This window comes from Prionailurus viverrinus, chromosome F1 (assembly GCF_022837055.1).
Source record: "Prionailurus viverrinus isolate Anna chromosome F1, UM_Priviv_1.0, whole genome shotgun sequence".
NCBI lineage: Eukaryota > Metazoa > Chordata > Mammalia > Carnivora > Felidae > Prionailurus > Prionailurus viverrinus.
Genome location: NC_062577.1, coordinates 17,698,606 through 17,768,285, shown reverse-complemented (window position 1 = coordinate 17,768,285; position 69,680 = coordinate 17,698,606). Strand labels below are relative to the sequence as shown.

Here is a 69,680-nt window from a genome sequence, read left to right as displayed (position 1 = left end):
CTCTTGTTTGTTCTCTGAGTTTTCTTAGTAAATCTTTTAAGTGTGTAGAAGAGAGTGACAGTCCAGGCTAACTGTGTGTACCTGCCCACATTTTAACGGGTGGTGCCTAAAAGGATGAAGTTGTGTGCATTTTAAATCACTATAGCAGCATACAGAACACTTACAACACATAACGCACATTTGTTTGAGATGGAGCCTTGGTACATTCTCAGTTCAGTGTCAGTTGCCTTTCTCTCCTACCTGCCACCCCCCCCCCCTTCTTTGCCTTAAACTCCCTCATTTAACATTACTCTCCATCTTGGAACAATCTTTGAATTCATCACAGGGACCTGTAATTTCCACTTTGTTTTTCTTAAGTTCCTTATTCAGAACTTCCCCATGGTTTTCCTTTTAAGCTAGGGATTTCATTTCTTTGGAGACTCGTTTCTTGGCTCCAGATGGGTTTTAGCCATAGCAAGATGAAGGTTAAACACAACATTCAGGGACTGAGCCAGCCGGGACATACCCAAGCTGCTTCCAACATGTGTGGGACCTGGAGGAAGAGCTAATGGCAGCCCGCATTCCTCCTGCTGGGAGACCTCTCCCGCCCCTCCCACTCCAAGCCAAGCCCCAGGCAACTGCTGCCCATTGATCTCATTGCCTCTCTCAGAGCAACAGAGGCTGGAAAGTCCAGTTCAAATGTAGAATTCTTGGCCTCTTTGAAACTCCATACTAGAATGTGGTGGCACCGGGAGGCGGTCCCTGGTGCCCGGTCTGCAGCCCAGCCCTCTTTTCTTCCCAGGGGAGAAGAAAGGCTCTGGGGCCATGAAACCTCTCTCGTACAGGTGTGTGGACACCCATTTCTGCATCCCAGCAGACTCTGCGAGTGGCCGCCCCTGGCCATTCCATGGACTGGCAACATGGTCCACCCAGGGAAGATACACCTGGGATGCCAGGAAGAGGTCCTGGGTCCTGGAAAATGTTCTAGAAGGGAGGGTATGAGCTTGTCCCTTGAAAGGGATCTCTTGCCTGGATCTAAAGGCAGTGCTTACTAGAATTATCATTTTCACAGAAGATGTAGTCCCTGACCCCACACTGGGTGCTGGAGAACGAAGTTTAAGCAAATATAAGAATGGATTGTTTTGAACACTGTGGAATATTCTACACATTATAAAAACTTTAGATGAGGTCAAAGACAGGAGAGAGATTCGATGCTAGCGTTGCTACAAGAGCCTGCCTGGAGGAGGTGGGGTCTAAACCGGGTCTCAAACAAAGTAGAGGAATATCTGTTATAGTTTTAATTAGAATTTAGGATGGCCTTCTTCTATGTTATTGTCAGTCTCATCAGGTATTTTTCTGGGACCTTTTTAAAAGTTTTTGTCTGGAAAACCATTTGGGCAAGACCTCCGCTTTCCGCCCACCTTATTTCCAAAATGTCCAAAATGAAGACATCCTCCTTAAAGACCACCACTCCCTGTCTCGCACTACAATGGTTTCTAACACATTTAGATCAACTGTGCCACACTTGAGGGCCAAGATGGTTTCAGATGTTTCAGAAGCAAAATGTCTTGCCCGAGACAGGCTGCTTTGAATTGTGCCAACACTACTCAGGTGCTTTCCTCCCGGCCTTTCAAGTGTGGCCCAGAATTGTCCCCTTGGTCATCTGCTTGGTGTTATGACAAGTAACAAAGCAGAGTGGGAATGCTTTGGTTCTCTCTTTCTCTAAAATGCCATTCTGGGAAGCCCTGATGGTGACTTGAGACATAAATCCCAAGGCTCCGTGCAGCTGTCCTGTGGATACTTGCTCCCCCACCGGCCGGGCTTGTCCTCTGGAATGTGTGTTTATAACCATGGAGTTTATTCTTTAGTTTAGGGAATGACATGATCATTGGCTTACGCAGCTCCAGAATGAAAGCAGAGGAGGTAGGGACACAGATTTCTTGGGTCTCTAGTAAAAAAGCTGAAATCTCCATCGTGGCTTTTCAACTACGGTGGAAAGAATTTGGACCATGAATCACAACAGGCTTGGTCCCCGAACCTGCCTTCTGTCCCTCGCTGCACGTGCACTTACTGAAGCTCTCAATGTCATAGGCACCCAGGCTGCCCAGGTGGGTGGCACCATATTCAGCTGGGGATTGTGACTTGGGGCCAAGTCATTGGCTTCCCACAGCCTCCAGTTCCTCATCTGTAAGCGGGCAATCACACGGACACCTCTCAAGGACTCTGGGAAATTTAAAGAAGTGGAAACGGGACACCTGGCACTCGGGTGGTCAAAATAAATCCTTAAGAGTCCCTGTCCTGGAACCCAGCGGCTTCCTGGAAGATCTGGGTGTGCACTTCCCTTTGTGTGGTCCGCCGTGGGGTGGGGGTGGGGGGGAGAGGGGGTCCCCAGACCTCTCTGGGCTGTCCCAGAGCAAGCTCTCTGTGAGTAGCAAATAAAACTGAACCACTGTCTCTGTGGCTGTAGCAGAGATGGTTCCAGCAAGTTCAGCATCCTGCCAATGAAGAAGGAAATGCACTCTCTCCCGAAGCCTCATTAGACATTGGCAAAAACATTGCCAAATTTAACTTCAAGGTATAACTCCTGGAAAGTGACTGCAATGGACCCGCCCAGTCTTCTAGAGGGTTCCAGATGCTTGGGGAGCTCCGTTACGACCCTCCCCCAAATTCTCTCACCCCACGCAGACCCCATCAGCACTCTGAGTGTTGAGAGGACATTCATTTTCCTGAACTCTCATGGGCAGTTTTGGCCTTGCCCTGACTCCGTGTAATCAGGCAGCCAGGGTGTCCCCAAGTCAGAGGAAATTCTGAGCAAGGCAGGCCCTATATTTGCTGGGAAGGTAAGAGACCATTTTCCACTTCTCACTTCTCTCTCAAAGCACAGACACAATGGGCCTGTCTGGCCTAGCTCCTGCTTTCTGTCTCTGAAGGCTCCCGGCGCCAGCACTCAGCCTCCCACCTTATTAATGTTCTGTGATGATCCCCTCGTGGTGCCGTGTATCCATCCCACAGGGTTATTAGAGGACAGACACCAGCAGGGAAGGTGCTGTTGACTCACTGTCACAAACATCATCCCTGGTATTATCAGAGCAATTATAAAATATGCCTCTTAACGATACAATATCAAATGCTCAACTGAAGACTTTCAGTATGATTTATTTGTCACCCAACCTTCTATTTTTATGATGGAAGGTTGAGCTGAGGAAAAATAAACCCCAAAGAAGTGCACTTACGTCACATTCTTCCAGGAGATAAAGAGATGTGGGCATTTCCTAATTTATTTCAAATATATACAAACATACATACATAAATCTGCCCCCCTAATTCCACGAAGAGTCTAGAAATTAGTCATTGTGATTGACAGCCCTGATATCTGCAGGTCAGGAAGCTCAGAGAATTGCGGGGGGGAGGAATGGGGGTGGTTTAGGCTCAGATCAAAACTCTTCCACTTAAGAAAATGGGGATGCCTGGGTGGCTCAGTCAAGTAAGCGTCCGACTTTGAATGATAATTTTTTTTAACGTTTATTTATTTTTGAGACAGAGAGAGACAGAGAATGAATGGGGGAGGGTCAGAGAGAGAGGGACACACAGAATCCGAAACAGGCTCCAGGATCCTAGCTGTCAGCACAGAGCCGGACGCGGGGCTCGAACTCACGGACCGCGAGATCGTGACCTGAGTCGAAGTCGGACGCTTAACCGACCGAGCCACCCAGGCGCCCCAAGCGTCCGACTTTGGCTCAGGTCACGATCTCACAGTTTGTGGGTTCGAGTCCCACGTTGGGCTCGGTGCTGACAGCTCAGACCCTGGAGCCTGCTTCGGATTCTGTGTCTCCCTCTCTCTCTCTGCCCCTCTCTCACTTGCGCACACGCTCTCTCTCTCTCTCTCAAAAATAAATAAACGCTAAGAAAATTAAAAAAGAAGAAAAGAAAATGAAGTGGTTGCAGAATGCAGGTTCTAGAAGACTGGCTACAAGAGGAAAACTTCATTTATCATGGAGTTCATCTCACGCTGCACAAGGGTTTTGAAGCTTCCTAAGAGTTCAGGTTGATGCGAATGAAGAGCTTACCTTCTGAAGAAATCAGGTTCAACATTCCAGGGAGGTCAGAAACACAAACAAACAAAAGGAGACCTGGGAAAACTGAGGGGCGGAGGAGGAGGGGAAGCCACATCAAGCCAGAGGCCAGGCTCAGAAAGGAAGGTGGGACTGCGGACTCCAAGCTTCTCGTGGTACAGTGGTTCCTAAAAGCTTTGGTGATATTTGTCCAAGTGCGGTCATATTTTCGTCACATTCTAGTGCCTCAGATTCCCTTTGCGGGAAAGGTGGCTTGTTAAACATGCAGACTCCTGGGTCCCATCCTCATCTTCCTGAATTAGAACCTTTAAGAATGTGTCTGCATTTGACACAACTAGCCCCGGCCCAGTTGTCCTGATGTGCTCTCCAGCTCCCGATTACACTGTCAGGCAAAGAGCGTTCACCAGCCCCCTGCGGGTACCGAAGCATCCTAGGTGTTGGGAGGATGTACCAAAGAAGCAGAAGGTGGTTAGTGCCCCAAGGGGTTTACGCTGGAGGAGTCCGTAAATCCCCAGGTACTGACTTGTTCCAGGTCCACTTGCTTGCTGGCTGGTGTTCACAGGAAGCTCCGGTGCCTCAGCTTCACCGTTTTCTCTTGTCACAAGCTGAAAATCAAATTCAAACCGGGCAAATGGTTCATTGCCCAGATGTGGAGGAAGGGTCAGGACAGAAGAGGGCCATTTCCCACAGGACTCTGGGAACTCTGGAGAAAATGCCAAGCAAGGACACCTGGGGGAAAGAAGGGGGGGGGGGGGGAAGGGGCCGGCAGACCCGGGCCTTACCTGACAAGGTGTGTGGCGCCACTGCTCCCCACCCCCATCTCCCTCCCTCCACCCCCTACATTCTCACTGCCCCCCCCCCCCCATTCCAGGTGTGTGTGGCCAAGCCCGTGGCCTTGAAACCTGCTCTGTGAGATGGGAATCCCCCAGGAGTTTCTTTCAAAGGGAAGGCTTTTGTCAGAGCCCGAGGCCTGGTGAGGCCTCAGAGGCCTGCCCGGGTCCGGACTGGGCACCGGGGTCCAGGGTCGCAGATGGGGATCCCGTGGTCGGTCGGGCGCGGCGGGCACCCGGCTCCAGACAAAGTGCGGTGCCTGCGCCACCCAGTGGGCGCGGCGGGAACTGCACGCCCCCGCGATCGCGGCTCCCTCCCACGGCGGGCTGAACACCCAGACAATTAAGAACAATGCCTGGCGCCGAGCAACGCTCGGTATAATGTTGCTATCATTCTGTGCCAGGAACGAATCCACTTTTAGCAAAAGAAGAAACCGGAATGGTAGTAATGCCAACAGTGCAGACGAAGACGGTAACTTCTACTATTTCAATGGCGCTTTAAATTTCCCCAAGTGTGCATATTCTGGGCCACTGGACTTTTACAGCCGGTGGCAGAATCCAGACTATCACCAGTCGGTGTCTTGGAGTCCCGGGCTGAACATGACTGACGAACATGCATTTATTCACTGAACTGCCCCTTCCCTTTACACTTCAGCCCCTGTCACCTGGACGGAAGCCGCCCAGGGCACCGCACCCTCCCCCGGGGCAGGGCGGCTCCCTACGGGTCTCGGTGCCCGTCTCTCTTGGCCTCCGAAAAGCGAAGGGGTATTTTCCGCTTAGCTGTGGGAGCAGAGAAGGGCGCAGAGAGGGGGAGGGGGGCTTGGGGAACTGGAGGGTGTTGTGCCTCGTTGCCCCGAGGGTGCTGCTTCAAGCCAGGCGCTAAAAAACACCTGAATCCACCGGGGTTGTCCTCGGGCCCACAGGCTCCTCACGCTGCGTCTGGCTGATGTGGGAGGAGGAAGGTGGTCGTCGGCAGCCAGGGCAGAGCCCCTCCAGCGCACCCGTCCATCCCCAGGCCTGAGGCTACCCTAGAGCTGTGCTTGCCTCCCCGCGGGGGTATAGGGGCTGCACCATTTGTAAGACAATCAGGTCACTGCAAAGAAATGTATGCATGCATGCGTGCTCCCCCACACCAGGCGTTTGTATGGCTCTCTCCAACACTTATTCAAGTGTGCCCACATGCCACGTCCCCAGAGGACTTCCCCTCACCCTAAGCGAACAGCCCCTGATTGCCCCTCCTCTACTCTGGAATTGTTCTAGGCAGAGGGGAGCCAAGGGAGGAAGGGAAGTGGTAGGAGGCGAGGCGTGAGAGGTGGGCGAGGGCCAGAGCGGGTAGGGTCCTGTCCGCTGTAATAAGGGGTGTGATGTATGTTCTGAGTCCGCAAAGGTGGGCTATGATCTGATTTACATTTGTAAAAGATCCTTCTGGCTGCCATGTGGGGGGCGCAGGTGGGTTGAACGGGAATAACAGAAGCAGGGCGGCCGTGTGGGAGGGCGGTGGGAGGGCGCTGTGGCTTGGACAAGGCCAGCAGTGATGGAGACGGACCAGATTTCCGATACGGATCTGAAGGCGGAATGGATGGGAATCTCTGAAGGACTGGGACGCGATGTGGAAGGGAAAGGAAGAAAGGCTCATTCTTAGGACTTTGGAGCAACTAGAAGAATGACAATTGCTAATATTCATTGTTAAGCAGACACTCCTCTAAACCCTTGACATCTTGGAAAGCCATTTAAATCTCACAACACTCCTATGAACTATGTATTATTATCCCCATTTTATAGAAGAGGAAATTGAGGCACAGAGAGTTTAATCAATATGCATAAAGTCACACAGCAAGGAGAAAGGCTGGGATTTGAACCCAGAGTTTAACAGTTCTCCCTCTTTTATTTAAAAAAAAATTTTTAATGTTTATTTTTGAGACAGAGAGAGACAGAGCATGCATGGGGGAGGGTCAGCGAGAGGGAGACACAGAATCTGAAGCAGGCTCCAGGCTCTGAACTGTCAGCATAGAGCCCGACACTGGGCTGGAACTCACAGACTGTGAGATCATGACCTGAGCCAAAGTTGGATGCTTAACAGACTGAGCCACCCAGGTGCCCCTCCTCTTTTATTTTAAATGTTTATTTATTTTGAGAGAAACAGATAGCTCCAGCAGGGGAGGGGCGGGGGGGGGGGGGAGAGAGAGAGAGAGAGAGAGAGAGAATGAATCCCAAGCAGGCTCCACGTTCCACGATGTCAGTGCAGGAGCCCAACATGGTGCTTGATCCCAGGAACTTCAAGATCACGACCTGAGCTGAAATCAAGAGTTGCTCAACCGACTGATCCACCCAGACACCCCATCAGTTCTCCCTCTTTATAAAAAAGAAGAATATCACTAACCGTGATAGGGAAGACTGGGGAAGAATGGAGCTTTTAAGTGGGGGGGGGGGGGGATGCAACATGAATCGAGAGCTTCAGCTTAGATGTGTTCAGATGAGATGACTTTTCAACATTCAAGTTAGGGTGTGATTCTGGCTCCAGGTGGCAGGGAGGGAGCACCTGGGTCTCCCTCCCTGGAGTGTTAACTCCAGCCAAGAGTGAGGACAGCAGGAGGCTAGCAGGTGGGATTAAATGCTTGACTTGAAAGGGTGGGATAGAAAGTGATCTTTCAGAGCATCCTATCAGGCCTCAGGGGGCATCAGGAAAGTGTTGCGGAAGTATCATTCTAGAGCAATCCTTGTTTTCATCTGAGGATCCCATGAAAGATCTGACCTTGCTCCAGAAAAATTACATGTACACACACATGACGTTTTCTACACAATTTCAGGGTGTTCCTGGGCCCTCAGGAGCCACCCACAGACCATTCCGGCGTTACCATCAGGCCTCCCTCCCCCAGCAACAACCAGATGTCACCACATCTGGTAGGGCCTGATGGACCTCTGACAAGTCTCCATACATCACCACCCTCTCTGTCTGCATGAAGTAAAAACCGAACCATTGGAAAAGCAAACTCCCTGGAGGGTGAGATTTGAGTCATTTTTAAATGTCTGTGTAGAGCGGACCTCCCCAGCCACCCACCAGCCCCCCTCCACCCCCCAGTGCTGCACTTGTAAATGTTTGCTTTGAATGTGGCCCCATGTGGAATAGAAGAATATACTCACACAAAGTCGTTTGCTCTTTCATTCATCCATAGGTGAGGTTATAATCTGGGTATTTTCTAAGTTTAAAGATAAGACTTGCTCAGGCCACTGTTTCCATCAACAAGATTGCTTCTTGTGGATAGTGCAAAACTGATGCTGTGCTTGTCTGTTTCTGCTGCCCCCAACTCCCAGGACCCATCCTCTCTGGGGCTAATCACCCTGTGTGGACCCTGGGACGGGGGAGGCAGGACCCATCAGGCCCCCTGGAAGCTGAAGGCACCAGGCACTTTCTCCCCCACCAACCTTGCTCTCCTGGTCCGGCCACCTGGGGCTCCGACCTGCCAGGGGAAAGGTACAGAGATAGGAGAGAATGTATTTACAGTTATGGCACTAGGCCCAGGGACCACCATGAAGGCAGCGATCCATGTCTGGTGGCGGCTGTCTCAGCAGTGGCGCAGCCTTGGCCTGCCACGGGGCCTGCCCGTGTCCCCAGCGTGGCCCCCAGCCTCCCCACTGACACGCGTCTGCGTGGGTCTCCACGTCCACTCGGTGCGTTCCCTCCCTGCTGACATCACACCAGCCTCTGGGCACTCACGCTGCGTGGCTGTTGCTGGGCTTTCAGCTGTCGTCTCGCCCCGCGCAGTCACAGGGTGGAGATTCCTCCCCCCCCCCCGTCCCCGACCTTAGCATTCCCGGCCTGTCCAAGTCTTGCTCTGCCACCCCTGCCAGATCTCCACTGATGCCTCTGAATGTTCGTGCCTCTGTAAAGAGGACAGCCACACCCAATCGCAGGGGTTGTAACAGCCACCATCGCGTTCCAGGGACAATCTGTGGATTTTTCTGCTCTGCAGTGAGGTGTGACAAGCCATCAGACCTCCTCATTGTCCTTGAAGTTTTCACGACTTCACAAGACCAACCAAGGCTGGAGTCTGACTCCAAGGGGACTGCAAGCCTCTGAGTCAGAGACGGGCTGTGAGGCTCCCGGCTTCTCTGGGGTGGGGCCTGGGCTGTGCTCGGGTGATGGCTGGGCCAGGCAAGAGACGTCTCAGCTTCCCGAAAGCAGTGGCTGCCCTCTGGGCCCTCTGTGCTACCCTGGAACATAATCCTTTCCAAGAAGGAGGGACAGCTGGTGCTCCTGACTCACAACCGTGTCCTCTGTGGCTAAGGCGCCCCATCACAGTGTCTGAGCGCTGAGCTCACATCTCGTGGCTACTGCCCCACACACAGGCTGGGGAGAGCTTCAGTTCAGTCAGTGAACATTACTCACACCCAGCCCCTTCCATCCTGGTTGGTGAGCGGCCGCTGCCCTGAGCCCCCACCCCCAACACAAATGCCACCTGCCCCTCATAACCCCGGTCTTGTCCCAGGAGACCCCAGACTGCACCCCCCGCCCCCCACCACCAATCCAGCCACTAGAGGGTCATGGCTGGCTCAGCCATCACTTCCATGCTCTGCTGGGTATCCGTTGTGGGTATCATTCTTGCCTGCCCACAAGCATTCTCAGAGCCCCTTTGCCACTGACTTTTCTCCCATCACCGTGTACCGGCTGCCCAGTCCCACCAGTTCTCAGCACAGTGCTAATATCCAGCCTGTCCCCCTTACGTGCTTCAAACCCAGCCTCCTCCAGGAAGCCGTTCTAATTGCATAGTCCTCGCACAACACTTTGCCCTCCCCTGGCCTCCTATGGACCCTGCCTCACCAAAGATGGCTTGCTTGAAGTTCTTGGAGGGTCTTAAACTTCTCATTGCTCGCTTGATCGCTTACAAATCCCTGCCTTATTGTCGCCTGGTAGCAGGTGACACGGGGACCTCTGGGGCCACGGTCAGACGGGGGAAGGTCCCGAGGAGACTAGGTGGCACCCAGTAGGTCTGCCGCAGAAGGAAACTTCTTAAGAGGTCAAGAGAGAAGGACCCCAGGCTGGGGGGTGGGGCATGAGCAATGCTGGGCTGGTAACCTCGGGTGGGGCTGAGGCAAAGGGGTCACGCCTGGAGCAGGAGAGTAGGGTAGAAGGTCAACTTAGTCACAGATCCTGGGTGGGGTAGGAGCCTTGCCTCTGGGCTACATGGGCCTGAAAGCGGCAGTCGAGGACAAGTGGCACTGAGCTGGGGAAGGCTCTGTCCATCCCACCGCCACCGGGCAAGGAGCTTGCAGCGGGGGCCTTGCTCAGAGCCCCAGCTAATGCCCGGGAAGGGCACCTAGGAAACTGGAATCACACAGTGTGTCCCGATTGCTTAGAAACTGCCGTCCCTCACCCCCCCCCCCCCCCCCCCCCCCCCCCGCCAGGGATCCGAGGCTCCTGACACATTTACTTCAAGTCTCTCTGTTCCCTGTCAGTCGGGCCAGACGAGTTCTCTACCGTGTCACTGACGGGAGTCACTCAGGGCCAGGCCTGCAGGAGGGATGTGGCTGATGGGTCACAGAGAAGCCCCCCTTGGCGCTGCTCACTGCCCACTGGCTGTCACTCGGGCTTGACTCATGGCCCGGCACCCAGCAGGAGGCCGACCCATGAGCCTCCTCCTCGGGGCTCCTCCAGCAGCTGTTTGCCCTTGGGACGTGACAAGCTGCTGGAACCTGTGCCACCCGAGGAGCCAAGCTCTGGCCCAGTCGGATCTCAGCCACAGCCCAGAGACCCGGGGGAAGAAGTGACTCAGGTCGGACAGTGGCTCCTAATGACCTCAAGTGACTCACAGCAAACAGAATGAAGTTGACGCCCAGCGTTTCACTCATCACCTTGCTTCATCATTTAGCCGGCAGTGGCTGCCACCATTTCCCAGCTGTGGCTAAGCGTGTGCGGAAGAGCTAAAGTCCCAAGCGTGCCTGGGACACCGAGAGCCTCAACTCAGGCTCCACCTGGGGGTCACCTGGGGAGCACGGCCTCCTGCTGAGAGCCCCTTTAACGGGGGTGGGGGGTGGGGGGCAGGTTTCCAGAGCTCCGCAGGTGACTGGAATGTGCAGCCACTGGGGAGACCCAGGCTTCTAACACTCGATCCTGTTAGGGAGAAGGATGCTAACCAGACATCCTGTTTTCATCGCCAGCTCGTGCTGAACACGTCTGCAGCCTGGCTCGAGCCTTCGGTCAGTGGGCTTCTGGTGTGAACTCAGCTCTGCTCATTCCTGACCCCAAATCTTCTGCAATTATTTCTGTATCCAATTCTTTCTCCCCGATTTCGATACATTTTAGGTTTCTGCCGCATCCTCTGAAGGAAGTGATGACGTTATAAAAACTCTAACTACGGGAAAGTAGGCTGAGAATGAGACAAGAAAGATCGTCTTATTCTTACACAGTTTTGGATCCTTGACCTAAAGTCTGTCTTATTTTGCTTATACTAAGTTTTTAACACTTTGTTATATATCTTTTGTGTTTTATTGAAAAAATTTTTTTTAATGTTTATTATTTTTTTGAGAGAAAGAGAGCCAGCATGATCAGGGGAAGGGCAGAGAGAGGGAGACACAGAAGCGGAAGCAGGCTCCAGGCTCTGAGCTGTCAGCCCAGAGCCCAACGCAGGGCTTGAACTCATGGACTGTGAGATCATGACCTGAGCTGAAATTGGACACTTAGCCAGCTGAGCCACCCAGGCGCCCCTGTTCTAGCTTTTTAAATTTTAGAGACTTTTGAACATACACAAAAGTAGACAGAACAGCATCATGAACTGTCACACACCTGATCGCCCCCCCCCACGACAACAATGGCCAAACTGGTCCCATACCCTACCCGCATCAATGTAGTCCATCTTCTATTACTTTGAAGCAAATCCCAGATGCCAGACCGTTTCATCTGTAAAAGTTTTAGTAAATCATTCAACAAGAATTCTTTTTGTAACATAACCACAATTCTATCAGACATCAAAACAAATCAACAGTAATTCCTACTGTTCAGATTTCCCGATGTCTCAAAATGACCATAAACAGATTTAAAAACATAGTTTGAGTATTACTCAGCCATAAAAAAGAGTGACATCTTGCCATTTGTAACAACCTGGACGGACCTAGAGGGTAGTATGCTAAGTGGAATAAGTCAGACAGGAAGACAAAAACCATATGATTACACTTACATGCAGGATCTAAAAATCAAAACAAACAAAACACCAGAAACAGAGTCTTGAAACATACAGAACAAACTGGTAGTTGCCAGGGGGGAGAAGGGTGGGCAAAATAGGGAAAGAGGATTAAGAGGTTATAAACTTCCAGTTATAAATAAGTCACAGAAATGAGAAGTACAGAAGGGGAATATAGTTAATAATATCGTAATAACGATGTGTGGTGACAGATGGTGACCACACTTACTGTGGTGAGCACAGAGTAATAAATAGAATTCTCGAGTCACTATGTTGTACACCTGAGGCTAAAATAACACTGGGTATTAACTATACTTTAATAAAAAAATTAAAAATAGTTTGAATCAAGGTCCAAATGAGGTTCACATATTGAAATTGGTTGATAAAACTTTTAAGGCTATTTTAATCTACTGTCTTTTTTTTTTTTCCTTGAAGTTTGCTGAAGACACAGTGTTGTTTATCCAGGAGATTTGCCCACAATCTAGACTTTGCTGATGCTCTCCTTATGGTGTAATTTAACATGCTCTGTGCCCCTATTTTCCCTGTAAATTGGCACGCTCTAGCACTTAATGCGATTCAGGTTTGGTGTTAGTGATGCTCTATTCTTCCAACAGGAGGCACATGATGTCTGGTCGTCTCTTTCCGTGATATTGGATGCTACAGAGGAGCAGTGCTTGAATCTTTTGGTTCATTAAACATTTTAAAATAGCGATTATCTAATTCCAGCATTTCTCCTTCATAGAAGTATTCCAGCTTATCGGTGAAGGAGGGATGACAGATACAATTACCTATTATTTGACACCCAGGATAATTGCTTGATTTCCCCCCTTTATTTACCATTTTCAAAACAATGAGTTGCTTTCCTAGCATCCTGCAACAGTGAACAAAGTTCTGTTTTGCTTTTTTGAGTATTACTGTTAATTCATAAGGTTTTAATACATTTGATGTGTTTCAATTCCTTGTAGTCAGTATTGATACTGATGCTCACGTGGCCCTTTGTTGGCCAGTGGGAGTCCCTTCTATTTGGCTCCTGAATCCTTTAGACAGGAGCTGAGAAGTCTCTTAAATTTTGTACAAACCTCCTCTTGTACATTGTCTGCCCAGATCCAGAATCGGCCATTTGTCCAAGGAGCCCTCATTGCTTTCAGTGGGAAATGGTATTTGGAGATCTCACCCTGAATGTCAGAAGTTTACCTATTCTCCTCTCTGACCAAAGTAACCCCAAATTTTAGTCTGTTCTGGTCTCAAAGTCAGAGTAGGCACTGGCTGTATTCCGATGCCACTGAGCATTCTTAGGGGACAACATGTGTGACCTCTGAATCAACAAGTATTTATCATCAGAGTCGGTGGAGACAAAGACAGTCTTGAGGCACTTAAAATCTCTTTTGTTGGCATCAGGAGCGTGGTGGGGGAAGCCGTTCTTCTCAAATTTGAATGTGCATACAGATTACCTGGGTACCTCATTAAAATGCAGAGTAGGCCTGGGGGGCCTAGATGCTGCAGATCTAACTAGTTCCCGAGTGATGCTGGTCCATGCGCCACACTCTGGCCAGGCTCCAAAAATAACAAGTAGTAAGCAGGGTGTTGGCATTAGATGCCAAAGGAACTCAGAGGAGGGAGGCAAGGAGGCCACCACAGAGGAGGCAGCATTTTGGCTAGTGGCTGGGATTTTTTTTATATATAAGTAGGCTTCATGTCCAGAGTGAAGCCCAGCACAGGGCTTGAACTCACAACCCTGAGATCAAGACCTGAGCCGAGATCAAGCATATGATGATTAACTGACTGAGCCACCCAGGTGCCCCTGGGATTTTCTTTTGAATCAGGAGCCAGAACAACAGACTAGTGTGGCACCTTCACTTTTAAGGTAAAGTTAGTATTAAGGCATAACACACATAGGGCAAAGGATACAAATCCCAAGTGTACATACAGCTTGATCAGTTTTCTTTTTTGTAATGTAATTCACATTGTAAAACTCACCCTTTTCAAGTGTACAATTGGTTAGTTTATAGCATATTCACAGAGTTGGACAACCACTGCCACTATCTAATTCCAGGACATTTTCATCACTTCTCCAAAGAAGTCCCATGTCCACTTCCCCTCCCTCAGCCCCTGGCAATCACCAATCTATTTTCTAGTTCTGTAGATTTAACTACTCTGGACTTTTCACGTAAATAAAATCATACAAAGTGTAGTCTTTTGTGGCTGTCTTCTTTCACTTGGCACAATGTCTTCAAGGCTCATCAATGTTGTAGCCCGTGTCAGTATTTTATTCCTTTTTACGGCTGAATAATGTTGCGTTGTATAGAGAGACCACGGTTTTGTTTATCCATTCGTTACCAGCTGATGGACATTTGCGTTGTTTCCATCTTTTAGCCATTATGAATAATGCTGCTATTCGCGCACACGTTTTTGTCTGGGCATGTTTTCAGTTCTTTGGGGTATACACTTGGGAGTAGAATTAATGGCATACAGTAAATCCATGTTAAGTTTTGAGGAACTGACAAACTATTTTCCAAAGCAACTGCACCATCTTTCATTTGCAGCTTGATGAGTACTTTTTTTTTTACGCATAGCACACGCATAGCACAGCACCCAGATCAGTAAGCATAACACTACCAGCACTCGAGGACCCTCCCCTGCGCCTCTTCCCTGTCATCCCCCCATCCTGAAGGGAAACTGCTACTTTGACTTCTGTCCCCACTGATGGCTGGGACTCTGAGGGGTAGAACTGGGGTACCTTCGCTCTGGTGGGAGCGGCATCAGCAAAGGCACAACGAACGAGGCCGGGCAATCCCGGCTTTACATTCCGCGGGGGCAGGTGCCCAGACGGTCCTGTTATCCTACCAAGGCCTGGTGAGCAAACTGGCTTTCTCCCTCCTCACCCCGCTTCCTGCACAAGCAGAGGAGGCCCTTTCAGAAAAACAACAAGCAGGTGGGCTTCTCAATCGGAACCCTCTGGCAGGCCTCGGAGGCAGCTGGGGTGGGGAAGCAATGTGCCCAAGGTTCACCATAAAGGACAACTTCAGCGTGAAGTGCCGCGGTCCAGCCCGCTCCGCGGGCTGTGCAATGGCCTTGTCGCAGCCTTCGTCCCGGGCCCCTTTAGTCCTGCTTACCTCCCACCTGCAGGCTCTCTCGGCAACCGGCAGCCCTGGGCCTGAGCTCCCCCGCGCAGCTGAAACAGGACCTGCTCTCCCGCCAGCAGGAAGCTGCGCGTGCGCGGTGGGCAATGGGCAGCCCGGTGTTCCGCGGCGCAGGATGCTGGAGAGCCGGGGCGAGGGGCGCCTCCCGCTGGTGGCCCTGGGGATAGCCGAGCCTGCAGCTGCCGTGGCAAGGCCCCGAGGTCCTTTCTCGCCTCCGTGGTTCTCCCGCGTCCAGCCCTGTGGCTCATCTTTCCCCCTGAGCTGACCTTCTCCCTCTGGCCTCGTCCCAACACACAGAATCACACATGTGAAGTCACTGTCACACACAAACTGCTCAGAGATATTTATCTCTGATCTGCGAATCCTTGACTTGCCAGTGACCTTTCCCTACCAGCCCCTCCCCCCCAGAGGCCCCTCCTGCCAGATCCTCTCAGACATTGTGTGGGATACCGCCCCCCCCCCCTCCCCCAGGCCTGGCTCCCAAAATAAAAGCCCCAACACAAAGAGCCTGGAATTGTCATGACCCTCCAGACCACTGTCTGGGAATTTATCAGTGAAAGATGAATTGGGGTGCTCTTTACAAGATGCGCTCGTCCCTGGGACGAGTGTGTCACACAGGGTGTGTTAACGTAATGGACTGCTGTCCTCCGGACACCCAGCTGAGAAGGGCAGGTGTAGGCGAGGAAGGGTGGACGGGAGTGGAGAATAGAAACTCTGCAGCCCGGCAGCCACGGTGGGCAGGCTGGGCTGGGCTGGGCTGTAGGAAGGAGTTCTGGGCGTGCCCCACGCAGCCGTGAGGCTCTGGGGAGATGAGGGTCTACACCTGAGTCAGGGTCTAGACAGGAAAACGAGAGGGTGCTAAAGACAACCTTTTTAAGGTTTGATATTGGATATACACCAGGCAGGGAGTGAAACCCAACTTCCCTTCCTCTTCCCCAGGGTCTTCTGGTTCCTTCCTACTCTTCTCTCCCTCTTCTATTCCCACACTTTCTCTTCTCTTCCACATTGTCCTTCCTCTATTCCTTTTCTCTACCCCAGAACGGAAAATAGTCTAATTCTATTCTCTCTACACTAAAGACTTCAAAGGTTTTGAGGGCTAGCCTCGGAATCTATTGTTACAGCACCACTTTATGGGAAAATGCAGCGGTCTAGCCCTGTGCCTGGATCATAGTAGGTGCTCAACAAATGCTGGGTAAGCAGGTGAAGGAATGAGTGAAGGTCACTTCTTGTGTGTTCCAAACACTGGATTTGGGGGTGGAGGCCTTTTGAAACTGATTCCTTTACGTGGGTTACCACTGGCTTTCCTGTAGGCACAAATCACAAGTATCCGTCGTCTTGCGATCCCACAAAATTACAAAGATGAAGCCAGGGTGGGACCCAGGCTCTAGATACCCTCTCTCCCCACCCATCCGGTGTGATTTCTTTTTCTGCGACTTTGCAGACTTTCCTTCGGGGAAAGTCAGCGGGCAGGGACTGGTGGGGCTCTAGCGCCCTCTGCTGGTACATTTTCAAGAGTTGGCTTTTGCAGATGGGTTTACATACACTTGTTTTTAACTGCTTGGGCAAGGCTAGGAGTGAGATTTCTGGTTTTATTTCAGGCCTCCTTTTCAGTGAATGTCAAGTCTGAACGTGGCTCCTAGTGACAAAAAAATGAGGGCCAGGGTGGGCTCCCAGGCATTAATAATTTAATTGAAAGTAGCTTTTGTTTTATTTTAACAACCTGCCTGGACTAAGAGTCAAGTCTGAATAGCTTCTAGTCTTGGCTCAGCCCTACATCTCTGATGTCGGTGGGTTCTGTCACGTGCGTTCGAGAGACACAGGTCTGGTTTTTCCAAAGTGAACTGGGAGGTTTCCTCCAAGAAAGAGAAGAAACACTGTGCCCAACGGGTCTGGCTCCTGAGCAGAGGCGATACTGAGCATTCACTAATCCACATGAAACTCTGTCTCTCCCCCAGAGGCCCACGGGGTGACTGTAGAGAGAAGCCAAAGGCTTTGCTATCTGCACCAGACTCTTTTCGGTATCTCTCCAGGCTTTGCTATCTGTACCAGACCCTTTTCGGTATCTCTCCAGGACTGCGACAGTGGATACTGAAGAGCTCCTGGGTTGGGGCATAGTGGGCAGGAAAAACAGCCCACAGGAATACAAAACCCAAGGCCAAACTCACCCAGACCATAGGCACCCCCTTGGTCAGACTGAGGCCCCCTATTTTCCATACACCTGATAGCATAGATTGGAACACCGCTTCTCAGACTTCAGTGGCATGGAGCTACCTGGGAGGCTGGCAGACCCTGATTCGGTAGGTCTGGGATACAACCTGAGACTCTGGATTTCTAACAAGATGATGCAGATGCCGCTGGGCCGGGGGAACCACCTAGTGAGAAGCAAGAGGGTAGAGGAAATAGGGTCTGACATCAGAATGCTCCGATTCCAATTCCAACTCTCCCACTTATGCCATGATTATTTTCACTGCCTCCTCTCTCCCAGCCTGTTTCGTCCAGCATAAGATAGGGAGAATGGCAGTTTGAATGACTTCATGGAATAGTAGAATGACTTCATAGGGTTGTTGTAAGAACAAAGTGAAACCATGTGGGCAAAGCTCTTGGCACAGAGCCTGAAGTGCCCGGGATACGGTTAACGACTTGGTTTGCACATGTCCTTTTAGCAAGCGTTTATTGACCCCATCTTCTATGTCTGGGACTGCAGTAGGCCCTGGGAGAGAGCAGGGACAGAAACAAAATCTCTGTTCTCGAGGAGCTCACATTGTAGCAGAAGAAGAAAAACCACAAACAAGTAGAATACATACTACGTAAGTTGGTGCTAAGTATACTGGAGAGAAAAATAAAGCAGAGTATGGACCATAAGGAATGCTGCGGTTGGGGACATTGTTGTTTGTATGGAATAAGAGGGAACGTGTCACTGAGAAGGTACTTTTGAGGTGAGGGAGCCAGGCATGTGGATAGCTGAGGAAATGGGAGGGAACGTTTGTAAAGTGCAAAGGCCCTGGGGCATGTCTTCACTGGTCACTCCTAGGAAATAGAAGGGTCTAAGGTGCCTTCCATCAGAAGAAATTTTAGGAGGTCTCTATTGACCTTGCTTCCATCCTAGAGAGTCTTATTTTTTATTATACAAACTATGCAAGTTCCTTGTAGAAACAGAGATTACAGGTAAGCACAAAGAATGACAGAAAAATTAGTCATAATCCTTCTATGCAGAGAAAACCACTGCTCTTATTCTTGTGTACATCCTTCTAAGTCTTTTCATTCATGCATGCCTCTACGCACATGTGTGGACGGACATACCTCACACACACATTCTTACGAGCAATGGGATTATACTCTAATATCATTTCATAATTTGCTGTTTTCCAATTATCATTATATCATTAACATCTCTTGATGGCATTAATATATTTCAACAATATACTTTTGTTCTTTTTTTAAGTTTATTTTTTTTTGAGAGAGAGAGCACAAGTCAGGAAGGGCAGAGAGAGAGGAAGAGAGAGAATTCCAAGCAGGCTCTGCACAGTCGGCACAGAGCCTGATGCAGGGCTCAAACTCATGAAACGGGAGATCACCACCCGAGCCAAAGTCAGATCCTTAACCGACTAAGCCACCCAGGTGCCCCAACTATATTATTCTTTTTTTTCTTTTTAGTGTTTTATTTTTGAGAGAGAGAGAGAGAGAGAAAGAGAGAAAGAGACAGAGTGCGAGCAGGGCAGGGGCAGAGAGAGAAGGAGACAGCAGGCTCCAGGCTCCGAGCTGCCGACACAGAGCCCAATGCGGGGCTCAAACCCACAAAGTGTGAGATCATGACCTGAACCAAAATTGGGCACTCAACCGACTGAGCCATGCAGGCGCCCCATGTTATTCTTAATTTCAGTAGAGCATTCCACTTTATGAGTGTGCTGTAATTTATTTAACCAGTTGGTATCCATTTATATTGTTTCTGATTTTTAAGTACATATTATAACTGGCTCCATAGGGCGCCTGGGTGGCTCAGTTGGTGTAGCGTATGACTCTTGGTTTTGGCTCAGGTCACGATCCCAGGGTCACGGGATTGAGTCCCCGCGTTGGGCTTCTCACTGAGCATGGAGCCTGCTTAAGATTCTCTCTCTTTCTCTCTCTCTCTCTCTCCCTCTGCTCATCAACTCTGCTCATGTTCTCTCCGAGAATAAAATAAATGTTAAAAAAAAAAATAGAGTAAGTGACTCCATGATACCCTTGTAGTTAAATCTTGGCACCCTTCCCTATTTTTTTCCTCTTGTCTTTTAAGGCTTCTGATATGTGTCACCAGATTGCCCCTCAGAAATATCATGCCACGTAGACTCTCACTGGAGTTGCTCATCTCCCCACAAACTCATCACTCATAAAAAACACAACAGAACAGAGCCCTTCTTGGCCACCCCTTTGGGAAGCTGATATCCATATTAAAGTGTCACGTGGGCAGAACTGCCATTAAACATCCTTCCATCGCCTGCTGAGGGCGCGCTTCTCCACCTTCTGGGTTTCCTACTGTTGGAATCAGGGTCTGGCATTCGCTCGTTCTTTCATCTCAATTCTGAAGATTGAACGTGCTTTGTTGTGTTTGTTTTAACACGGAGAGAAGTACCAAAGAGTCACCTTGATCACACACATAGGAGGACAGATCACCTCTGAAATATTGGGGGGGGGGGCGGTGCAGGGAGGCTCTAGGAGCCCCTGGGACCAGTCAGGGTGGCCCGCTTAGGAAAGCAGGTGGGTAGCCCACCGGCACGGAAATGGGCATAACCAGACCTGGTGAGTCCGAGAGAGACTGGTCTGAGCTCCCAACTGTGGCGGTAGCAGTCAGCGCTGAGCTGGGCCCCGCGGCAGGGATGGGAACGGACGACACGGCCTGGCCTCCTCCTGGGCCCGGCCCCGCCCACCTAATTGCCACCCCATGTCTCAGCCACGGGCCTCTCTGGTGACTGCTCGAGTCGGGGCCTGGGGCTGCACACCTGTTACCTGTGGGAGTCACACGCTGAGGTCACAGGCCTGACAGGCTGTGTCACAAGGACCTGCCTGTTCTTTCCTCTGGAAGAGCCCGTCCCAACCCCTTACCGTTCTTATATTTCCCTATTGTTTGGTCTCCTAATATACACATCCTTCCTCCTCTCAAAACACGGTAAGTCATTTGTTTATTTTTTAAATAAATGTAGATCCACATTCATCGTGACCGGAGTCAGTCCAGGTGGCAGGAAACTGGGACTGGGAATTGAAGGCCTTTGAACCTAGGAAAGGCCATTCTGCCGTCACTGTTGTCATTGTCCCTGCAGTTTTTCCTGAAAAATTAACTCCTCCTGGGTGGCTCAGTCAGTTAAGCATCTGACTCTTGATTTCGGCTCCGGTTATGATCTCACAGTTTGTGAGTTCGAGCCCTGCATCTGGCTCAGTGCTGACAGCAAGGAGCCTGTTTGGGATTCTCTCTCTCCCTCTCCCTCTCTCTCAAAATAAATTAAAAACATTTTTTTAAGTTTACTTACTTTTGAGAGAGAGAGACAGAGCACAAGCAGGGGAGGGGCAGAGAGAGAGGGAGACAGAATCCAAAGCAGGCTCCAGGCTCTGAGCTGTCAGCACAGAGCCCAACACGGGGCTCGAACCCACGAACCATGAGATCATGACCTGAGCCAAAGTCGGATGCTTAACCGACTGAGCCACCCAGGCGCCCCTCTCAAAATAAGTTAAAAAAAAACAAAAACTTAAAAAAATTAACTCCTCTACCTATACTCTGATGTAACCCTCACAATGCCCCTGTTAGAGGGGCGTCCCAGATGAGACCGTGAGTCTCAGAGAGGGGAAGTGACAGACCTGCAGCCACACCGCTGATGCTATCCAGATCTCGTTGACCCCAAGAGCTCTGCTCCTTCTTCCTCACCCCGTCACCCTTGCGAGTGCAACGGGCCCCAGGGAGCCACAGAGCAAAGGGAGCAGAGAGCACTGGACCCGGAGTCAGAAAACTGGGGTGTGGCCCTGGCTTTGCTACAAACTGGCTGTGTGGCTGAGGGCACCTCGCTGCACCTCTCTGGGCCTCAGAGTTCCCACAGTAAGTTGAAGAGATTGGCGCGGATGATCTCTGAGACTGCTAACCGCGGGGGGGGCTAGTTCTGTGGTAACGGGAGACCACTCTGCTGTCACAGCAAAGGGCACCGCGGTCCAAGAGCCCCGGGGGCTATCGCAAAGCTAAGGCGGTGGCTCTTGCAGCCCCTCTTTGGGACCGCATGGCTCTCCCCTTCTCTCAGCTTCTCTGTTGCTTCGCTTTCTGCAAACTGCTTGTCTTTTTCTACAGACCGGCTTTTTCTGCTTCTTGGGCCAACATGCCAGATGCCTCTCCGGCCCCCAGTTAGAAGTCCTCAGTTCTGGGGGCCACTGGAGTCTCCCCCAATTCCCAGATTCGCAGAGAAAGGGCTCTGGCTGGGCAAGTGGAGCTGGAGATCTACCTTGGTCTGATCAACTGGGACCTATTGCACAAAGAAGAGGTTGGGGACATGCCCCCAAGTTGGGGACAGGAACAGCGTCTTTGGGAGAAGAGATGAAGTATAATGACGCTTCAGGTGAGGTGACATTGAGACCTCCAGAGAAAGCACAAGCTCACCAGCAAAGCTGGTCCATGTGTGGCGTCAGCAGGAATGACGGCTTGGGCTCCCAGAAGGTCCATTCCCAAGGGCAGATGTGACAGCTGTTTGACAGCCGGGCAAACGTGTCCCCTCAGCACACACTGTTGTCCTTCTGCTGCCTCTGCATTGGGTGACATGGAAATGCGGCAGAGGGGAGCTTGGGAAGAGTCAGGGGACAGGGACTGCAGGGCCACCGTCACCAGTCCCCAGGACTTGATCGGCACTGCAGATCATTTGCACAGAGAAGACTCAGCACTTCCGTTACTCCTGGAAGCCCTGTTTCCCTGACGACCTTGCTTTAGTTCTTAAAACTGGCATCTGCTTAGGTTTGAAAACACATTGAGGGGAATTTGGCTGCAAAAGTCAAGTCTCAAGAGGGAACCTTCCCTGTCTCATGAGCCAAACTGAACACAGGGCACAGTCACATAAGTATAGTTCCCGACATGACCCGGGATGGAAAGCTGGAGAGTCCAAAGAGTTCTCTCAGCACCTGCCCAGAGCCCGCTCAGTCTTGGGGGGATCCATGCGGGAGAAGCCCCCCACTGGGGTCATAGGGCCAAGGCTGCAAGTCCTGGAGGGGGTTAAGAAGCCAGCTCAGCCTATGCAGCAAAAGTTGAGGTGACAAACATTTCCTGAGAACCTGACAAGTGCAGGGCTCTGACCTCCATGCTGGGGACAAAGACGAATCAAGACCACATAAGCGCTGGCTCCAGAAACTGACAAATTGTAGGGAGAGGAGACATGCAGGCTGGAACCAGTAAGCAGGTGGGAAAGGTCTCTGAGTGGCTGAGCAGCCTGGTCACTGGGTCCTTGAGGATCTGAGTGGGGCAGAGGGCAGTCCAGAAGGGACGGTGGGGGCTCATGGAGGTGGGAGAATGAGGTGAGCAAAGGCAGGAGGTGTGAGAGTGGGATGTGGAGGGCCCACGTGGGATCTAGAGTATAGGCTTACAGATGGGAAGGGGGGAGAAAAGTTCAGACACCTAAGATCAGATCAGAAATGCAAGGTCAAGGGGCGCCTGGGTGGTTCAGTCGGCTGAGCATCTGACTTCAGCTCAGTTCTCGATCTCATGTTTCATGGGTTTGAGCCCTGTGTCGGGCTCTGTTCTGACAGCTCAGGCCTGGAGGCTGCTTCGGATTCTGTGTGCTCTCTGTCTCAAAAATAAATAGTAAACATTATTTTTTTTTTAACAAAATGCAAGGTCTAGAACAACAAGTTGAGGAGTCTGGATATTATCCCATGAGTAGTGGGCACTGAAGATTTTTGAGCAAGGGACAGTGTTGGAGTAGAAAGCACTGGCTAAGGACCAAATATCTGGAAATGGTATGCGCACAACGCATTCCAGGTTGGAAGAAACTAGTGGGTCAGAAGCTACTGTAAGTGGTTTAGAATCCAGATGCTAAGAGCCTGGGTTAGAGTATGTATGGGAATTGGAGGATTCTAGAATGGACATTGGAAATGTTAGAAAGATTGCTTTTGGGAATTGGTAGCTCATTTGCTATGGGAGGGAGAGAGAGAGACAAAGTGTTAAGACTTGAATGACTAAGTGGCACCAATGTCAGAAACAGGGAACGCTAGCCACACATCCACACACCTGTCACGTGGCCGGGGTGGTGGGTAACAAATGAATCCTGGAGTCCCTGCCCCAAAGAAGCCCACACTCTTCTCTCATCCTTAGCTCTCAGAGAAGGTCCTGAGAGCCATCAAAGATATATCATGGAGGGAGTGATCGAGAGCAGGGTAAAGAGGAAAGAATCCATTGCCCACCTGTCATAGGGTATTTGCCCATGTTCTCAGAAATCCTAAAACCGCCAAAAGAGCTTTGGGAAAATAAGCCACAGACATGACTTCTCAGGCAGGGGTTCTGAGCTCTACGGCATGTGAGATTTTCCCCTGGGAAGTCGAGACAGGGTGCCAGGCAGACAGGCAGATGGAAGGGTTGAAGACAACCCTGGTGGGAGAAAAGGTCCATCCCTTGTCTAGAGATCCTCCTGTGCCCCAGCTGCCAGGACACTGAGCAAGGACAAGGACCCCTGTCAGGAAGTCAGGCAGAGAAGGGATTTGGGTGCAGAAGTGAGGATTCTGATTTTGGCTATACTGAGTTTGACACAATGGCAAGGGCTTAGATAGACAGGTAGATCTGAGCTTTGGTGAGAGGTCAGGGCTCAAGTTCAAGCCTTGAGGTTCTCTTCAGTCTAATAAAGCAAGTATTTTTTTTGTCGTTGGGGAAAAAAAGAGGGCGTAGAGTGACCTACAGGGCACCAGGGATCAGAGAAGGGGTTTACAGACAGGGCAAATGCACAGAGAGCAATGGGGAAAGCTGCTTTTACTTAGCCTGTTTAGAGAATCATCTGGGCCACCACTAGGAGAATGGGTAAGTAAATTATGGTGTATTCACAAAATGAAAACTGCAGAGCAATTACAAAATAATGAACAATTGCTACTCACACAACGGTATGCATGAGTTACACAGACATAATTTTGAGCAAAAGAAATAAGAAAATACCTATAGGATTCCATCTATAAATCAAGTTCAAAGACAGGCAAAATAACCTGTGCGGATAAAGATCAGAATAGTGGTAACCTGGGAGCAGGCTAGGTATGGAGGGGAAAAAGGTGCTGGAGATGTTCTAGAATAACGTCAGTGATGTATACAGATATAAAAATTCATCGAATTGTACATAACCATACGCTTTATGCCTCAATTTTTGAAGTCACTAAAAAATGAACAGGAGGTGGGCGCCCGGGGGGCTCAGTCGGTTAAGCATCCGACTTCGGCTCAGGTCATGATCTCGTGGTTTGTGGGTTTGAGCCCCGCATCGGGCTCTGTACTGACAGCTCAGAGCCTGGATCCTGTTTCGGATTCTGTGTCTCCTCCTCTCTCTCTGCCCCCCCCCCCCCCACCGCTCATGCTCTGTCTCTCAATAATAAATAAACGTTAAAAAACAATTAAAAAAAATGAACAGGAGGTATGCACGTGTATGATCATTGCTAACAAATCATCTCAAAACCTAGCAACTTAAACCAACAAGCATTTATTACGTCGCAGTTTCCGCAGGTCAGGAATTTGGAACTGGGTGGTTCTGGCTCAGGGTCTTTTCATAAGGTTGCAGTCAAGATGTTGGTGGGGGCCGCTGCCACCTGAAGGCTCTAGGGCTGCAGCTGACCTGCCCCGTAGCTATTGGCAGCAGGTCTCAGTGCCTTGCCCTGTGGCCCATTCCAGAGGACCACTTGGACGTCATTACTACATGGCTGCGAGCTTCACCCAGGCTGGGTATCCGAGAGACAGCAAGATGAAGCCACCGGGTCTTTTATGATTGAGTCTTGGAAGTAACACGCCATCACTTCCGCCATATTCTGTTCATTGGGAGTGAGTCACTATGTCCAGCCCTCACTTGAGGGGAGAGGAATTAGGCTCCTCTTGCAAGAGTATCAGAGGATTTGTGGGCCTATTACAACAGCACAGAACTACACAATGCAGTGTTCCCAAGCGTTTGAAGGTTTGGAGGTCAAGGGACAGGGTCTGGGGAGTCCCTTGTGTTGGCAGAATAGCAGCCCCCAAAGATGGTGCGTGTTCTAATCCCTAGAACCCATGAATACGTTATGTTACACAGCAAAGGGGAAGTAATGTTGTTCATTAGCTGACTTTAACTTATTACTTTAAGGTAATTATTATCCTTATGATTATGATTAGGCGGGCCCAGCGTAATCACAAGGGGCCTGAAAAGTGGAAGAGAAGGCAGAAGACGAATCAGGGTCAGAGTGATACGGAATGAGAGAGACACAGCTGGCCATTGCTGGCTTTGAACATGGAAGGGGCCATGTGCCAAAGGATGCAGGCAGCCCGTAGGAGCCGGAAAAGACAAGCATATTCTCCCCTGGAGCCTCCAGAAGGAATGCAGGCGTGCCAACACCTTGAGGTTAGCCCCAGGAGACCCATTTTGGACCCATCTTGTGTTGTCTCAAGCCATTAACCGTGTGGTAATCTGTTACCGCAGCAGGAAATGGACATGTTCTACACACACCCTTCTCCTTTTTCCCATTTCTAACTCATTTCTGCTTTCATCACACGCTATACTGTCCTTGTTGTCATATGGTCTATATTTTTTAATATACATGTTTACTATGTTTAATATACTATATTTACTTACTAGCTATAAGTTCCTTGAGGGCAAGTCCTAGGCTTTGTTTTGGTTTTTGTTTGTTTGTTAAATATAAGTCAGAAGCCCAACACATCACTCATTACTACGTAGCCATTAACAACTTGGTCAATTATTCACTAGACTGGCTAAAAGTCTAAGCAGCCAGCTTAGCAAAGAGATGAAACAAGAAAGCTGGTGTGAGGGGCCCTCCGGGTGGCTCAGCTGGTTAACCATCTGAACCTGGCTCAGGTCACGATCTTGTGGTTCGTGGGTTCGGGCCCCACATCAGGCTCAGTGCTGACAGCTCAGAGCCTGGAGCCTACTTCGGATTCTGTCTCCCTGTCTTTCTGCCCATCCCCCTGCCTCCTCCAGCTCATGCTCTCTCTTTCAAAAATAAATAAACATTTAAAAAAAGAAGCAGCAAGCAAGCTGGTGTTAAATAAAATATGGAATCCTATTAATTCCTCCTCCATTAAACTAAACCCCAAAAATCACACTCATGACAGGAGAGTTTACTGAGATACTATTTTCTCTGTATCTTTCTTTTTTTTTTTTTTTTTTTTCAACGTTTATTTATTTTTGGGACAGAGAGAGACAGAGCATGAATGGGGGAGGGGCAGAGAGAGAGGGAGACACAGAATCGGAAACAGGCTCCAGGCTCTGAGCCATCAGCCCAGAGCCCGACGCGGGGCTCGAACTCACGGACCGCGAGATCGTGACCTGGCTGAAGTCGGACGCTTAACCGACTGCGCCACCCAGGCGCCCCTCTCTGTATCTTTCTTTACTCTCATTTCAAGCTAGTGGCCAGGGGAGGGGATTTGGGGCAGGACAAAGACGGGAGCAGGTGAAGGTCACTGGCTCACCACCACCTTTGTGAAGACCTAAGGACTCTGAAGGGATAGGTCTCCTTTTGGGTTGGGGGGACAGGAGACCTTCAGGAGGGTAGGAGGGTGGATCCCCAGAGCCCACAAAGGGGACCAAGTTCCTATGAGCAGTGGGGCCCTAGGCTCTGCTCCATGACAAAACCTCAGAGGGAAGCAGAGCAGGCTAGACCCTGGGCTTGGGGTCCCCCACTCACCCGAGACTCTTGGGTCCCATACACACACCACACACACAGTACAGGAGCTAAGAACACAGGGGGCACAGGTATGTAGGACACTGGAGGTCTCTCCTGCACCCCACGGAATGGCAGCTCTTACCTTTGTGGCCTCCCCCCTCTCTTTTGACCTGAGACCTTTGCAGAACTAGGCAGAGGGAGGGAGGTGGGGGGGGGGGGATGACCCTGAGAATGACCAAGATAGAATTTCCCACTAATCCAACAGGAAGCAGGAAGAGGGCTTGGCGTCTGAAATATGGGGATTTAGAAACAAAAAAGTGACATTCTTGCACAATGAAGTCTGGGGCTGATATTCCAAATGACGATACGTGCTTTGGCTTTAAAGTGAGGGTTTTAATCTCCGGGTGGGAGGAGGCCTGGGGCGGGGTGGCGTGTCAGAGGACCCCACGCCTTCATCATGCAGCTCAAGGAGTGGAGAGGAAGGGCCGGGGCTGCCGGTGGGCTCTGTGGTGGCTCTAGGTTGGAAGCACACCTTCGCCCGCATAGGGCTTGAAGCACAGATAAATCAGAAAGCAGCTCCAGATGCCAAGGATGAAAAAGGTGCCCAGGAATGGCATGGAAGTTTTCTGCTAGAGGACGAGAAAGGCAGGACCCTGAGGCAGGGTCAGCGAGCTGCCGGCGAGGCACCCCTCCCCGCAGGAGCCTCTGGGCTGCAGCCTCCAGGCTGGGGGACCCGGGTCCTCTGGCCTCGCGCCATGTCCTCTATGACCGAGTGGATGAGGTCGGGGGGCAGCGTCTCACCACCGTCGGGGGACTGGAGGCAAATGCAGCCTGAGCACACTGCCTCTGGGATGATGGGGCACCCGACTGGGACAAGGACTTCTCGAATGGGTCTACCTACCCCTGACTGCAGTTGTTCTTTTGGGCACACAACAAACATCTTTCCTGTAGAGGGAAAAAGAAACGGCACAAGAAAGATCATTTTCCCCTGGTCCAAGATGGCCGCCTGCTAGGCACCTCATGGGGTCTTGCTATAGGAAAGGGCAGAGCAAGATGTTGGCACTTGGCAGTGGGCACCTCCAGGGTTGAGGCTCACTTGGTCACGGCTTAGGACTCTCCCCAGGCTTAGAGGGCAAGCCCCCGGAGGGGGCTCTGGGCTAGGGAGGCATCTGGGGCCAGCAGAGGGGTGGAACCCGTCCCTTTAGAGCAGGAGGTAAGGGAGTGAGAGGGCCTAGGACGGTCAGGGCAGGGCAGGAGCCTGGAGGGGCACACCAGCGTAGGGGGGGGGGGGGGCCAGGCTTCACTTACGCAGCAGGTCCTGCCTTGATGAAGGGAATCCAGTGGGTCCTTTTTTGGTTTCTGAAGTGCCATCATCTTCTCGTGGAGAGTGAGCGGCATGCCATCAGCTCCATCCACTTTCTTGAGCCGGAGCTGTGGGTCTGTGTCCATCTTTGCCGTCAGCCTGAACTCCTGCTGCTCCTCTGGACCTCTTCTAAGGGGACTGGGGGAGGGAGTTAGGGAGGGGCAGAGCTGGGGGGACGATTTCCAACACGACAGGGAGATGACCACAGTGTGGGCGGCCACGGAGGGCCCTGACATCCAAGCCATTGGGGGAAGAGAAACCAAGACAGGTCCTTGAAGAATCTGAGGGTCCTCTGAGCCCGAGGACGCTTAGCAGAGTGAAGGGAGGAGATGCCTCAGGGACGAAGAGAGTCGGGTGCAGGTCACACTTACTTGCTGCTCTTGTGCATATTTATTAAAACATCCATCTTCTCATCCACATCCTTCTGCATTTCCTTCAGGAGAAAAGTCAAAGCTTAGCCTTATCATCTTGAAGGCGTCTGAAATCCTTTCTTCTTGCCTCTAGCTGCCAACCACTCAGAGATCACCTCAGCGTCTTCCTTTCTCGGGAATCCTCACCGGCCTTGGGGGACCCGTGCCACCTCTCCCTTTCCCCGCCCCCATTCCAGGATGAGGCCAAAGCACGGGCAGGGTCATTAGGGGCTTATCCAAAGTTTCCAGATGAGTCAGAGGACAGGAAGGCTTTCACCTGATCCCACACCTGGATGAGACCCTTATGCCCTGGCTCTGGCTCAAGGCCTAGGAAGTGATGGAGGCAAGAAGACGAATCTTGTGACCTTCCCCCGCAAAGGCACTTTTGGCTCCAATGTTTTGACCCCTGCTGTGCACCCAGATTCTGCGCATGCGCGTTTGCTTCATCTTTTACCCAATTTCTGGCAGAAATGGTCAGCATAAAATAAAACTGACATTGGTTCAACTGGCCCCTCACATTTATTATTTACTAAGAACTGAAAGAATAGTAAAATCTTCTTGGCAAGTTACGATCTGTAAAGTTTGATCCGGAGACATTGGAATAGAAATAGCGGTCATCAAAGAATGTCTAAGATGGCAGATATCATCGTCAACGGTATCTGTTATGGACAAACACAAGGTTCAAGGTTCAAGGTTCAAGGTTGGCTTGAACATTATAAAATACCCATGAAAAATAGATTGCCTCAAGGAAAAGAATTCGAACAAAAAATGAAAGATTTGGCAACAGTTTACTGAAGTGTGGTAGAAAACCGATCAAGGAATTATACTGTATGAGTGGAGAGGATTTCAAAAAATAGCTTCTTGAAAAGCATTTTTTTTATGTCTATTTTTGAGAGAGAGAACGCGTGAGCAGTATGGGCAGAGAGAGGGGACTGGAAAGTGAAGGGGGCTCTGCACTGACACCACAGAGCCCGATGCCGGACCCGAACTCACAAACCACGAGATCATGAGGTAGGACGCTTAACCAACCTAGCCACCAAGGCGCCACCACCCCCCCACCACCACTTCTTGAAAAGTATTTTTAAGTGGTGGGATACATTTTGGATAAGACATCCGTATGCATAAATAGAGTGAAAATATCCTTGATGTGAAAAATGCCCCCTGGTTTCGAAAAATCAGAGTCAAAATGTCCCTTATGCTTAGAAGTGTCACTGTGACTTCAAACTCATGTCCTGAAGTGATCTCCTCATTTTCTCTTCTAAATCTGTTTGCCAACTGTCCTTGTCACCGTCACCGCTTTCTTCTAACTGTCCAGATTGCCTGGTGGGGTCATGGACACTTGCTTCTCCTTCATTCTCTATGTTGAGTCGATCATCAAAAATGTTGTGTTTCCTTCGGTGCATCTTTCAGATTTACCATTTCCCTTCTATTCCTATACCTAGTCCAGCATTCCTCATCTTGAGTGGGAACGTGGCTTCCTGCCTGATATTCTAGCTCCAGACAGCCCCCAGCCCTGCTCTCCCGGCTCCCCCCACCCCCGAGCCCACCTTGCAAACAGCTGCCTGCTCAGCCTTTCTGAAGTGCTGCTTCTAGCATGTTCTTTGATTAAGAATCTCCAGAGGCCTCTTACTGCTTACACAACCAAGTCCCAATCTGTCCGCCTGTCTTTCAAAAGCCTTCATTATCTACTGCCTTTGTGCCCATTCCATTTTATTTCTCACAGTTTTCCCGGATGATCCCACTTTTATGACTGATCTCCCCACTGACCATGATACACTTCACGTTCATCCTGCTTCCATGCTGTGTGCAAGCTGTTCCCGTGCCCAAAATAGCCTCCTTTGTGCCTTTCCATACCCAGTCCTGCCCACTAACAAAACAGTTACTGTGTCTGCATTTTAATATAGAGATAATACATGCCCTTTGTACAAAATTTGGACAATATAGAGGAATATAAAAGTAAATTAATCTCATCACCTCGCCATAACTGTTATTAACCCCTTTGGTGTATTTCTTTCCAGTCTTTTTTCTAAATATTTACTTTGCTATTTTCCCCCACTTAACTGAGATCAGCCTATATAGATTGCTTGTATCTTGCTTTTCATTATAAGCATACTTCTCATTATAAGCATTCTTTTTTTTAAATAAGCTTTTTATATCAAAATAACTTGGGACTTACTGAGAGTTGCAAAGATAGTACAAAGAGTTCCCATATGCCTTTCATTTCATTAAGTTTCCCCTTAATGTTAACGTTGAACCCAATCATGGCATTGCTCTTAATTTAAAAAATTTTTTAAGTTTATTTATTTATTTTTGAGAGAGAGATAGAGAGAGTGAATGAAGGAGGGACAGAGAGAGAGAATCCCAAGAGGGCTCCATAGTGTCAGCGTGCAGCCTGGTATGGGGTTTCAACTCACGAACCATGAGATCATGACCTGAGCCGAAACCAAGAGTCAGATGTTTAACTGACTGAGCCACCCAGGTGCCCCAATTTTTTTAAAGTAAGCTCCATGCCCAGTGTGGGCCTTGAACTCATAACCTCTCGATCAAGAGTCACATGTCTACCAACTGAGCCAGCCAGGTGTGCCTATAAACATTTTCTCCAGTAGTTCCTAGTTTTCATTCTGTGGATATACCATAATTTATTTGGCTATTCTTCTACTGTTGAAAATTGTGGTTTCCAAATTTTTGCTATTATATATAATGATCCTGCGATGAATATCTTTTTACAGATACTCATGCTAGTATTTCTGATTATTTTTATAGGCTAAATTCTGGGAAATGGAATTAAGAGGTCAAGTGGTTTGATATTTTTTGATTTCTATTTTCTAATTCCTTTCCAGTTTTGCACAAACCTATACTCTGATCAGCAGCATAAGAGCATTCCTGCCCTGTTCTATAACTGTCATAAATTAAAAGTTCATCTATTTGAATGTGACAATGACTTAAGTATTGTTCCCATTTGGCGTTTCATTGATTATTCATGAGGTAAACCTTTTAAATATATTTACTGCATTTTAGTTGTATTCTCTTTTGTGGATTGTTTCTTCATACCCTTTGTCCATTTTCCTATTTGGTTCTTACTGATTTGTGTCAGATTTGTAAGTTGTAGATTAAAAAAAACTTTTATCAATGTTTATCATATTTGTGGAAAATTATTTCCTTCAAACTGTTTGCTTCTTAATTCTGTATATGGCGCTTTGCTGTTACCATTTTTTAATTTTTTCTATTGTTAAATATATCAATATTTCCTTAGTGATTTCTTCCATTGTACTTCTTTTTAGACCATACAGTTAAATATTCATATATAATTTATTCTTACTGGTTTTTATTATTTAAATTCACTCTATGCACCATTTCAGTTTTTACAGTGTTAACTAAGTTTTTCTTCATATAATCACAGTTCTTAATATAAATATATAATCCTTTCCTTCTAACATTTAAAAAATCATCCTTATTGTCTTTGAAATTGTATAGAGCTGTGCTGCCCAACCTTCGGCATACAACGGAATCACCTGGTGATCTTTAAAGACTACTCATGCCTGGACCTCATCATCTCGAGGTTTTGATTTCATTGTTATGGGGTGCAGCTGGGTATAAGGTCAAAGCCACAGTACAGGTGACTGCAATGTACGGCCAAGGTTAGTAGCTACGGCTACTAAAGATCTGGTTCTTATCCAGGGGAAAGCTCAGAATCACTTTGAGAGTTTGAAGCAACTGTGGCCCAGCCTGGAGATTTTTATTCAGTTCATCTGGACCAGGCCTGGGTATACAGATGTTTAAAATCCTGGCAAGTGATTCTTAGCGTGTCCCTGGCACAGAGGTGGTGACAAGGTTATCTACCCTGGTTTTGTTCCTGCGGCTGGTTATCTAGACAAGATTATGGTGGCTTTATGTGAACTGTATATATCTGGTAGGGGTAGCACCCCTTTATAACTCTTAAAAATGTAAAGCTATCTGCTTTTGCCTATTTATGCTTCCACATCAGTGGGTCTCAAATTTTCACTTAGGAAATGTGAGAAAAATTCAAGGGTCCGAGCCCCCTCCACAAAGGATCTGGGCTCTATTTTCTTTATTTGTGCTCCAGGCAATTCCAAAACACATCAAGGTTTGAGAACCACTATTCTTTTTTTTTTTTTTAATTTCTTGTCAAATTGGTTTCCATACAACACCCAGTGCTCATCCCAAAAGGTGCCCTCCTCGATACCCATCCCCCACCCCCCGTCAACCCTCGGTTTGAGAACCACTGTTCTAAACGTTTTCTTTAATGTTTATTTATTTTTGAGAGAGAGAGAGAGAGACAGAGCGCAAGCAAGGGAGGAGCAGAGACAGAGGGAGACACAGGATCCAAAACAGGCTCCAGGCTCTGAGCTGTCAGCACAGAGCCCGACGCGGGGCTCGAACCCACAAACCATGAGACCGTGACCTGAACTGAAGTCGGACGCTTAACTCACTGAGCCACCCAGGCACCCTGAGAGCCACTATTCTAGAGTCTAGGTGGTCCTCTTAGTAATTGCTGAGCTCAAAACTAATCTTATTGGGCTTTTGGTTAGATATGCATTTAGCTTCCCATGTAGCCTTCAAAGCTCACCGGAAGAGTCACTTTCTCTGTATTTCGTTACCCTGGCCCACATTCGTGACTCATTTCTCCAGACTCCTGATTAACTGACAGCCAATTGTCATGTAGCTCGGCACTTACTTGTTATTTAATTCTCTCTTGCCATAGAGTTTGGGTCTTCTGCTAGATTGTAAGTGACTTCAGGGCAGGGTCTGGCATCGCCTTCCATAATTCCCAGTGCCATACTGGCCCATGGAAGGCACTCAGCAAATGCTTACCTTCATAATCTCCACGAATTCCTGGAGTTTATCAAAATCCTTGTCCATTATGCCCTTTATCTGTTGAAGAAGAAAAGCATGGCAAGTATTACTGAAGGCAGAGTCCCTCTGGGGCATTTTAAACAAAAGGCAGCAGCTGCTTCTTGGATAAAACTCAAGGAACAGACTTGTAGTGGCCAATTAAAGTCGCTTTCTTCCCAAGGAGTCTATGAAGGGACTAGGGTGCATGTACCATTAAGTGACCACCACCAGGGGCCTTGGGGTGGCTTAGATCTGGGTACGGCAACGCTTCAACGTGGAGCTCAGACCATAGCTTCAATTACACCTTCTTTCTTCAGCATTCCCTCCCTTCCTACAAATGCCACCGGTGGTTCCAGCAAAGGAGCAGGAAGCGAGTTCCTGCTCTGCTGCTTGTCCCCGGAAGAGGAGGGAGGAGAATGGAATTGGTCCCTGACTTCTCCCACATCCTGGTCAGCTCCTCTCACTCTGTCACGAGGGCTATATCTCCCTAACCCTCAGTGTGATGCTTTAGAGAGTTCTTGTCATTCAAAACCTGGGCTTAAGCATCAGACAGACAAGACATCGATACCCTCAGCTGCTCGGCACTGAAACACTGGAGGAGATGGGGCTGAGTGGGGCTGATGCGTTTTCCACGCAATTCCTGATTGCCCTCGCTATTCGAGGTTGGCCACTGCATTTTCCTGGAAGCTCCCCTTTTCCTCCATATCCTGGAGAGTCTCATCCTGTTACCTGTTTGATCTCATCCATTTTTTCCTTGAGCTCTTCCTTCACCTCCCTGAGTTCAGTCTGAGGAAATAAAATAGGGAAGAGAAGGAGTAAGGAAAGGTCTAGGAAGGGAAACTGTCAAAAGGAAGTAAGGAAAGACCGTGGGGCATTGCTAATAAGGAGGAACAGAGAAATGCCTCCCATTAGGGAGGAAAGAAAGGATGCTGTTAAGGGGGAGTGGGCTGTACAGACATCACGTGCCTCCCGCTATGATGCCCTGAAGGGGACACCTTCACTTCTGTGATGTGACCCCCAAAAATGCACAGCCGCATCTGGTCACCAGGAAGGACCAGGCCACCCACATGAAGGGTCGGTCTACAAGATACATGACCTATAATCCTCATAAATGACAATGTCCCAGAAACCAAAGGTTGAAGTGGAATTCCAGACGAAAGGAAACTAAAGAGGCAGGGAACCCAGCTGCCATGTGTGGTCCTGGATTGGATCCCACACAAAAAGAGTTGTTTTTTTTCTTTTGTCGTGAAAGACATTAGTGGAATAATTGATACAATTAGAATAAGGACTGAATCAATGTTCATGTCCTGGTTTTGATATTTTGCTCATTGTACCGTGTAAGAGATTGTTCTTGTTTTTAGGCAACATGCACTGAAATTTCAGAGAAATGTGCTCTCAGGTGATTCAGGAAATATACCTTATATGTATGTGTGTGTGTGTGAATACATGCGGGGAGGGAGGGAGGGAGGGAGAATCGTAAAATGCCAACATTTGGGAGATCTGAGTGAAGGGTATAGTAGAATTCACTGTACAATTTTTTGGTCCCGGAGCCTAGTCACAGATGCCAGCAGCGAACCCACCATGGAAGCGGCCGGCGGCCTGGGCTGCCCCACCTACCCTTAGCTCCTGTGTCCCTCCTGGTTTGGTAAACAGCCCTTCTTGTTTAATTCCCTTGTAGTCATATGTCTGTTGGTTGAAAACAGAAACACAGAATGGTGGACGTCACAGGTGTGGGTGGATGAGGCAGGAGAGACCCCCCCGAGTTTCTGTTCCTCCTTTCAGGCTAGGACAGGGGTGAGAGCTGGCAACCCCGCCACCACCGTCTCCCCTCTGAGCTCCTCACGCCACCGCCCTCCCGGCCCACTGAACGGCCAAGGCCCTTCCTGCCTCAGGGACTTGGAATGTGCTCCTTCCTTCGCCCACACTGCTCTTCCTCAGGCTTCTGGTCGGCCCTCGGACCTCATCTTGTGCTTCAGCCCCCAGCCCAGCCTGGGGCCTTTCCCGACCACCTGGTGGGCAGCAGCTACCCAGGCAGCCCTCCCTATTTCAATTCTCTGCGTTGCAGGTGACACTGCCGAATTTTCCTTCTTTGTTTCTGTATCAGATTATTCCAAGCGTGAACTTTTGCGAGCAGAGTTTGTCTCTCTCTCTCTCTCAGTGTATCCCCCAGCACCTGGGACAGGTCTTGGCCGCCAGGAACAGCGAACGACCCCTGACTCCAAGTCACCTCCCCACGGGTCTCAGGCCTGGCTGTCGGCATGGCCTCAAAAGAGCTTCTTACTTTGGTCGGCTCGGGCTTCAGTTCCAGGCACATTGCCTTGTAGTTCTTGCTCTGTAGAGACAGGAGTTTGGCAGTCCTCCTGTCAGGCACCAGGATTGGAGGGATAATACCAGCCCTCTCAAGAGCCCCCCTACCCAATCCTGCCCGTCCACCTGCACCTGAGCTCGGGCCCATGTACGCCCCCTCCCGCCAGCACCCGATTCAAGACAACCCAAACTTTGTCGGGTTATCTTTCTTTTCTGAACACGCACCTGCCCAGTCAGCAGGTAGCCCTCCCCCCGCTGGGGGGCCTGAGCAGGGAGAGCACTTGGAAGATAACTTTATGGAAGCCGTGGATTAGTTCAGGCTTTGGAGACAGATTGACTTGCAATCTGATCTCGGCCTGCTTCCCTCCTAGCTGTGTCACCCGGGCAAATTATCTATTCCCCCTGAGCCTCCCTTCCTCGTCTGCAAATCGGGGGCACTCATCGCATTATCTAATAAGGTGCTTGTGTGCCTTAGATGTGCCCGTGGATGCAGGCCTGGTACCGGCCCGGCCCGGAGGCGTGGCTCCGGGGGTGGTTGGAGGTGGTGAGGGTTATTACATCGCTCCTCATCCCAAAGGAAGTCAGCAGAGGCCTCCTTCCTTCCCACCCCGAGGCCAGGGATGAATCCCGGTCCTCCTTCCGGGCTCAGAGGCCACTCCGCTCTCAGAACAGAGAAAGAGCAGAGCGTTCACCAGAATTCTCTGTATCCCCCCACCCGCACCCTACACCTCCATTCAGTGAGGACTCAAAGAGGCCCCACGTTCTCCAGCAGTGTTTGTCCTTTACCAGGTCTGATTTCTTCAGTTCTGCCCTCTTGGCCGACATGATGGCGGAGGCCAGAGTGTTAACTTCCCAACCTCCCCACCACGGGCCCCTGTGACCAGGCCACCGTCCTGTGCAGATTACAGGCCAAGGTGAGGGAGGATGACTGCCTCTCTGTGTGCAGAACTGCTGAGGTCACAATGCCCCGGTCCCACATCCTGGCCCGGAGTATCACTATAGCTTTGAGCCTCGGGTGCCTCAGCCACTGAGCTGAGGGACAGGTCGGGTTCCAAAGCCATGAGGTTTCCCTCCTGCATGGGGGAAGGGGGTCACCTGCAAAATCGCCCTCTGGGAGGACCTGGCCTGTTAGGGCCTTAGCGGAAGGCACGCCTCACCAGAAGCAAGGATTCTGTCTCCTCCCCGAGCAGGACTTACCGACCAGGAGGTGTCGGCCCCGAACATCTAGCTCTCCTCCGAGACTGTGCACAAGGTCTGTCGTACTTTCCCCACGTGGACAGACCCTTCCTTGGGTCTGAAGCTGCCTTGGGTTGAGATGCCTTGAAGTCCCTCTTGTTCAAGGTGCATGTACTGTACCAACCTGGGGTCCTCTATGCTGGGGGGCTGAGGGGGTGCTGATCTTTGAAGGATGGCTTCTGACACCCTGGCCTGACCACACGGATGGCCCAGTCCCCTCTCTGCCCTGCACCACACAGTCTCTTCTGTCATCCTGGAAGACGGTTGGAGCAAGAAGCAAACTGTGGACAGTGCTGAGAAGACTCCTGGGGTGGGGAGGATACGGAGGCCATTCTGAAGGGGGTTATAATTTGTGTCTAAAGAGTCAGAGGATCGTGGCCTCCTGTGGGACCTAAAATCATTCAGCATCCAGCTGGCGAGCCTAATCGCGCTTTCCTTGGAATTCGTGGGCATTTTACCTCCTTCCCTCTCGTTTCAACTCCTAGTTGCCATCAGAAAGGCCAACATGGAAATTCTGAGGCCAGCCAGCCCAGGAGTACAGGAAGGGATGGAAACTGCACGGGAAACACGTGCCTGCAGCACCCCACCCCCCACCCCCATACTGTCCCTCGCAGAGGCTGTGAGCTCTAGAACCTTCCCGGGAGCCACGGCAGTATTTCCGATGCATTTCTGAGGGGGTCACTTCATGGCCTCCAACCTGGTGATGGTCGTCACTCTTATTGTATCACAGCCAAAGGAAAAAGTGTCTATCACTCTGTTTAGTTGGGGAGAGGAGTGATGAACTTTCCAGGCCTCTTTCCCAGCTAGTAAGTGAAGGCTGGAATGTCAGGGTCCTGTGACCCCTGTACTCAGTCCTTGCAGATCCGCTGGCCACAGAGCAGGAGGGCCCTTTCTCCGCCCTTTCTAAGGTTTCCAAAGACCCGACAGTCTTGGGCAGGGGACTACAGGGAAGATGACACTCCCTCTCAACGTTCACCAGCCCTGAGGAAGCGGGCACCGACTCCTCTTTGTTTTGGCTTCAGATCCTCCTGGACCTACAGCAAAGCTTCCTTCTCTTGGCTGAGCGGTCACTAAATGAGCCCCCTTCCGGCCACGCATTTCACAGGAGCCCAGTGGCCCGTGTATCAGGAAATTGGGTCTAAAAGAAACCAGGGTCTCGCTGTAAAGCCGCTTTATACATTATACATGTATAATTATCATCATTTGAACAGATGATAACAACTGACCCACGGCTCCAGGCTTGCGCCTCCTCACAGCATTCACTAGTCATGCGCCCAGATACGTCACTGTTGTCATCAGTGTGTTCGGGAAGGGCTGAGGAAACCTGTTTGGTGAACCTGAATAAATGAGTCTCATGTGATTGTCTTCTCCTCGGAGATTCTGCAGTTGCACGAGGCGTTAGCTCGAAGAGGTATGGCAACATGGATAGTGTCGTGGCAGAACTTGGTTATACGCCAGCCCTGGGCTGTTCTTACCTGAGGGACGCCGCATACGCTTTTTCTGCCCCCCTTCATGGTGAAACCCACTGGGATGAGGGCAAGGAACAGAAAGCCCACAGACGTTCCAATGGGGTTTGGTGGAAAAGGGATATTCACAACAGAGAGAAAGAAGCAGTCACGTGTCTCTTTTCTCCAAGGGGATGTCATTTGAATTTCCTTTTCCTTACAAAGGTCCTGGTTTTTCAGTTTCACCAAGGCAATGTTGTAAGGGAGGCTGCTGGGGGAGGAGGATTTAAAAATGGCCAGGGCGGGGGGCGGGGGGGGGGGTCTCATGGCGGCTCAGTCGGTTAAGCGTGGGACTCTTGGTTTCCGCTCAGGTCATGATCTCGCAGTTTGTGGGGCTCTGTGCTAACAGTGCTTGGGATGCTCTCTCTCCCCTCTTTCTCTGCCCCTACTCTACACACGCTCGCTCTCTCTCTCTCAAAATAAACTTTAAAAACAAACAAAAAATGGCCTCGGGCCTCTGACTTCATGCATGGCCTCTTGTAATTCCAGGGGTGACCCAGTGTTCTAAAATCCTTTGATGAGGACAGAATAGTTCATAAAGGTATCCGGAATCCTGACGGCTGTGGTCTCCAGTCAACCTCAGACTAACAGGGTTCAACACAGATGACCTGGATAATTCACTCCGAAACACCCTGCGGACATACTGTAGGGTCTGGCTGCTGCCTTCAGCCAGAGGGCTCTCTGGTTCCAAGCCCCCAGTGAAGCTCTCACATAAAATTTTTAGAGCTTTACTGTGATTGGTTATTGCATTGCCCTACTTGACTGATTCATAGATACCTCAGAACACTCTACACTGTGCCAGGGTAGATTTCTCATGGACACATCGGTTACTCTGCAATTTCTGGGCATTTCTGCAAATACTGTATCAGACCTTGGCTAGAATCACAACCCTATTATATTGTTCCTGTGAAAAAATTACATCTAGTTTCTGTCATGAACTTCTAGTACCTCTATTTCAGGAACAAAACAGGATATTCTGAACAGGTAATTGTCAATCTCCAGGTAATTCAAGACAGCTCCTGATAAGTAAAAAGTCAGAGCAAATGTATTGTATGAGGACTTGCAGGCTTCTTCCTCCTGTGCATTCACCAGGACAGGGACACATTTGCCAGGGCCTTCCAGGACCCAGGGGAACCTGTCACTATTCCCACAGCCAATGTCACAGAACAGCCTGCTGTGTGAGATAAAGTGAGAACCACCAGCCATCAGAGGCTCCCCTGCTCCTGCTAAATACGGCTCCTGGGGCCTCTTTACTTGGCTGGCGTCCCTCTACTCTCTTTGGATGGAGTCCAAACAGTGGATGGCAATTATATTCCTACCTGTTTTGGCGTCCCTGCTTAAAGATTCTCTGTGGTTGTTCTCCCAGTCCCTTAAAGCCTCCTCTCTACCTCTGACACCTCCAAATCCCCATCCATCATCGACGCCATACATCTGAGTGGCACAATGGCTTCTCTGGATTGGTCTTTTGGGGACTATGCATGGTATACATGGGAGATCACAAACGGCGGGGATGTGGGTCAGTCCTGAGAGCAGCCAGCACCACTCTTGCTCCCACTTTTTTGGCTAGAATGCAACCACACGTCCACACCTACCTGCAAAGGAGGCTGGGGCACGTGGCTGAGTATCCCCCAAGAGGAAATAAGCGTAAGGAGCAGGTAGCCGATCTCTGCCACACCTTCCTGATGGATCTCATCCTTCCCATTTCATTCTGACAAGTCCCCTCGTAAGAAAACTTAAGTTCATGTTCCTCTGTTTTTTGTGCAAGGGAAGAACCTGATGAGATCAAAAGGGAAGACTACGTGAGACACTGGAGCCGGGTCTCCCAACTAATGTGGGCTGGCAGAGCTGGAGTTCAGGTTAAGGGCTCACCTCTTCTCATCTGAACAGCCAACAGGCTAGGATATTGAGACAGAGGTTGTAATAATGATCCCGTTTATCCAAGATTTACAGTGTAATAATTCCAGTCGATCCCAGATCCATTCTGCAAATCTCCCTCCCCTCCTGCGGGTACTGGAATAGGAGTCTGCTCTGAAGTTTCTCTTGCTGTTCTAAGCCCTCTCAGCAGCACTGGGGCCCAAGCAGGTTGCCTCATCTCTGCCAGCACCTTCCCTGGAGGATGAGTCTCACTGTTGTCCTCTTTGCTGAGAGTCCATAACCTGCTGCAGATGACCCTCTCGGTCTAGCCCCATGAAGCCACCTGCACATGACTCCTGCATGGGGACACCTACTGCTGGGCCCCACCAACAGACATGGACAATAGCCTCGATTGGACCAAAGTTTTCCTTTACTTAGAGACATCGGACCCTGGTTGGCCTTCTGCGGGGCCTGGCTGTTGCCTTTTTCACACCTGGTTTACATTCTGCTCTTTCCCATTTTGTCCCCAGGGTCATTAGCACGTCAGAGCTGGGTCCGTGTGAAGAATGCTCCAGAAGGTGTGAATCTTCTTCCTTGGGTAGGAGTTCCAGGGCTTGGGTCAGAAAATGGGGATCTCTGACCTGGAGCTACAGGTGGTGATCAAAGCAAGGAAGCTGCTAGAGTCAAGAGTCACACGGAGAGGTCAATGAGCTAGAGAAGTCTTCCCGTCTCCAAACAGGGGAGCCAGAGGCAGATTACCAGAGCCACCGTGGAGAAGGGAGAGAACCATTCCTGGCGGAGGCAGAGCCAGCCTGCAGGACTCTCACAGGTGGCCGAGGCGTGAGGGAAACCTCAGCGCATCTAAAGACTAAGAACTGGGCAGTTTCCCTGAGGTGCTCTTTCCGTTCTTGTCATAGGAGCGCGCTCCATGCAGGGCTGTGGATTTTTCCTTTTGGCAAAAGGCACTGGTAGGAAGCTAGCCTTTGTCTAGCTCCCAGTCCTCCAGTGAGGAAATGCTGAAGCATCTCGTCTGCTGTGGGGGTGGAGCCAAGGCACGGCTCTGAAGGAGCCAGTTCTGTGACGTGGGTCTCAACTCTGCTCCTGGAAGCTGAGTGTTCACGCTCTTGCTGACCCTCCCAACAATTAAACCAGTTCACGTGGGTTCTCTTTGCAACTAAACCTGACTGACAGAGTTGGTCATACATTTCTGCTAACTGCAGATCTTTGGGAACTCACATGCATGTGGTGGTAACTCCTGGGTGGTGACCCACAGGGGCGTTTCCTGTGGAAATGTCGAGTACTTCTATTTGGTGACATCCCATAGATTGTCAAAGTTGGTAATTTTAATTAGTGGCCATGGGAAAAGGGGGTGTGAAACCCAGTCCTTCATGGGTCTTTTTTGTAATGAAGACTTCCGCTTGGCTTTTTTTGGTAGACAAACATCAGACAGACACTTTTTATAGCATCAAGACACCTAGGCGGGCCTTTTACTCACAAGAGGTAGATGGCGTGTCACGCTATTATGTTGGTTCTGCAGGGACTGCTTTTTCCAGAACCTTTGTTCAGCTGCTCGGGAAGCATCTGCAAGCCCACCCGCCTTCCTCCTGTAGGCCGTCTGCAGCCCCAGCTCTTCTCACCACAGGGCTCTGGGGATGTTCCTGGGCCATGTGACTGACGAACACTCTGAGAAGCACCTTCTGGGGCCCTGAGCTCCTACCTGAAGCTGAGGAAGGGAGGCATTAGGTGACATTACTCCTCTGGGCGGCAACAGAGGACGGGAGGTGTTAAGTGACATTATTCTTCTGGGCAGCAACAGTCGTGTGAAAATCATGGCTCACGGAAAGACAACTTGGATGGAATCAAACACTGAAGCAAGCCACACTTCTTTCCTGAGCCCCCTAAATACGAGTGTTCACTTATTTTTATCTAATTATTGATCAGAACAAAGCAATCCCCTTCCTTCCCCTACCTCAAAAAACCAGGGCCACAGCAACCCATCCAGAGGACAGTGAACTCCAGGGCCTGCCCGGGTCGCAACCCCACACCTCACTGCCAGGCTGTGCTTCTTCGGGCTCAGGGCCAGGCTGGGTCCGAGCGAGAAGCACTGACTCACTGCGCAGGGGTTTCCACACCGAGTCTCCTGTTTCTTCACACGCTCGCTGAGCACTCACTGTGTGTCAGGCACTCTGCTAGGCACCAGGGGCACAGAAGAAACTGAGATGTGGTGCTGGCCCCTGGGAACTCATCACTGATGGGGCTGACAGAAGCAGCAGAGCCGCGCTTACACTGTGGTCTGTAGGCCCAGGTGTGGAGGGGGCCCAGAGGAGAGGCACAACCCAGTTCTTGGGGCTGGTTCTCTGCCATGCTCTTCTGGACTCCAGTCCTGGCCTTGTGAGTTTCCCAGTACCCCGGCTCCTCTAGAGTCAGGTTCTTCTCTACATGCAAGCACAGGACCCAGGCCGGGCCATGTTACCCACCATGTGCCAGACTTTGCAAACGCCAACACCTGCCTGTACCTCTGAAGATGACCTCCTCCCTCTACTCATCGGTGGGACCACCCCGGTGGGAAAGGTCATCAAAAAGATGTGGCCACCAACCGACCCGTGAGCCGGACCCTGGCACTTGGAGGCCCCTCACCTCCTCGGCCCTGTCCTTGGAACGTGGTTTCCGCTTGCCTTTCTTGCTCCCGGAGGCCGTGTCACAAGGATATGGCCTTGAGATGGCGACGTGGCGTTGAAAACGCCTTCATGGTGTATGTGACTAGACCCTGCGAAGGCCTCTTTATAAACTTTGCAGGTATGGCCAGCAGGTACAGGGATCCATTCATCTTGCTGCTGCCTGAGACAAGCCTCATATGTAAGTCCCCTTTGCTTATTAAAGCTGCCACCCACCATCCTGGAATGACTGCCTCTTTCTTCAGTCTCTCTCTGCCCTCAGAGCACAGGGGCCAATTTCAGATTGCACCCAGGAAGCTCCCAGGAGGGTTACGACCAACACACGCCCTCCATGCTGGGCCCTAGATGGGGTTCACCTGTCTCTGCCATATCAAATGGGTCTCCCAGCATAGAGGGCCTAGCCTGTCCCAGCAGGTGCATTGCATACCAAATCAGCTTTCTCTGCTCCATCTGGCCCAAGTTCACCTCTACCCGGCCTTGTCGCTATATATAGCGGTTTGGACTGGACCAAAATCTGTACACCCTCTAACAGTGTAAAACAAAGTGTCCTCTGAGCTCTATGTGTCAAGTTGATATTTCACCATGTCAGACTGTGTGCAGGTAACACATTCTCGGAGGTCTGTGGGTTCCTGCCTCAGGAAATAATGGGATATTCATAAATGTAACAGCCCTTAGGTTTTGTACATAAATCCCCCTCAGCAATCAGGACACAGAGAATTAGACACCAGAAGTCCTCATGAAGGAGACTTTGCTGTGCTGGTCTGATACCAAGGAGAGGCTTCTTGCTGATTCTACTTGGTAGCCTTACCTGACCTCTTTCCTGCTGCGGCCGTGCCAGAACCCTCAGGACATTCTTTGGACCTTCTCTTTTGTCCTCCACTTGGTTACGTGTATTAGCCAGAATTCTCCAGAGAAGCCAAATCTATTCATTCTATCTATTCATCTATCAAGAAATTCATTTTAAGGAACTGGCTCACGTAATTATGGAGGCTGAGCGATCACACAATCTGCTGTCTGCAGGCTGGGGGCTCAGGACAACTAATGGTGTAAGTTCTAATCCAGGTACAGAAGACTGATGTCCCAGCTCGAAGACTGGCAAGCAGAGGAAGAATTCTTTCTTAGGCTTCTTTCTCCTCAGGCCTTCAACAGATGGGATGGGGCCTGCCCACATTAGGGAGGACACTCAGCTTTGTTCAGCCCACCAACTCAAATATTAATCTTATCTGAAAACATCCTCACAGACACCAAATATCTGGGCACCCCATGGCCCCATCAAGCTGACACATAAAATGAACGACCATGTTATCTGTCTCTCCTGCCTTCCTGACCCATCACTTCACCTGGAGCACAGCTCATTTTCTTCCTTTGGTCTTGGCACCCGTGGCCTGAGTTCCAGATAACTGACCTCAGGCTTGGCCTCAGGCCCCTTCCCTCCAGAACTTCCTTTCAGGGCAGGCCTGGCCGGAGGCCCAGGGTTCTCCAGCCCTTCCCACCCAGACGCTGGCCTCCGGATGTTCTGATACCAGAGCCTGCCTGCCTGCCTTCCTTCCGTCCTCCCTCCCTTCCCCCCTCCCTCCCTGCGGTCCTTGCCTAGAGCTTTCTTCCATGCCACCACCATGCCTGGTGATATCAAGGCAAAGTGTTCCAGGAAGTCATTGCTTTCTCTCTGCTCAGCTTTATGGATTGACCCATTCCGACGCCCTCTACTCACTCATAGTGCTTTGTGCCCTGGAAACGATCCAGTAGGGGGGGTATTTGTCGATACCTTCCCATCCCCCATTCTTCCAGGAGAGAACTCTCTGCTTTTTCAAATTCCTACAGCAGCCCTGGGGCCACGGCTACACGCCCCCGTGTTTTGGCCCCCATCTGAGCTCCTTCTAGACCCTCCCCCAAGGGTGCAAATCCAGATCCTAGCTTCTGCCGCCCCCCGCGTCTCGCCCGCCTGTTGCACAGCTCGGTTAATGGCAAACAGGGGTGAGGATTAGCCGCAGCTGCATGGCCTCGTGTCCCTGAGGAAGGGCGGGGCGGCGCATGCGTGGACCTTGGGCTGTCCTATTGGGAAGGAGGGGCTTTGGGCCTGTGCACCTGGATTCTCCGGTTCACTGATTTCCTGGCGGCCCTGCCAGTGTTTTACTTAAAGGTTGAACTAGGGTCAAGAGTTCACCTACAGAGACGGGGAATCACTGTAGTAAGACGGGTCGTGACTTAACCAAACATTTTGGATGGGTTTATTTTCTTTTCCGTTCACACAACGATCCTAAGATGTAGGGATCATTGGGGGCACCTGAACGGCTCAGTTGGTTGAGCGGCCCATTTCAGCTCAGGTCATGATCTCACAGTTGGTGAGTTCGAGCCTGGAGTCAGGCTCTTTGCGGTCAGCAGAGTCGGCGTCGGATTCTCTGTCTCCCTCTCTCTGCCCCTCCCCTGCTCGAATTCTATCAAAAGTAAATAAACTTAGGGGCGCCTGGGTGGCGCAGTCGGTTAAGCGTCCGACTTCAGCCAGGTCACGATCTCGCGGTCCGTGAGTTCGAGCCCCGCGTCAGGGTCTGGGCTGATGGCTCAGAGCCTGGAGCCTGTTTCCGATTCTGTGTCTCCCTCTCTCTCTGTCCCTCCCCCGTTCGTGCTCTGTCTCTCTCTGTCCCAAAAAATAAATAAATGTTGAAAAAAAAAAAACTAAATAAACTTAAAAACAAAACAAGTAGGCATTATTGTTGTTTCCATCTTACAGATGAGGAAGCTGTTTAACGTAAACATTGAATCATTTTTCTGCAGTCACAGACCGAGGTGGGGGAGCCATGAAATGAACCCAGGCAGCCTGGCTACACAGTCAGCACGTTTAACCTCCTTCCCAGATGTAGGAACATCTCTTTGAGTCTGCTCTCCGTTCTTTTGGGTATACGCCCAGAAGTGGAATTGCTGAATTATATGGTAGTTCTGTTTTTAATGTTTTGAGGAACCTCCATACTATTTTTCATAGTGGCGACACCAATTTGCACTCCCATCAATAGTGTACAAAGATTCCCTTTTCTCCACATCCACGCCAACACTTATTTTCTTTCGTTGTTGTTGTTGTTGTTATAGTTCCCATTCTAATGAGTGTATATTGGAAGCTCATTACAGTTTTGATTTACATTTCCCTAGTGATTCGTGATGTTGAGCATCTTTTTTTCATTTATTAGCTGAAATATTTACTTTTAAAGGAATGCAGTAGGATTTTGGCTTTCTTTTCAGATTAGTTACTAAAACAGCACTTAACTGAGGGGAAATAAGTGAAAAATGCATTCAGTGGTAGTTCAGAGTCCAAGGGTTCTTCTTCCTCTTAGGCACCAGGAAAAATGTTTCTTCAGGACACAGGAAGCAGGACTGATGGCCGTTACTGCGTACAGGCCTGTAGGGGGCGCCCAAGAGCAGAGCACCCTGGGTGCTTCTTCCCAAGGGGTCCAAGTGTCCAGTGAAGGAAGGCTCCAGGGTCTTACCCCAGGTGCCCTATTGCTTTCCCCAGATGTGTAGGGATTAGACGGGCTAGCTGTAGCAGGACATTTCCTTCAAGCAGAAATGGCTCCACAAAGCACAATTCACTTCAGCGAGTCATGTCCACATCCGTAAAATCACCAACAGTTAATGATTCATTTATTCACTTATTCAATAAATATGTGTACCAACTGCCCGTTTGCCAGGCACTGAGACCTATGTTTGCAACAGAAGATGATCGAAGTGGATTTGGGTTATGACCTGAATAAATGCTTCAGAACAGAGAACAGGAACGAAGGTCAAGAGCCTCTCTCCCCAGAGCCCCACCTTCAGCGTGGCCAAGGGTGAGCGAGTAGACTTCAGAGATGTCCCTTTATTAAATGGAATACCGCTTACGGCTCTGCAGTATCGAGCAAATGAACAAGGTGCAGCGGGAGCTTCGAGTCAAGTGGTTGTGATTCGTGATGGACGGTTCTCAGACCAGACAGCTGACGGAGGCTTGTCAGAGGGCAGATGTGCTGCCTCTGTATCACCATAAGTCAGGCCAAGGCTTCAGCTCAAAATGCATCTCCACAGGGGAGAGAACAACTTTCCCCTCTCTTAAGGGAAAGGGAACATTAACTAAGCATCGTCTCTGGGTCTGGGACAGTGTTAGGTGCTTTATATGTACAGTGGAGCAACGTTTTCAGCTATTAATTTGTGCCTCTCTTCTAGTGCCCTGGGCAGGATAAGGACCTCAGAGAGGAGCAGCTGGGTGGGTACCGGTCTCTGGGACCATGCTCTGTTGCTGGGGTGGCTCAGCCAAGGGGGCGGGAGGTTGGCAGACCTCAGATTATCCGGGCAAATGGAGATCTCAGTGGTAAGTGGTGCACACAGGGCACAGTGTGAGACTCAGGCTTTGTTCTTCTCCCACTGTGTGTGTGTGTGTGTGTGTGTGTGTGTGTGTGCATGTGTGTGTGTGCGTGCATGTGTGCGTGTTGTGGGAGCAGCCCTGAAAATAGATGAGGCTAAACTTCTTCCTTACCTGGCAGGGTGAGAGCTCAGAGTCAAAATTAAGTTGATTTACATGTTGCCACGGTAGCAGAGTGCCTGGAAGTTTCCTGTGCTGTGGCAGGTGTGGAAATGATAGAAGCACCCTGGAAGAGAGTTAGCAGTTTCCTAATAGCACCCACTCAACATATCTTACCATGCCATCCAGCAGTCCCACCCCTGGGCACCCACCTAGAGGGAGTAGGAACATACAACTAGTCTTTCTCTTTCTCTTCTGGTCCAAGGTGCTTTGGGAGCCGCTGGCTTCGGTGTAGACATGGCCAAGTCCAAGAACCACGCCACGCACAACCAGTTGCGAAAACGGCACAGAAATGGCACCAAGAAACCCCAGTCCCCAAAATATGAATCTCTTAGGGGTAGAGAACTCAAGTTCCTGAAGAACACGCGCTTTGCCGAGAAGCACAGCAAGAAGCGCCCGAAGAAGACCCAGGCCAACAATGCCAAGACCATGAGTGCACGTGTGGAGGCCTTCAAGGCCCTCGTCAAGCCCAACATCCCAAAGACTGGTAGCCACAAATTCAATCAACTTGCCTGCACCGCTCACCCCAAGCTCGGGAGACATGCTCGCGCCCTCGCTGCCAAGGGTCTCAGGCTCTGCTGGCCAAAGTCCGAGGCTGAGACTCAAACCGAGGCCCAGGCTGCCAGCTGTGACCCCAGCTCCAGCTCCTGCTGTGGCTCGGGTTCCCATAGGCGCCGCCCGCCACGAAGTCTCCAGTGTAGAGGCTTCTGTCTGCCAGAGTGAGGATGGAAGGACCAAGTGTGATCCCTGGGCGTCTGTCTGCATGGGGCTGGTGCCCTCCTGTGCTGTTTGTGCAGATAAGCCTGTGGCAGGAGCTGTCAAATAATAATAATAATAATAATAATAATAATAAAGAGAACACATATCCACACGAAGACTTGTTCTCGAATGTTCACAGAGGCTTGTGCATGATAACCTCACGCTGGAATAAACAAATCGTGCTATGTTTCTGCCGCGGGACAGCACTCAGCCGTAAAGAGGAGGGAGGAACAGACGCTCACGACAGCACGCTGAATCTGACAGACACTGTGCTGAGGGAAATTCCATTCAAACGAAATGCTAGGAAGCAAATCTATAGCGACAGAAAGCAGATGGGTGGCTGCCTGGAGCTGGGGTGGGGGCAGGGATTGCCGCAAGGGGCAGGAGGGAGCATTCTGGGGGGTTGGTGACGTTCCGGAAGCCAAACGTGGCAGCGGTTCCACTGGTGTAAACGCGCCACAAACCCATCAAGCTGTAGCCTCCAGATGGGTGCATTCTGTCGTGCACCTTAGGACACTTAGGCTGACTCAGAGACGGTCAAGAGGCATGGCTTTATCGCACACGAGAGGTCGTGCAGTGTGTTGAACCCACTACGAAGATTATTTCACTGAGTCCTCAAAGTACCGTCGTAGGAGAGCCACGATTACCCTCCTTGTCAAGGAATTAGCAACGCTGGTAAGGAATTGTTCAGGAAAACCACCCCTAGTCCTCCTGTGTGTCTCCCTCACTCTGACGCCATGGCCACACTCACAAGGCCTCTGGGCAGGGGGAGTCCCCACAACAAGCAATTCTGTGACACCAGCTCGGGCAGCGGAGGGGCAGGGGAGGCTCCTACAATTCGACTCAGCTCTGACACTGTGCACCTGCAGACAGCGTGGGATCTCATGCTTAAGGGCCCCAGCCTAGAAGACCATGCCCCCAGCCCCTGCCTCGGACACCAGCAACGAGTCCAGGTTGTTATCCGTACTTCTGACCAACCGGCTATGGAAGGGAGGTTTCCACAACCCCCCTTGAGGCTCAGTTAGTTTGCTAGAGGGGCTCCGAGAAAGAAACAGTTTACTTATTAGATCGCGGGGAGAAAGAAACAGTTTACTTACTAGATCGCTGGCTGGTTTGTTACAAAAGGATGTAAAAGCCGGATAGAAGAGAGGCTAGAAGAGATGCACGGGAGCTTCTGTGTCTTCTCCAAGTACATCACTCGACTCACCAACCCGGGAGCTCTTGGATCCCCGTACTTTGGGGATCTTTATGGAAGTTAGATTATGTAGGCATGATCAGTCATTAACCCTGGAGAGGGGACGGGGCTGACAGTTCCAAGCTTTTCATCATGGGTGGGACTTTCTGATGACCAACTCCCATTCCATCCAGGAGCCTACCCAGAGTCACCTTGTTAGAACAAAAGTCACTCCTGTCACCAGGAAATTATAAGGGGTTTAGAAGCTTTGTGCCAAGAAACAGCAGAGACCAATATACATTTTTTTTTCTTTTTACATATTTTTCTATTATCTGACAGGACTCAAGGCTTAGGGAAAACCACCTGAGTTGTGCTGGGCTGGGGCACTGTGGCCACAAAGTGCATCTCTAACAAAGACCCTAGACAGCCATTAGCAGCTCACTTGGTAGGAGAACACCTGCCTGCTCTCTGGGGTGCGGAGATCCTGTCCGAGTAGTAAAGCAAGGGTGGGCAATACGGCTTCCACTTCCGGGGTACAGATCTGGCTGGTTTGGGAGAAAAGAGGGGGACCTGGGTGGCTCTGTCGGTTAAGCGTCTGACTCTTGATCTCAGCTCAAATCTTGATCTCAGAGTCGTGAATTCAAGCCCCACGTTGGTCTCTGCGCTGGGCATGCAGCCTACTTTAAAAAAAATAAAGAGAAAAGGTGTATATTGATTGTGGGAAAGTGAAGTTTATGAGCCTGTACCTAAGGGTGTGTTGGATCCAGGTGCAAACGCATTCCTACTCTGGGGGGTGGGGAAAGAAGCTATGGGGAATTTCACGAACCCCATCGCTTCCTGCAACTGTTTGTCCCTGGGGCGCTTAGGAAGCCCGATGCTCCGTATGTCTCTGTTCCTTTTGTCCCGTCACAGTCCAGTGAAGCTCATGACCCGGGGAGCTGGGCTGTCGTCCCTCGGTCATCACCAGCCCGCAGTGCCCGGCTGAAGCCTCCTCGTTCGTTCGTGGATTCGGGACCTTGGTGTACCAGACAGAGTCCTGGGTGGGCGTGGGACTCCAAAAGAAAAAAAAAAAAAAACAAACAGCAAATCCTCCTAAGACAAACCATAACATTGCGTCTCTATTGAGAGGTTTTGCTGTGCTTGTGACGGACGAGCGCCTTGTGACTATGGCACAGCTCCTGCCATCTGGGAGCTCTGGGTTTGCCAGAGGAAACAGAGGCAAATGGCATTTGGACCCAGAGCGCCAGGGGCGGCCTCAGGGAGATGCTGTGCCTGGCCCCAGGGCGGCAGAGGCCCCCCCACACTCACTGTACTTCCTGGGGGTGTCCCTAGGTGCCCACCGGGAAGCCCCGGGTGCCTTGCTGGGCCCTTGCATCAGGAGACCTGAGGACACCCGGGCGAATGGCCGAGCTGCCCAGTGGGAGGGTTGGCACCGTCTAGGCCGGACTGCCAGGCTCTCTTTTCTCCCTGGAGAGCGGCCCTGAGGGGACCTGGCGCAAATGTGTTCTGCCACTGGGGTGAAGTCATCGGGGGCGGGCACTGCACAAGAGAATATTGTGGCAGGATGTTAGTGCTGAAGCATTAATCCTTTTTTCCTCTTTCCCTTTGCCCTTTCGGTCACAGGGGCTATTTGCCCTTCCCTCTGGGAAGGGTGTGAAGGGGTAGGGCCCAGAAAAGAAACTTCCAGACTCTGGTTTCCCAAAGCTTAGTCCTGAAGGGAATGGAGAGAGTTCTGGACAATAAACAGGATGTTGAGAGGGAGGGAGGGGAGAGAGAGAGAGAGAGAGAGAGAGAGAGAGAAAGAGAGAGAGAGGGGGCTCTTCTTGGTTCCCCAGAAACAGTGCTTTGGGCTCTGGTCTGTGCTTCCTCAGGGAACCAGAGCCCAGACTGGGGGTGGGCGGGGCTCTGACGACACTGAAATAGGGCTTCCTGAGGGTCCATCGCCTCCATCCCATGCTTTCCCGTGACCTGAGCTTCAACTGCTGTCCTGCTACTTCCCACCATGTAGTTGTTAAGTAAGTTATTTCGCTTCTCCCAGCCACAACCTTCCTACCTGTATAATGGGGATCCTGAAGTCTCTCCCTGGTGCTGTGGTTGCTGAGGGTGAGCAGGGAGGATAGTCCAGCAAAGGCTGGGCCACACACTCTAGTTCCTTCTCCCCTCCCCTGCCCTCCCCTCCTTTTCCCTTCCTTCCCCTCCCCTCTCTTTGCTCTTTGACCACCTGGTCCCTGCTGCTTCCCTGAAACGTGCAGAACAGGGATAGTTTCTGCTTAATTCTGGGTGCATCCCAGCACCCCACACAGTGGCTGGCTCGCAGTAGGCACTGAGTATTTGTTTAGTAAAATCTGTCAATTTTGGTAGGAAGAGGAGGAGAGTGGAGAGCAAGGAATAAAAACCCAGAAGGCCAGGCTCTGCCTCTGCCAGAGGTGAGGACTCTTCCCTCCACCGCCCGCCCTGTGCCGCCACCATGCTCGTCCGGGGGCTCCCCGTGTCCCTCTGTGTAGCAGGTAAGGCCGTCCCCGCCTGTCCCTGGGATGAAGGCAGGAGGGCGCCAGGCTCCGTGCGTGCCCAGGGCTGGGGTCTGATGGAAGAAGGGGCACCTTTCCCCCGAGGTTCCCAGAGTTTGAGGTTGAAGGGGAGACGAAGTGGAAAGGAATGAATGTTTTTCAGCTGTCAGCTCAGGCGTGGTGAGGAAAGCCTCAGCCTCAGCCCCTGGCTAGGGTCCCCTCACTCCTTCCCCCTGCAAACCCTAGGCCCGGGCCCAGAACTAGAGTTCGCTGCCCTACATATAATGTCACTCATTCATTTCTTCACTTATGCATCTAACCAGTAAATATTTACTAAGTGCCTGGTCAGTGCCACTCAGACGTGGTCCCTGACCTCGTCGAGCTTATGTTGTAATGGGGGGAAAAGACATTTGGCAAGAAGATAGCAAACAAGATTATTAGACGATGTGACCAGTGCAGTGAAAGAGAGAAGTGGGGTGACAAGAAGGAAGAGTCACAGGGAGCGATCGGCAAGGCAGGGGATTCTTCAGATCACGTGGGTGGCAAGGTTTCCCTGAACAGGGAGATTTGGGCTGGGCCTAAGGAGTAAATGAAATACTGCAAAGAATAAAGGCAGGAAAGGGAGCCGGGGCACAGGGAAGAGCCTGTGTGTGTGAGGAACACGTGCAGGAGGCTGTGGTGGCCTCGAGAAAAGTAGGCCCAGGACTCCAGGGCTCGCAGAGTGTGGTAAGGAGCCGTGGTCACCGGTGGGAGCCCCCAGGACATGAGGAGCGGGGGTCCCCTTGTGATGGGGTGGGGGTAGGGAGTAGAAGCAGAGGGACCCTCTGGGGCCAGTGCTGTCAGCTGCAGAGGGAAAATGGCGGCTTGGGCCAGGGTGGCAGTGGGTGTGGAAAGACCCGGAAAGTTCAAGAAAGTTCCAGATCTGAGGAATGACAGGATCTGCAATGCAATTGGATGCCAAGAATGAGAGACAGGGAGGGACCAGCGATGACCCCTGGGCTGGGACTGGAGATGCTGGCATGAGTGGTGCCATTCGATGGGCTGGGAGGCCCAGGACAGAGGCCACAGGTAGGGTGGACCTATATGTGTGACTGACGCACAGTGGGACACAAACAGGGAGCCCAGCACCAGAGGCTGGAGTCGGGGACGCGTCAGGACACAGTATTTACAGCCAGGGTTCCTCAAACCGCGAGTTGTGAGCCACCGGGTATGAAAGCAATTTAGTGGGCCACAGCCAGTGACTTCAAAAAATTAAACAGAATAGAGTAAAAAATATCAAAGTGAATTACACATCATAAGAGTGATTTTTTTTTCCTTTTCCCCTTCTCTGATGCAGGGATCCTCCAGCTTTTCTCAGAGACAGGCAGCATCTTGGACTCTGGTGGGTGTGACGAGCTTCGCCCTGTTTGGCAAGAGCTGTCCTCCTGATTGTACACATTCCAGCCACTGTGTGTGCCCAGTTCTTCAGTCTTACTGTCCTCTCCTAGGGCATCTGGCGTGAGGCCGATCCCTTAAGGCCTAGGACCCCCCCCCCCCACCCCCACCATCCTGGCACCAGACCCTTCACCCCCCTCCACCCCTGCAGGGCCTGACGGGGCAGAGTAGCCCTTGACCAGCTGTTTGTGAAGACCCCACAAGGGCATGGAGTCAGGAAGGAAGGAAGCCAACATTGAGATCTCGGGGCTTCGGGTTGGCTCTTGGGAGATGTGTGACCTGCTCATTAGTTCCTTCCTTCCTTCCTTCCTTCCTTCCTTCCTTCCTTCCTTCCTTCCTTGTTTCTTCCCTCCTCTCCCTCCCTCCCTTCCTTCCTCCCTTCCTTCCTTCCTTGTTTCTTTCCCCCTCACCTTCCCTTCCTTCCTCTCTTCCTTCCTCCCCCCTCCCTTCATCTTTTCCTTCCTTCCTCCCTCCCTCCCTCTCTTCCTTCCTTCCCCCCTTTCCCTTCCTTCCTTCCTTGTTTCTTCCCCCCTTTCCCTTCCTTCCTTCCTTCCTTCCTTCCTTCCTTCCTTCCTTCCTCCCTCCCTCCATTCATTTCCTTCTGATGTGCTGGACACTGGGGATATAAGGATGAATGAATAAAGCTCATTCTTTGCTCCCAAGTTGCTTGCACCTGGTGGTGGAGACAGACAAACAAAAAGGTCCTTTCCCTGGGGGTTTTACAAAAGTCTGATGCCAGCCCAGCAAATGCAGATCCTTGCTGTGGGGTGGGCCTGCACATCAGTGTATTTGGAAAACTCCCCAGGTGGTTTTCATGTGCAGCCCTTGTTCTGAGCCCTGCCTACAACAGGGTGGTTTTCTGCTATGATTCAGGGCCTGGCCCTGGAAACTCCTCCCATGGTCCTTGTGTCCTGGCTCTGTCCCTTCCCGCTGGGTGGCCTTGGTCAAGTCCCTTAACTCTCTGTGACTGGGTTTCCTCATTTGCAAAACAGGCATGGTGATGTCCCTCCTGGGGAGTTACTGGAAAGATTCCATGAGCTGCAGGCACACCGAGCCGTGAGGGCTCAGTCAACACGGGATATTGTTACTAAGCACTAACAAAGGGGCACTGAGCAAATGGGAAGGGTGTAGAGGATGGGGCAGAGGGCTGAGCAGTTAGTCGGGCAAAGGCAAGTGGGGAGAGAAGGACCCTGGAGAACGAGGGACTGGGGGGAGCAGGGGGTGGGGAGTGGCCAGTCCTTCCAGGCCCAGAGCGCAGCTTGTGCAAAGGCCCAGAGGCACAGCTGTGTGCGAGGGGAGACCCCACGGTAAGGGGTGGAGCGGGGGGAAAAAAGAGGCCTGGGAGGCTCCCTGTGCTGAGGCCGGAAGCTCTTTGGGGACCAGGGGTGGGTTGGGGGCAGCCATGCGCCAACGGCCTCTCCTGTCCCAGCCCTGGGGCTGCTGAACAGTGGCAAGACGTTCTCGAGGGTGGAGGCGACGCTGAGCTGGTCTGAGGCCCTGCGGTACTGCCGGCGGCACCACACGGACCTGGCCGACCTGCAGAGCATGAACAGCGTGAGCAGCATGAGCTCCCTCTATTCGCTCACGAGCAGCACCGAGGCGTGGATCGGCCTCTTCTTCGACGTGCGCGTGCGCGGCCTGAGCTGGTCCAGCGGCTCCACCTTCGCGGCGCCCGTGTGGAGCTCGCTGCCGGTGTTCGCCGAGGGCGTCTGCGCCACTCTGTATTCCGTATCCGTCTTCCCCAACCTCGGGGCCGCCTCGTGCACGGCGCAGAAGCCCTTCATCTGCTACTACGGTGTGTGTTCGTGTGTTCGAGTCCGGTCCTGCGCCCGCTCTTCCTCCGGGGTGGCTTCTCCCGAGCAGGTGGGGGGTGGGGTGGGGGGCGGGCCCTGTCACGTCCTTCCCGGGACGAGGACGACCCGCTGTTCTCTTAACCCCGCTGCTACACGCGTCTCTGCAGCCTTGGTTTCTATCTCCTCTGTCCCTCGTTCCTCCGACTCCGTCAGAGAAACAAGTGGCAATCAGCGTGGAGAGAAGGTGAAATCTGGCCTGTCCCCTCCTGCCGGTTAGGGATTTGGGAGAAGAGGAAAAAGAAAGGGAGGAAAAAGGAAAAGCGGGTGGGGGATCCGCTTGCATCTACGCAGCAAAGGCAGCAGAATTCAGCGTTGCTCTTCCCACAGAGCACAGGTCCGGTTTTACCTCTCATGGTGGCAGGGAGAGTAGTGGATGGGAACCAACCCCTTCGGACATCCCTGCAGGAAATCGGCGGTGCTCAAGGGCCCCGTCCTGACCCCATCTTGGCCCCATCCTGCCCCTGCTGGTCCGTCTCTGCCCATGCCACCGTCCTGGGGGGATCACACAGGGGGATAGTTACAGACCAGACGGCACTTTTCTGGTCAAAAGCTTCTGCTTTTCTGTGTCAGCCGAAGCCCAGCCCAACTCTGTGTCACCCAAACCCCTCAAACAGGGGCACGGAGCACAGCTGGACACCTCCCCTGTTTTCGCGACGCCGCGCGCCTGTCATGGGGCCTTGAAATACAGCCCACGGGGCGAGGCTTGACTTTCAGATTCCCAAGCCAGTAGAGACGGTCAGGAGTGCTGGATGTGCAGGGGTGGGAGCCCCTCAAAGAAAGGGCCCTGGGCGCAGGCTCTCCCCTCCTCCCTCTGGTGTCCTTGGGCTCCACTGAGGCACGTCCTGACTCCACAAGTCCTCCACCCTGGTCTTTGGGGGGGGGGGGGAGGGTCTGCCCTGCCCCCACAGTCAGTTCTCAACACAGAATGAGCTCTTAAAAATACAAACCAGGTCACTCTGCTCCAACACATTCAATAGGTGGCTTAGCACTTAGGGTCACGTCCCTTTTGAGGCCGACCAGGCCCTGCCTGACCTTTTTGGCCTCATCTCCTCTCCCTGCCCCTGGCCACACTGGCTCTCTGCTCCTCAGACTCACGCTGCCCTTTCCCACTTAGGGGCTTGGCCTTCGCTCTGCCTGGGGATCTCCTTCTACCACTTTGCAAGGCTGGCTCCTTCATATTCTCTTCAAAAGCCAGGATCCTGTTTGTCTAATTTCTGCTGTTTTCCCCGGGCCCAGAATAGTGTCTGCCACAAAATAGGGGCTTTCTCTCTCTCTCAATCTCCCTCTTTCTCGTCCTGTATATATTTCTTGAATAAATGTCACAGGGATGGAGAAAGCTGTTTACCCTGGAGCTCAAGGCATCTCCTGGCTTCCGCTTGGTTCCCGGTGCCTGCAGAGGTTCCCTCCCCGTGACGCATGCTCTGTTTCTGTTTTCCAGACCCTGCTGTGGGGCACCGCATCCCCACAGAGCCCGCTCTCAGCCCAACCTCCTCTCCAAAGCCAGGTACGCACCTGGGAGCTCTGCCTGCTCTCTGACTTGTCCACCTGGGCTGGCGGGCAGGGTCATGCCACCTGTGTCCCCTCTGCTCCTCCCTACCCTTGCCTGGCTGAGGGATCCTCTGGCTTTGCTGTCCCCGGGCTGAACCCCGTGGAGAGAATCAGTCCGGTTTTATTATTCAGAGGAACCCAGACAGGGAAGTGACTTGCTCAAGGTCTCCAACCAGAGAGGGGCCGTTAATGGCCCAGGCTGCATCCCAGCTCTGGTGAGGCCCCCGCTTCTGCGGTGGGTGAGGGGGACTTCCCTTCTGATATTCCTGCCCTGGAATCTTCTGTTTTTAATTGTTTTTTAAGTTTATTGATTGATTTTGAGAGAGACAGAGAGAGCAAGCAGCGGAGGGGCAGAGAGAGAGAGATAGAGAGAGAGAGGGAGAGAGAGAATCCCAGGCAGGTTCCACACCGTCAGAGCCCGACGCAGGGCTGGAACTCATGAAACTCGAGATCACGACCTGAGCTGAAACTAAGAGTCGGATGCTTAACCAACAGAGCCACCCAGGTGCCCCCTGCTGTATATTTTTTTAAACTTTCTTCACATCGGGGGTAAAGAATCCATGACAAAGGGAATACACTCCCCACTCCCTCTGCTTTATGGAGCCGGTTTTCCGCACGCTACGAAATACGGAGCTGTAGAGTGAAGATGGCCGGGCGTCCAAGGTGGACCTCGTCTGAATCTCGTCTTGCCATTTAATACGGCGTGAGTTTGGGCACATCATCACCAACACGGGCCCCCGCTTTCCCACCTGTATGATGAGGTTGATAGCATCTACCTCTCAGGATTATAATGAGGATTTAAAAAGATGACGTCTGCCACACGCATAGCTCGGGGCTGGGGAGTCCTCGCTGCATAGAGGATAGCTTTAAAAAATCAGTTTAGATAGGGAATTGAGGGAAACATCAGGCAAATCTTGCCGGGCTTAGGTGAACCAGGATGTGTCAGAGAGTTTGGGACGCCCTATTTGAATCTGAGGATGTGGCTCTCTGTTCTGCAAATAGAGGTGTTTCCTTCATCGGGTCTCTGGAATCAGTCCCTCAGGATCTGGCACCACATCCTTTCCCAGTCCCACTGTTTAGAATCAGATGCGTGGGCTCGTGTGCTACAGATGAGACAGGCCTGGCAAGGGGCGGTCGTGGGGGGTCGGCCCAGGCCAGCCTCCGGCAGAGACGGGGGAGGGAGGGTGCGGGCTATGGGAGGCCGGCATCCCGGGCTGTCTGAGCCCCGCTGGAAGTCGGGCCCACTGGGATGGGCACGCTCTGTCTTTTCCCTGGCTCTCCAGATATGATGGATATCACCCCCTGTCTCTCTCCTGCCTTAGCCCTGGAGCCTCCTGAGAGCCAGCGCCATAGTTAGAGCTGCTGCAAATCACAGATGAGGCTGCCTCTAAAGTAGGATTGTCCCATTTTCCTCCTCACCTCCCCATAAAGTGTCACTACCTTTCAATCAAGCGTTAATTATTTGCACGCACGGTGCGAAACCAGTTGCATACATGGTTTCGTTTAGGCCTTTAAATTAGTCTAGGTGCTATTATGCCCACTGCACAGATGAAGAAATGGAAACTCAGACTTAGCTTGTAAGGACTTTAGCCACCAGCAGGGCTCTTCATCCCCGCCTTTCCTAATTTGCATTCTCTCGGCTGCTGCCATGATAGCCCATCCGTTCTCCCAATGTGGTGTTTAGTCTGCCTGTAAAATGGTGGGTTTCCTCAAATCCAACACCCAGGGACCGGGACAAGGGCCCGAGTCAGACCCGAGCTCTGTCCCAGGGGAGCAGTGAGGCTTGGTCTGTCAGAGATCCAGGACCTCAGGCCTGCGGTCTCCCTGTTTTTTGCCCCCAGCTGTGGTCCAGATTGGCCGACAGACCTTCATGCGATTCGACCAAGAAATGACCTGGCCGGAGGCCCTGCGGTATTGCCACAGCCACCACACGGACCTGGCCGACCTGCAGATGGTGACCGACGAGGCGGGCAAGGAGGCCTTGAAGTCCATCACGAGTGAGACCGAGGCCTGGATCGGCCTCTACTTCAATGCAACCTCTGGGTCTCTGAGCTGGTTGAGCAACCTGGGTGCCAGCATCCCCACCTGGCTTCAAGTGCCCGAGCTGGGGACGGGACTGTGCGCGGGGCTCCGCACCTACGCGCGCTACTCCCCCCGAGTGTATTCGTTGGCCTGCTCTTCCCTGAGACCCTTCATCTGCTTCTACGGTGTGTGACCCCACGGGCCCTGGGCTTACCAAGGATAGAACGGGATGGGACATGGGTTTATTGAGCAGCAGGAGATGCTGAGGTTGGACCCAAGGAAGAACCTCTAGACCCTGAGGGTAAGAGGAGCTTCTGAGGGAGCTTGAAAGGAGGAGTGGAGCCCATCGAGCCTCAGGGCATTAGCAGTTAGCAATGGTGATTAGTTTTCGGGCAATGCAGAGGTTCAAAGCATGGACTTGGGAATCTCACACGGGCTTTACCATTTGCTACAAATAAGGCGCGTGGCATCTCTGAGCCTCCTTTTCCTCTCCTGGAAAATATGTTTAACGAATGGCTTCGGAGACTGAATGAGAATGTATAGAACAAACCTAGCAGAGACCCTGGCACAGAGTAGGTGCCCAGCAGATGTTAGCGGTTGTCACTGTTGTTGAACTCTAAGTGCACGTGAACCAGAGGCCTGCCTGGCTATTCTGGATCTTGTGTAGAGTGTGTCCTCAGCAACAGGTGCGTCCTGCCTTATCCTTTTCTTCTCTTTTTTTTTTTTCTTTCTTTCCTGCCTTCTTCCCTCCCTCTCCCCTCCCTTCTTCCTTTCCAGTCTTCTTTACTTTTTGTAACAGCTTTACGGGATATAGTCCACATACCTTAAAAATCACCCTTCTTAAGTGTCTAACTCAGTGGCTATTAGTAGTCACAGGGGTGTCCAGGCGTCACCACTAATTTTAGGACATTTTTGTCACCCCGAAAGGAACTCCTTGTCCTCGAGCAGTCACTCCCCATTCTCCCTCACCCTCAGCCCCGACAGCCGCTAATGCACTTTCTGTGGATCTGCCTGTTCTTGGCTGTTTCTTTTGGTGGTTTGGATTTGATGAGAATGGGGATCCTTATCTACCAAGGAAGAATGATGGTCCCTCCCTTGCAGGGCTCCTCTGAGGATTAAAGACCCGGCAAGCCCCCGCCCGCAGCCGGCACACGCACGTGCACGCATGCACACTGAGCTGGCTGAGATGGGCAGCTGGTGGGGCTGCCGGCAGGCCTTAGGGGAGGCAGACCTGGGGGCGCTCTGTGCCAGGTCGGCCCTGTCCTCACCACTCTCCTTCCTTACTCACAGACCCTTCCGTTGGGCACCGGGAGCCCACAGCTCTCCAGCCATCCTTTCACGCTCCCTCCTCAGAAGTGGCCGTGGAGACAATGCGCAGGCCAAGTACGTGCCTGTTTTCGGTTCTGTGTGGGTGCTTTGGACCTGTCCTTGGCTGGGTCCCAAGGTCTCGGGGTCTGAGAGCTGGAGAGGTCACCTGCATGCCCCGTGGGATCTGCCCAGAAGAGGATTTTCCAGCCCACCCCCACCCCCTGAAGGGCCAGCTGGGGTTGGAGAAGGGGGACTCAGTTGCCATCAACCTCCCTCTTTGACCTGGGCCACTAACTTGCAGTTCCAGGGCGGGAGGCTCAGGAGAAGCTGTGTGGCACCCCCAGTGAGGTGATGAGGGAGGCGGAGGGGAAGACTCTGGGCAGTGCTCCTGAGAAGTCATCAGAGAGGCCTTCGAGGTTTAGCATCCAGAGGGGGAACCACAGGAGAGGTGCCTGTCGAATCCATTGTGATTCTGGGCTCCTCTGGGTGGAGAAAAGATTCCAGAAGAGTTGTTGGGACTATGTGTGGGGACATGTTGGGAAACACAGTGATTGCTCTCCTACAGCATTTTTAAATTCCTGAAACATCTTCACAGCTATTACCTGATTTTGCTTCCCAAGAGTTCTGAAGCTAAGTAGGGTAGTTGAGGGCAGAATCACGGTTCTCCTGGCTTTGTTGCAGATTCCTATATCTGACAAAGGTATTCTTGCCTTTTCTGAGGACACAGAGAAGTTAGGGAACTTGCTCATAGTTGCACAGAGCTTTATTTATTCTGGGGACACAAAGAAAAATCAGGGGCCACTCTCAAGGAGCCCAAGGTGTCGATAGTTGGTGTTGTGTGTATAGGCACAGGCATAATGGGGACATAGGAGGGGAGTGTCTCAGTTCCTGTAATCATCTGGATTTTCTGGAGGAAGTGATTCTGTTTGTGTTTGGACCCCGAGAAGGAATTAGCTTGCAAAAGGGAGCGGGGGGGGGGGGGGCGGGGGAGTGCAGGTAGGAGCTGCAGGTGGGGTGCGGTGCTTAGCGTTGAGCGGGGACACCCTGATCCTACAAGGAGAACTCCCTGTGAGCTGCGAAGGAACGTGGCCCTCACCCTGACGGCAACAGCGCCAGGGCCTGGGCCTGTGGTCAGATTCGGTAGAGAAACTGGGTACCATCCTGTCCTCTGCTTCCCACGTGAGGTCTAACCTGGCCCCTGTCTGGCCGCCCCAGGCCGGGCTCAGCCCGGTCGGCACTGGGAGTGCAGGGTCAGGCGTGGAAGAACCGCAGGGCCGCCGCAGGGCCCCGGGAGCCGCGCGCCCCGCGCGCCCCGCCTCGGCCGCTGGACGCCACCCGTCGGGGTCCTTGTCCCACGGCCCGGGCCTGGTGGGGATCCCGGGCGCGGGGCGCCCCTCGCGAGCTTTCTCTCCTGCCGCCGGGACCAGCGCCCGGCGCGGCTCCCGCAGCGAGTCAGCCGCGGGCCCGCCGAGTGCGCCCCCCGCGCGCCCCGCTCCCGAGAGCCCCGCGGCTCCCAGCCAGGGGGACGGCTGCCCCGCGGCCTCCGCCGCAGCCTGTGTGCCCCGGGGACTCCTTACCCCGAGAGGAAGGGGCCGGGACCCTGCTGGTAACCGTCCAGGGCGCGACCTTGGCCCCACGGCCCGGGCCCCCCCGCCGAGAGCGGCTCGCCGTCCGGGGACGCTGTCTATCCCCCGGGGGGGCGGGGCGGGGAGCAGGGCGCGCTCTGGCCGCCACTTCGAGCCCTGCCACCGTCCACGCGTCCCCGGAGGTCCCCGTTACCGAAGGCAAGTCCGCGACTCCGCGGGAGGCAGCAGCGGGCCCCGTGCCCGGCTCCACCTTCCGTTCCCCCAGGTCGGCCCCAGACAGCGGCTCCCGGCTTCCAGGGAGCTTCCCGGGGACAGAAGAGAGCGCCTGGGGACGTTCCGCTCACCGCGCTCCCGGAGCGGGCAGTCCCCAGCCGGCCGCACGCGGGGAGGACGCCTGGGAGACGACTAAGTGAAACAGGTGTCCGCCCGAGTCGCCGCGGGTTGGGGACGCCACACCAGCCAGGCCCCGGCGCCCGGCTGCTCCTCTGCGGTGACAGAGCCTGAGGCCCCATGCCCAGGCTGCAGGCCAGGAGGTTGAGGGCGGGGTCGTGTGCTGGGCCACAGTCTCCCTGCCCTGGCTGCATTCCTGTCCACTCTACGGGTGCAGGCAGAGCCAGGGCACCTGCTCAGCCTCACTGGGTAATAATTTAAGGGGCGGGGGGTGGGGGGCGTGAATCCAGGGGAGAAACAGGCTATTTGGGCTGTAGGAGTCTGATAGCCAAGGGTTGGAATGTTGACCCTACTACTGACAGTGTGGCCTTAGGCAAGTTTCCTAACTTCTCAGAACTTCATTTTTTCTCATCTTTAAAGTCAAGAAAAATACCAGTGTCATGAGCTATGGTCCAGTGCCTGGCATCTGACAGATGCTCAATAAATGGCAGTTATACTACTCTAATCTCAATTCACTAGTGAGATGTTTAGTGATTCATTCCATCTCCCGCCTCTGTCCTTACTCGACAGACGGGGCTGGCCTCGTTCTCATTTTATTAATTATAAATGATTATGAATGATCAGATTATGAATTATTGAGATTGTGGAATCTCACAGGGCAGGGGCTGTCTTGTGCCTCTTTGTATCTTTCCCAGGCCTTGAACAGTGATTTACACGTTGGTGGATGATTGAATTCAACAGTCACTTCCTGAGTACTGGTTTTGAACAAGGCATTGAACTGAGGATACCAAGAAAAGCAGGACCTGTTTCCTGTTTTTAAAAGAGCTTAGTCTAATAGGGACTAATAGAGACAACAGTCTGATAAGTGCTGAGCCAGAAGTGTGACCTGAGCACCTTGGCAGGAAAGTGACTCATTCATTTTGCCTGGAAAGGTGGCGGTAATTGGACAAAAAGTTCACGGAGGATTTTAGGTAGCAAACACTAGAACATTCTTCCTGGCAGAGGGAACAGCAGAGCAAAAACGAGCAGGTGTGAAAACGTGTGGTTTGCGAATGAAAGCAGTCTGATGTGACCAGAGTGTAGGTCACGTATTTGGGGAGGGAGTGACAAAGGAAGAGGGAAAGAGGGACAAATTCTGAAGGACTTGACCTTGCGGCAGGTGGAGGCATCGGAGGTTTTCAGCAAGCGAGCAAAACGCTCAGAGCCGGAGTTGATAGAAGCAAGGCGGCTATAATGACAGGGGACAATGCTTGTCGTGACAGGGCGTTAAAGGGACAAAGCGCGGTTCAACATTATACACGTAGTGCACTCAACGGCATACGGAAGGGAAACCCCCGCCTGTGCTTAGCAAAAAAGACTGGACGGAAATGTGTAGAAATGTTGACAGTGGTTACAGTCAGGTGATGAGACTATGCGTGTTTCTCCCATTCTGTGTGTCTGGATTGTACAAAGTGATTCATTTCACCAGAGGAATGTGCAGTGCTTCGGGCGGGGAAAGAAGAGGGCATTTGGAGAGGAGTCACCAGGAGAGGAGGGGCAGGAAGGGCACGTGTGGGGCCAGCAGCGTGAGGAGGGGCGCGAGGGAATTGGTTTTAGGCTGTTTGCAAGTGACGGTGACTGAAGAAATGTAGATGCAAACACATTTTTAAAAAAAGCTCAGCTTTGTTCACTGAATCCCAGAAATCCAAACTAAAAGCGAGATGAATTTTTAAAACGACTTTTTTACTTACCAGCCGGGCAAAGATTGGAAGGGGTGAAAGTGTTGATGGGAAAGTGGAAAAATCAGCGATCCTAGGCACTGGATGGGAGAGCAGACTGGAGCGGCCCTTCTGGCGGCGTGTCTGTTCTGAGATGGAAATACCCTCTCAGACAGAAGCCCTGTTTTGGGGAATTAAGAAATAATAGTACGAGGTGCACACTTACATATGCGTCCTCCACACACAGGGCTCTTTTATTGCAGCATTATTACAGTGAGAAGTGGAGGCAATCTAATGTCCATTGAAAGCAGATGGGTTAAGTAAGTTACGGTACATTCGATGAAATACTATGCAGCGTTTAAAGAGAGTAAGGTAGATCTTTATGCATTCAAATTTTAAAACCCAAGTGTGTGAAGAATATTCTATAGCAAACTGTTAACAGTGGTTGCCCTTGGGTCAGGGGAGGGGATACTTTTGTTTAAATATTTTACAATAATATACCACAAAAACAATATGATCGTTCCATATTTGGGAAAAAAAACCCCCAAAAAACAAAAAAGACCTTTGCAAGGCACCGACAGGGGTTTGGTGACTGGACAGGAGAGGGAGTCAGAGAGCAGCTGAGGACCCTGGGGTCTCTGGGCCTCAGGAGACGGGCAGCCACATAGGGGAGAGGAGGTTGTTGGGGGGAGGCTGAGCTTGGTTTTGGAATACCTTGAGTCTGAAGTGCTGCTTCTTGATGGCGACGTTAGGGGTCCCTGACTGCCAACGGTGGGGGCTCCGGGAAGCCGGCAGAGCCATGAGGGCATCGGGCCCCTGGGGTGTGAAAGAAAACATCTGCCCCTGGGAAGAGTCCTCGTAATACTGCCCAGGCCCCACAAGTCCTGCTGTCAGGGACGATCTCTGGGGGACGATGGGTAACAACGCAGGGACTGGGTGCGTGAGCCTGTGGGGGCGGGTCAAGGTCTGGCCGGGTCGGTCGGTCTCTGCAGCGGCTGTGTGCAGAGCGGTCGGTGGCTCTCCGTGCCCGTCTTCTAGCTCAGGGGCAGCCGCCAATCTCAGACCACCCTGCTCCCGGCCGTATTTGCAATGACTCCTTTATTTCCCCCTCCTATAGCTGTGACCACTGAAGGAAGTGGCAGTGCCATGAGAGAGACAGCCGCTGCCACTCAGGCCCAACGCATGAGCTCACCCGAACACCCAGAGTCTAAAGGCAAAACTCCGGCGCCAGCATCAGGTAACTGCCTCTGGTCACCAAGGACCCGCTCCGAACAGCGGAGCAGTTCAATCCGGACGGCCGCTCCTTAGCACAGGGCACCCGAGACCTCTTCGTGAGACAGCATCAAGTGCAGGGAAGGGAACCGGAACAAAAGGAACAAGGACGAGGAGCCTGGAGTTAGCGACCTGACTACTGTTAAAGCTCGGGGAGCAAGTATCCTCCCTTCAGAACCTCCTCTTCCTCAGCTGCAGAAGAGGTGTAGTAAAAACTACCCTGCCTACATCATGGGGTTGTTGCGAGCCAACGATGAGGTATTTATGCAGTGGTGCGTCAAAGACTATAAAGTGCTCTACAGATACAGGGCAGGCCCTGTCTCGAGGCTGCATGTAGTTCCCAGGAAGATGACAGCGGCTCGTGGCCCAAGGCTGAGCGTGTTTATTGGCTCAGAGAACCTACTCAGAGCTTTCCGGGGTAGCGTTGGCCTTTAAAATGTGGGCCCAGGGATAGGTGAGTATTTCCAGCGCGGTGCGGAGTATCTGCTTCATGGATTTGTTAAAAGGAAGGGGGGAAATACAGGAGAGACAGAGAAGGGGAGGACTGCCTGGCCGCGGCCACTGGCTGGTTAGTCCTAACTGTGGCTGAGCATCCTCCAGCCCGGCAGTTTCTTTCCTCTTCCTTTTTGAAATCCTAAATCTCTGTGCAGCATCTGTGGTGTCCGGCGGGCAGTCCTGTTGAGAACTTCAAGCGTCTGACGACAATAGGCTGATTTTCTCTGAACCAGGCAGCCCTTTGTTTTTCAGGGCAGGTCTTTGGAATCCTGAAAGCAGATTTTACCATCCCAGCTCTCCTGGACCCAGAAGATGTGAAAGACCAATTTTTGAGTGAGGTGAGACTTCAGACCACCCCTGCTTTTGGTCAGATGGCTTGACAATGCAAGGCGACACCGTCCAAACCAATAAACCCGGAGAAAAAGCTTGGGAACACGAGCTCCTCTGTTCCCACTGCTGTTCCCACGCTGGCTCATGGTGACAGGTTGGTGCCTGTGCTGAGACTTTTTCAGATCTTTTTCTTCTCTCTGTAACATGTTTCTTGAGCTGTTTGTTTGTTTTAAATGAAGACAGTGTAATCAGAAGGACCTGTATTGGGGTCTGGCTTTCTACTTGTTAGTCGTGCGACCTGGGGCAAGTAATTTAATCTTTCTGAGTATCAGTTTTCTCACGAATTAGGGCCAATGAAACCTAATTCATATGGTTGGTATTAAGTGAAATATTCCAGATAAAGTGCTTAGCAAATTAGCACGTAGTAAGTGCCCAATAAACACAAACATTAGCTATTGTTACCAGCATCACTGTTGCTCATCCGAATATACATTTGTTCCAGGCTCCCCACCCTGCCCAGTCCTCTGTTCTTTTAAAGTATTATGAGATGGGACATTGTGAAGAGGAAGAAGTGTTCCTAAATACTGCAGCAAAAGCTTGAAGCACGTTTTTCAATTATACCAGAGAATGATCGTTAAGATGTCAGAGTTAGAGAGTTCCTTACAGGTCATCTAACCAAATCCTGATGTTACAAGAAAAGAGACTGGCATTTATCTGGTAGCTCACTGCAATTTACTCACAGGCCAAATAAATAGCACCTGGCAACTCATTCTAAAACCTCACAAACTCGTTTCTAGAAAGAACGGTGGTGTGCGTGCGTGTGCATACGTGCCTGCGCGCGTGCACAGGCCCGTCCGGGGCCCTGGGGAGGAACCAGCGAGCTCTCCGTGCGTCTCGCTGTTGAAAGAGGAACAGGTGCAAATGATGCAAATGATGCAATTGGACATCGGATCGTTATGTTAGAAGTTCAGTAAGACCGCAGTGCCGAGTACTGGGTTTCCAAAAGTCAAGGACTCTTTTTTTTGGGGGGTGTGGGAGGGAACCAAACCGGAAACCATCTTCCTTCTCTGCAAAAGTAAAGCCAATAATGGGAAAATTGGGGTCAAAACGGGGAATTCCGCCTTCTGGCCACCTCTGTTGGAATGTGTCTGTTCCCTATTAATGGGGACAATTTTCTGCCTCACAGCTTTAAAGGGTGGAAATGGTGGCAACCATGTGTGTGTCGGAAGGTAGAGTATATAGCATTAGTTCGAGCCGCATTTTAAATTGCAAACAGAAGGCAAGGAAACACACCTGCAGCCAGCTTCCAGGGACGGGGACAGAGAGACATTGTAACAGACGCACCCAGTGCTCAGGGCTCAATATGCATTAGTGGTTGTTAACCCCAGCTGAAGTTACTGCCTGAAGAAGCGGGAGGGGAAGCCCAACCCCAGTCCCTAGAGAGATCAGTGACCTGGTCGGTGGTGGGGCTCAAGAGGCCTCTTTTCTGATTTCAAAGTTCAGTAGTGATTCTGGTAAATGGGACTGAGAAGCACCGGTAAGTCATTTGTTTCAGCCCCGTTTGTCATCAGACTCTCCGCACCCCCCCTTGGAGGGGGGTGGGCAGTGGTGGTGGAGGCGGTGGTCCTCGTGTCCTAACACAGTTGATTCATGTACTTTCCCGTTGGGGTAGGTGCGATCCTTCACAGAGACTGGTGGGGGCCGGGGGGCGTAGGTAAGAAAAAGAAAGGGTATGGCTGGTCACAAAGGGCATAGCGGTGGGCAGTTTAGGCCGGGAGGTCACAAGACAGCAACGGCAGTTTCTCTCTGATGTTTCAGATCCGAGAAGTCTTAAAGCTTACATTAGGTCACGAGCAATTCAGATTGAAATGGGTTGGCTTTGAAGTGAACAAAAAACAGCCCATGTCGGCAGACCCGGAGGCTTCTCACACCATCTTCTCTGGATTTTGAGTGACTTGTGGTCTATGATGCTAGCAGATGAGAACATACGTTTGTTCCAGGCGCTCAGAAATAACTGCGGATATACGAAGAGGTGACTACACAGCTACACCTGTGAGGAAAAACTGGCCTCCCCGGATTTTATAGGGTGCAGGAGGTAAGCAGAGGAAGATGGAGGCGTCTGGGAACAGTAACCTTGAGAATGACAAACAGGAGCCCAAACCCCAACGAAACAACACCAGTCCTGAAACAAACCGCATTCATCTCCCTGGAGAAGAAAGAGAGGACAGTGGTGGCTGAGAAGCTGAGGGAGGCCACACTTCCGGAGAAGCGGAGGGCACTTTCTTCACTAGCCACCCGAGTTGTTACAGAGACCTCAGGCTGTCCGGAGTGAGGAGCTCCCCGAGGGCATCCTCGCAATACGACACATTAATGGTGGGTTTGTCCTCCTCCATCCGAACACTCTTTGCCTGTCCGGTGGGAAGTTCTCCAACACGTTGTCCTCAATGCTAAGACAGAACTTCAGAAGAATGTTCCTGTAAGCACGTCCTTTCTGGTTTTTTGCCAGGTGTTCTAATCATCCAGATACATGCTCAGAAGTAAGGTGGTAACATGTCAAATACAGTGGCAACTTTAGTCTGAAATGTTTAAAGTTAAAGTTTATTTGTATTCTTTGTAGGAATAGCAATAAAAGACCTCAAACGTATCTATATCTGTACATGTACAAGAACCATCAAAAAGTATTCACAGAACAAAAATAAATCTTCTTTAGAACAAACCCAGGTAATGAAATGCAGATATGGATCTCACGTATGGAATAATCTAAGTGCTACCGGCACAAAAATATGGCTTTAAAAGTAAAATAAAATCTTGGGTTTTGTTTTTCTAAGGTGTATTTCTCTTTCTTGAAATAAAAAATAAATTATTTAGAGCTATCATTGTAAAATAGTCATGTGCATTAACACATTCTTATTAAGGCCCTGGAGATGAAGAACAAAATCAAATTTAGAAGGTAAAACTCACAGGTGTGATTCAGGTCAGTGTGCTGTGCCGTCTGCTCGAGTTAGTTTTAATGCAACTAGGAAATATCTAAGCACCAGTCAAAACTCAGCCTTTAGTATTTATCTCAGAAAACTTTTCTGCAGGATGGTGGTCATTGAGTCAATTAGCACTCAACCTTTTGGTGAACTGGGAATTTAGAATTTTCCCTTGGGAGTTTAGAAGTGACCTAAGTACAGTATTTAGACGTAAACCTTTGTACTCCCTCCCGCAGACGATGGAGGCCCCCAAAACACAGCTTCTGTGGAAATCTTTCTACAACAACAGATAAATCTGGCTCTAGGTCCCAAACCAAATCATTTCCTAGTGAAGTATGAGAGCATCTGAATGAAAAATAGGAAATGAATAGGAAATTACGATGCATGCTGAGATAGGGGCAAATGACCACTTTGCTTTCCTGGGGTGACACCAGATTTGCCAAGTCTTGCCGGGTTGGTTCCTCAAATACCTGAAGATGAACTGATTAGGAACCAAAGCTGCTTCTTTCTGGATCCTACTCTCAGATCGATCAGTGACATTCAACTTTCTTTCCATCCCT

At 51.3% G+C, this 69,680-nt stretch overlaps 2 protein-coding genes and 1 pseudogene across 6 annotated transcripts; 2 read left to right on the top strand and 1 right to left on the bottom strand.

The window, feature by feature from the left end:
• Positions 1-27,399: 27,399 nt before the first annotated feature.
• On the bottom strand, positions 27,400-36,881 carry TEX35 (testis expressed 35). Of its 5 annotated transcripts, none has more exons than XM_047840746.1 (9): positions 36,747-36,881; positions 35,827-36,013; positions 35,271-35,339; positions 34,383-34,439; positions 33,633-33,692; positions 28,761-28,822; positions 28,335-28,527; positions 27,928-27,971; positions 27,400-27,655 (listed from the first exon to the last, which is right to left on the bottom strand). In XM_047840746.1, exons 2-9 carry the CDS (start codon positions 35,965-35,967, stop codon positions 27,592-27,594), a joined length of 690 nt encoding a protein of 229 aa, XP_047696702.1. In that variant the 5' UTR covers positions 35,968-36,013; positions 36,747-36,881; the 3' UTR covers positions 27,400-27,591. The 5 variants fall into 5 exon arrangements, with proteins under 5 accessions (XP_047696702.1, XP_047696698.1, XP_047696699.1 ...); XM_047840742.1 differs by having other exon boundaries at positions 35,827-35,985; XM_047840743.1 differs by having other exon boundaries at positions 27,400-27,652; positions 35,827-35,985.
• Positions 36,882-47,980: 11,099 nt separating this feature from the next.
• LOC125155653 (60S ribosomal protein L29-like) lies at positions 47,981-51,143 on the top strand (annotated as a pseudogene).
• A 1,027-nt stretch (positions 51,144-52,170) lies between these two features.
• CLEC20A (C-type lectin domain containing 20A) lies at positions 52,171-68,968 on the top strand. Its single transcript, XM_047841121.1, has 8 exons — positions 52,171-52,210; positions 55,074-55,439; positions 56,936-57,001; positions 58,887-59,252; positions 60,358-60,450; positions 65,166-65,285; positions 66,068-66,153; positions 67,964-68,968. The coding sequence occupies exons 1-8, from the start codon at positions 52,171-52,173 to the stop codon at positions 68,093-68,095; spliced, it is 1,269 nt and encodes a 422-aa protein (XP_047697077.1). The 3' UTR covers positions 68,096-68,968.
• The last annotated feature ends 712 nt before the right edge of the window (positions 68,969-69,680 follow it).

What these genes read in the sequence shown, in the direction of transcription:
- TEX35 (XM_047840742.1), bottom strand. Translation starts at nt 36,785, where the DNA reads ATGTCGGCCAAGAGGGCAGAACTGAAGAAATCAGACCTG. An exon ending in ATCAAGGCAGGACCTGCTGC is followed by an intron (nt 27,972 to 28,334) that starts GTAAGTGAAGCC and finishes TTCCCTCTACAG; the next exon opens with GAAAGATGTTTGTTGTGTGC. An exon ending in AAGAACAACTGCAGTCAGGG is followed by an intron (nt 27,656 to 27,927) that starts GTAGGTAGACCC and finishes CTCGTCCTCTAG; the next exon opens with CAGAAAACTTCCATGCCATT.
- CLEC20A (XM_047841121.1), top strand. Translation starts at nt 52,171, where the DNA reads ATGCTCGTCCGGGGGCTCCCCGTGTCCCTCTGTGTAGCAG. An exon ending in CGTGTCCCTCTGTGTAGCAG is followed by an intron (nt 52,211 to 55,073) that starts GTAAGGCCGTCC and finishes CTCCTGTCCCAG; the next exon opens with CCCTGGGGCTGCTGAACAGT. An exon ending in GGAGACAATGCGCAGGCCAA is followed by an intron (nt 60,451 to 65,165) that starts GTACGTGCCTGT and finishes CCCCTCCTATAG; the next exon opens with CTGTGACCACTGAAGGAAGT.